The following is a 64,436-nucleotide window of genomic DNA, read 5'->3' on the forward strand; positions in this document are numbered from 1 at the left end:
AATTGAGATATTTTCACCAAAATTGACACACATATGTATGGGCTCACTCTGAGGAAACATAAAAAAAGGTGGGACTGAGCCTCTTGGTGGGGCTATAATTGAAGAAAACATGAAATTCCCATTGACTTCAATACAGTTTTGTGAAATAAAATGCTATACTAAACAAATGCATTGGTGTAATATTATAAAACTCAGAATGTGACAACAACACCATCCCCTGAAGGTACTCAAAATATTTCGAAAAGTTATAACTCAATTTGCAAAAAGGCTAATAACTTTTGAATAAATCTGGCTATTGAAATGCCGCTGGTCTGAGCTAAACTAGATAAAATGTTTTCCTTATTTGGCTGAACTTCCTGTCCGCCATCTTGATTTTCAGTCAAAACCTATTTTTCAAACTCTTCCTAGACCGTTTGCCCTATTTTCACCAAAATCGAATCATATCATCTTCAGACTGAGCCAACTAAAAGAAATGGATTTTGTGTCGATATACAAAACGGTTCTCATTTAGCGCATCAACGAATTTGCTGAAAGGAAGCCAACATGCTTTTGAGGCTGTATCTCAGCAAAGCTTTGACATTTTTGCACCAAATATTGTATGTGTCATTGTCACCTCACACTGACCGTTCCACACTAATTTGGTAACAGCGCCACCTATTGGTTACACGTGATAAGCCAATAAATCCTATCACTAGTTGTTGTTTATTGTTTTCAAGCCATTTTGCCTAAAATAATCTTAAAACGATTTTAATTACTCATTCCTGCTGTTCGTCTAAAGCTTGCTTCTGTAGTGCTTGGCCCCGTTATTGCTGCTTGCAGCTATATTTTAAAACACATTTGGAAAGTTTAGATGTAGACAGTTAAACATGTGTATACCATTTCTACAGTGTTTACAAACATATTTTGGAGATTTGGACATATTTGTCAACAGTTTATATGATATGAAGTTTATATTGCATTAGTTTTCGTGAATAATTATGTGATTATGAAAAATATTCATGAATATTGAGCAGTTGTTTAACATTATGTAACACTCCTATTTAATTTCATTTTTTTTTTCTCTGGGATTTATCATATGCATGGGTAAATAAATTGGAGGATGGTTACTAGAATTTAAAATCAGGATGTATACACAAACACTAAAACTTTGGGCATACGTCTCTAGAATGTTTAGAATGTAGAGAGGCCTGGTTAGCTTAAATATAGCTATACTGCATTTGTTTTTTGTTTTTCCCCCATTATGAGCATAAAACTCCCATGCACATATACTTAGCCACTATAACTCTTATTTGCATAAATAAATAAATAAATAGCATCACACCAATCACACACACTTAAATATCAGACCACAAAGATTGAATGTTAAACTCAAAATTTATTTATATCAAAACCAGGTGAATTTCCCTTTCAAAATGTAAAAAAAAAATAACTGAACAGTAACCCCAGGTTTTTTTTTTCTACTTATGTCTCAGTTTTGTGGTACCACAAAGTTGACGCGCTTGTTGGAGCTCAATTTAAATATTTCCAAAGATTATTGTCTGTACTAGTGTTGTCACGGTACCAAAATTTCAGTATTCGGTACCGATACCAGTGAAAATCCACGGTTCTCGGTACCAATTTCGGTACCAAAGCAAAACACAAAAATATGCTAATTAAAAAAAAACAAAAAACTTTTTAGCACTAAAAATAAAACCAATGCCATTCTTTATACTAATTTACAATTGTGTTGTAAAAAAAAAAGGTTTTCTACAAGTTATATAATTATGAAAAACAGTAAACAAGTTTCACCCAAATTTAATTTATCTTTTAATTTATGAAATTTAAACACATTTTGTTTTTGGTAAATAAAAGGGGATTTGCTATTAAAATTAAAACATGGAAGAAATATTGTGATTTATTTCTTTAAAAAAAATTTACTAAATAATAGTAATATTTCTAGCACAATGCCTTTATGTAAAAATTAACTTTTAGGCCTGATGAATGCATATTTGCCATTTTAACTGAACTTAAGACCGTTGGTGATGCTTAATATATATTTTTGGTCACTGAGGGTTTCTGTAAGAAAAATAGTAATAGATCAAATTAATTATTATTAAAAGATAATACTACTACTAATTCTACTATCATACTAATGTACATACAATGCACTATGAATTGATGAGCTGCTGGGTTCATGAATATTAATCACGTTGTCTGCGTTCGGTCAAACTGATTTGCTGAAATCAAAACAGGGATGGTACTATTCAGCGCCAGCCAATGTAATTGCCATTTGCGCATTAGCTCCGCCCACTACTGGAGAAACCGGTATGTCTTCTGCTTGTTCGAAAATGAATATGAATAATTCTAAATGACCTACATTATTTTGACAGGAGAAGACAACAAAGAATAGTTTACATATAGCTTGTTGATTCAGCCTATAGCAAGACTCTCGCTCTTCTCTCTTTGCATGTGTGAGAAACAGCGCTATCAGTAAAGCGACGGTGAGTCGTGCGCCTTCACAAAGAGTTAACAGAGCATCAAATACAGGTTTGCTGTGCGTCCATTGAGATGAACTGAAAAGTTCAGATCGCTTGATGGAGAGAGACCTCTGAAGCTCAGATGCTGAAATTAATGCAAAGGTCATGCGCTTCAGTCTATGTAGTAAACACACCCGCACGTCTCTGCCATTCGTTAATTCACACAGAGACGCGCAGAACACGGATTCATATTTCAAACAACTTTTGCGGCTTAACATTTACAGATACTGGTCCATATGGAGATTTGATTTGATTAATTTATGCTAACTTTGACAAATTCCATAACTGTCCATATTAAAATGTAAGTTTAATTTTCATGACTGGATTTTGAGATTCCGTCCTTGTTTTCTGCTTCATACCGCTGAACCGGGTTTAAACAGGATCTCGGTACTGCCGGTACTTAAAGAAACCTGGTACCGTCACATTTAAATTTCTTTAGTACCGACTTGGTACCGAAGTACCGGGTCTTTTGACAACACTATAGTCTGTAACGTTAAACAGAAAGATTATAGTGACCGTCTGTTCAAACCGCTCTGTCCCGTGGTGAGATACGCAATGAAGAAACCCGTCCTGAACCTCCGTTTGCAAACACAGACCTCTGGAATCAGCGCAAATCATGAGCACATCTACTATAGAAATATGTATGCCTGCATCCGACGCACATGGCTATAGCGTTAGCTCCTCTTCAGTAGAATCTCTGTGACCGATTTAACAAGCTCCAAAACAAAACTCACTCTCCCGTTTTAAAAGGGGTTACACAGAAAAGAAAACCCCCGGGAAAAAAAATTCCCCCCGCTCTTAAGCTCCTGTGATGACCAGTCAAGTAATCAATCGTCCCGCACTTCTTCTTCTTCTTCTTCTTTCAGGTTTAATGGCGGTTGGAAACTAATCTCAAAGGTGCATTACTGCCACCTAGACTGGAGTGTGGGTATTAGAATGACATCATAGCAGAGGTGAAGAAAATTAAATAAGTAAATAAATAAAAATAAAAACTTATATAAAACCTTTACAAAAGAAAATTCCTTCCTATTAAATTCTTTCACTTAACCCAGTGTTTATCAAAAACAAAATTAATAAATTGTGTAAACTCCCAGATGCTTTCCCTAATAAATGCTCAAGTGTCATGCTTTGTTCATCCATCTGTGCCTTTAATTCTGCCCTATCTTCTTCATTTTTTTTTTTGCAGTCTAACAGTATATGTTTCACTGTCTCTTGCACATTACACTCTGTGCATAATCCAGTGGGATGTTTTCCTATTCTGTGCAATGTTCTATTTAAACCAGTGTGACCCATTCTAAGACGTGAGACTAAAATCTCCTCCCTAGAGCTTCTGCCCTTCCTCATGCCTGTGACTACTTTATTTTGTATGCTGTGTAGATGACGTCCTGTATCCGCTGTGTCCCAAAATTCTTGCCATATATTAAGTGAATATTGCTTAATGATGGTTTTGACCTCTGCTTTACTTATTGGTACTTGTACATCTACTGTTTCATGCTTTATATAATTTTTTGCTAGCATATCCACAACTTCATTTCCTTCCACCCCCACATGGGCAGGAACCCAAAGGAAGGAGACAACCACTACCTTATTATGAAGTGTGAGAAGCAAGTAAAGTATTTGATAAATGAGGTCTTGTCTACATGACGCTCTCCCAGATTCATTGCTTAATAATGCTTATAAACTGTCTGAGGCTATAATAACACCTTGATTTTTTTTCCACCCACTGTAATCCCAGTAAAATTGCTATCAACTCCACAGTGTAAACTGACAGATAATCTGTAGTCCTCTTTTTGACTACTACTTCATACTGAGGAATAAAAAATGCTGCACCAGTACGGCCTGCTTCTGGCTGCTTTGATCCATCCGTAAAAATGAATAATTCCTCTTGATACTGCTCTACATAGTTTTTAACTATTATCCACTGCGGCATTATTTTTGATTTTCCTTTTAGCATTTGTTGTAAGCAGTGTTGGGCAAGTTACTTTTAAAAAGTAATTAGTTACAGTTACTAGTTACTTCTTCCAAAAAGTAACTAAATTAGTAACTCAGTTACAAATTTTTAAAGTAACTAGTTACTTAAGAAAGTAACTATTGCGTTACTTTCAAGTAAAATTAAATTTTAAATGCTCAAACGTGACCCCACCTCTACCCCTCTTTAAAGGAACTTAAAATACATGTGCATGTTCAATTATTTATGATAAATCTGAATATTATAATGAAATGGACACTTAATACAATACATTATTAACAGAAACATGAAACATTGTACACACATCTAAAAAAAAAAGTTGCTGTGGGTCAAAGTGAGACTAGCCTCCAATCAAATGGCATGTATGTAGATATTATGTTTATATAGTGGATCAATGCAAATAACACGATAGATTTTTGGGAACTTTTGATATTTCCTTTTATTGTTTCTTTAATTTCTTGAAGGAAAAAGTAATGTATATACTTCTATTTAGAGAAGGCTACTTTTGGATTATTTGGGCTCGTCGCCATACCTGTCTCTCGTTGACTGACTGGCTTGTGTTGTTCGTTGTGTGTCCTGTCCTGTCCGATGATGGGTAGTTCGCGAATGAGCGTTAGTGATGATGGATCAACTCGTTCGCGAATGAGCTTTTGAGGAGTCGTTCGCGATTCGCGAATGAGCCGACTCTAAGAGCCGGCTTTTTTAGTTGAACTTCGGGAGCTGGCTCGCATATCTGAAGAGCCAACTCTATTTTTTCAAATTTAGCCTATAGAAATTAAATAATTATGTAATAAAAATTGAAATATTATAGTCAAAGTCATTTAAAGAGCCGTTTGTGAGCCAAAGAGCCGGCTCTTTTCAGTGAGCTGAGTCAAAAGAGCCGAATTCCCATCACTACTATGCGTGCTTTCGAAAACCCGCCCAACTCTACCTCTGATTGGCTTACAATGAAATTTTACTCTACCTCAGCCAATCGTCAGCATTTATGCGCTTGTCTCGTGCTCTGCCCACTAACCAAGGAAGAACAGTAAAAAAAAGTATTTGCCTCTCGCTCAGAGATCTAGTTGGTCTGATGAAAAAAAAAAAAACAGCTTCATCATCAGTTATAGTAACGCGCCGCATTTTTTGGCAGTAACGGTAACGGCGTTATTAAGATGAGAAGAGTAATCAATTAGATTACTCGTTACTGGAAAAAGTAATGCCGTTAGTAACGCCGTTATTTATAACGCCGTTATTCCCATCACTGGTTGTAAGCTTACATTTACAGATGGTTTTATAAATTCCCAGGGTCGTATCGTTGATATTGCCACACTGGGTCCTATTTGCAACTGATTGAGACCTGCATTTTGAGCCTTAGTATTCCCCACCCACCCGAAACTGTAAAAATTGCTTTTATTATGCTTTGCACATTCTTGCAAGACAGTTGTTTGTGGGGTGCACCATACTATGTCCTTGTAAATTAGTCCAATATGCCAACATGATCTTGACCCTCCTAATACGTAGCGACATCTCTCCTGCCTCCACCTGTAAAGCTGTTACTGGTGATGTTTTAAATGCCCTGGTACAAATCCGAAGTGCCTGTGCCTGCGCCACGTCAAGCTTTTTAAGGTTAGATTCCGATGCTGACATATACGCTAAGGAACCATAGTCAGAGGCAGTTCTCATGAGAGCCTGATAGATGTTTATTAGCGAAGCTCTACTCACTCCCCAGTCTCGCCCTGATAGACATCTCAACACGTTGTTGATCTTCTTACACTTATTTCTGACCTTATCAATATGCTGACACCAAGTCAACCTCTCATCAAAGAAAACTCCTAGAAACCTCACCACCTTAACCTGTTCCAAATCCTGTCCATACAATTTCAGTGGTACTACATTGTGGCGCTTAGTGAAACATATAACTTGAGTTTTTGGAATTGAGAGTTTAAATCCCCATTTAGAAGTCCATTGTTCAACTTTCTCTATTGCATTTTGCATTTTCTTTCTAAGATATTCTACATTTCCACCCTTAACCCAGAGTGCTCCATCGTCTGCATAAAGTAACTTATCTATATTTCCATTTACCTGATCAAAAATGTCATTTATCATAATATTAAACTCGTCCAGTACTTACAACAAGCTCCGGTAGGTTTCCAAACTGCTTTCTGGATGGCACTGATTGGATAACAAACAAAACTGACACCTAGCCACCCAATGCAAAATAAAATGACAAAGGTTACTCACAACAGAGGATATTTCAACCCCTTACAATTGTATAACACAATAACAAATATGAATTAATATTAAATATCAATAACAAAAATGTATTATACACCAAGAACAATTGAACTGGCCCATATCAGAATATACTGTATTTCTGTTAACAGAACACATAATAAAAAAATATATAAATTTAGCAGGGCGCTTCAATTAATTTGGTCTTTGACGAATTCAAAATATAAATTTCATTAACATTTTACAATGATTCCAATGAATTAGTTAAGTAAGGAATAATTGAAGATGGGCCATTGAATTATTAGAAAAATAATGCACACCTGAGGCGGTGGTCATTACACGGTTACCACACCTCAAAACATCAATCAGATGATATATTTAAAGGGATTCGTCTGTTTTTTGTACTTAAAGGGGGGGTGAAATGCTATTTCATGCATACTGATTTTTTACACTGTTAAAGAGTTGGATTCCCATGCTAAACATGGACAAAGTTTCAAAAATTAAGTTGTACGTTTGAAGGAGTATTTTTGTTCCCAAAATACCACTTCCGGTTTGTCACAAGTTTCGGAAAGTTTTTTTCGAGTATGGGTCTGTGTGACGTTAGATGGAGCGGAATTTCCTTATATGGGTCCTGAGACACTTCTCCCGGAAGAGCGCGCGCTCCCGTACAGCGAGGCTGAGCAGCACAGACATTTCACTTATCAGAGCGATTCACTGATCAGAGTGAGAGCGTCGCGAAAAGTCACAAAAGAAGTGTGTTTTTGGTTGCCAGGGCAAGACAACCATGCACAGATTACCAAAAAAAAACAGCATTAAGGGACCAGTGGATGGAGTTTATTTTTACAGAGCATCAACGGAGTTGTGCAAGTGTTTGTGTTTGTTCCCTGCATTTCGAAGATGCTTGTTTTACAAACAAGGCCTAGTTTGACGACGGACGTATCGTTTATTTCTTAAGGATGATGCAATCCCAACGGAAAAGGGTCACGATCGTGTGTTGGAACCGCAGGCGGTGAGTAAAACTGCTTCAAATATCTCTGCCTCTTTGTTAGTGCGTCCGCCTCCCATGTCGGAGACCCGGGTTCGAGCCCCGCTCAGAGCGAGTCGTTGCTGCTGCTGCTCTCGTTCAGTTTCAGCATCGGGATCTGATTCTAGATCATAAATAAATGGCTGAATCTGACTGTAAGCCATTGTTTGTTTTGGATGATGGTTTTTCCCTCACGGTAATGTCACAGCTTCCAAATGCTCTCAACGCAAACGCCTACTGGTGCTCGTGATTCTTTAGCTCCGCCCACACGTCACGCCTCCAGCCGGTCGTGTTTTCCGGGAAAAATTGGTACAGACTATCTTTCTCTTATGAATATAATAAAACTAAAGACTTTTTGGAGTTATGAAGGATGCAGTACTACTCTATAGGTACTCAAGATTAACAGGATATTGAGTGAAAATGAGCATTTCACCCCCCCTTTAAATTGCTATTATGAGTAGGATTATTTCTTCTGCATCTCATCCATTGCCTCTTGCTGGTACCAAAACGTAATTTTAAAGCTGGTGATGGAGGCTTGAGCCAGTGATAGCATTCAAATGCAGTTATTAATGAAGTTATTTGAAAGAGAACAAGAGAGACAGACACACACACACACACAGAGAGAGAGAGAGAGAGAGAGAGAGAGAGAGAGAGAGAGAGAGAGAGAGAGAGATTTTGTGTGTATTAGGCCAACGTAACTGTGTGTCCATTGCCACTCTTCTGCAGCAGCGTCTCTAAACAGCGCTGTTATTAAATCGCTAGTGAGAAATGTCATGTGTAGCCTTTAAGTAGCTAAACTGTATAGGCTAACTGATAAAATCATCAGGGCAGTGCTGACAACACCTTTTTTTTGGACCGTTATTACAGTTAACTATGTGAAGTGAATATGGAGCTGTAATGCGGTCAGGAGAACTGCCGGGAACTACTTTCGCCTTGTGTTTCCCAGAAAATAATTGCACACCTCAGAACGTTCATCAGCCAATCAGATTCAAGAATTTAACGGCTTCTGTAGTATAATGTTTTTGTGGTCGGTCTCGTGTAAGAGTATTAACTAAAGTTTGTATTATTAACTTAAAGAAAATAAAGTCACAGAATGGAAAACCATTGTGTAAACATATGTTCTACTTGTATTTTTTTTTTTTAAATAAAAAATTAAGAGATTTGTATTAATTAATAAAAAAATAAAATAAATTTTATTTGGTAACTTTTTCAACATTATGTAAAACATAAGCTCCATCAAAGGAGTTAAACGTGTACTTGCTAGAAGACACTTTGGTCTGTTGTATGAGTTTCAGTGTGTTTGTAGTTATACTAAACCATCTAAACTGAACTTTTTTCCCTTCACTCACAGACTTTTTTTATTTTTTAAGTGTAAGAGAGGTCCAAACAAACAATCTCATATTTTAGACAACCTATGGTACATAGAGAGGTGTAATAACTGACTCATGAGTTACAGTGAGAGAGCTTTATATATTTCATTTAGTCCCTCACACCTGTGTGCCGATCCACATTTTTTTTAGATGACCGTTAATTTCCTTATAGTCACAAAAAAAGCCGTTTTGTTTATCAGAAAGGAAACTTCATCCTGTGTTAAATAATAATGTTAATACCTGTTGTAGACATTTTTACAATATTCTTTTCTTCTGTTACAGCTTTTAAAGACATGAAAATGAAATCAATCCTGGTGATGTTTTATTACACCACTTGTGAGAAAAATATATATATATACAGAATCAGAATCAGAAAGAGCTTTATTGCCAAGTATGCTTACGCATACAAGGAATTTGTTTTAGTGACATAAGCTTCCAGTACACAGAGACAACAACACACAGAAAAAATAAATAAATTACAAATCGGCAAATAAAAAAGAGATTTACAAATTGGCAAATAAATAAGTGTATAAACAATTGTGCTATAAATGATAATGGAATAGGATTGAGTGAGATGCAGGAATGTTCTAGGATGGAGGGTTAACAAATAAATATAAGGATATTGCACGTTTATAAGCATAAGTAGGGAACATTTAACTGTTCATGAGGTAGATTGCCTGGGGGAAGAAACTGTTCTTGTGCCTTGCTGTTCTGGTGTTTGCGGCTCTGAGGCGCTGGCCAGATGGCAAAAGTTCAAAGATGGGGTGACTTGGATGTGAGGGATCCAGAGTGATTTTCTGAGCCCTTTTCCTCACTCTGGATGTATACAGTTCTTGAAGGGTGGGCAGGGGAGCACCAATAATCCTTTCAGCAGTCCGAACAGTTCTCTGTAGTCTTCTAATGTCTGATTTTGTTGCTGAACCAAACCATACAGTTATTGAAGTACAGAGGACAGACTCAATGATGGCCGAGTAGAACTGTTTCAGCAGCTCCTGTGGCAAGTTAAACTTCCTCAGCTGGCAAAGGAAACACAACCTTTGCTGGGCCTTTTTAACAATGGAGTCAACGTGATTGTCCCACTTCAGGTCCTGAGAGATGGTGGTTCCCAGGAATCTGAATGACTCCACTGCAGTCACAGTGCTGTTCATGATGGTGAGTGGAGAAAGTCCAGGTGGGTTTCTCCTAAAGTCCACGATCATCTCCACTGTTTTGAGCGTGTTCAGCTCCAGGTTGTTAAAACTGCACCAGACAGCCAGCTGCTCAACCTCTTGTCTGTAAGCAGACTCATCACTGTCCTGGATGAGGCCAATGACTATAGTGTCGTCTGCAAACTTTAGGAGCTTGACAGAGGGGTCTTTAGAGGTGCAGTCGTTGGTGTACAGGGAGAAAAGCAGAGGGGAGGGAACACATCCCTGAGGGGCACCAGTGTTGGTGGAGCAGCTGTTTGATGTGAATTTCCCCAGTCTCACTAACTGTTGCCTATCTGTCAGAAAGCTGGTGATCCACTGACAGATAGAGCTAGGAACAGAGAGCTGGGTCAGTTTGGTCTGAAGGGCTGTTGGGATGATGGTGTTGAATGCCGAACTAAAGTCCACAAATAGGATCCTCACATAAGTCCCTGTTTTGTCCAGATATTGCAGGATGAAGTGCAATCCCATGTTGATTGCATCATCCATGGACCTGTTTGCTCGGTAAGCAAACTGGAGGGGGTCCAGTAAGGGTCCAGTGATGTCCTTCAGATAAGCCAGAACCAGTTTTTCAAACGACTTCATGACGACAAACGTTAGAGCCACAGGTCTGTAGTCGTTAAGTCCTGTTATCTTGGGTTTCTTTGGGATGGGGATGATGGTGGAGCGTTTGAAGCAGGAAGGTACTTCACACAACTCCAGGGATCTGTTGAAGATCTGTGAAAAGATGGGGGCCAGCTGGTCAGCACAGATTTTCAGACAGGCTGGTGTAACACCATCTGGGCCTGGTGCTTTTCTTCTTTTGTTCTTCTTGAAGACCTGGCGCACATCATCTTCACAGATTTGAAGAGCAGGAGGTGTGGAGGGTGGGATTGCAGGATGTGTTAATGGTTGTGTAGGGAGATGGTCAGAATGGGTGTTGGGATTTTCAAATCTGCAATAAAACTCATTCAGGTCGTTAGCAAGTCGTTGATTAGCCTCAGTGCAAGGGGATGGTGTCTTGTAGTTCGTGATGGCTCTTAGACCTCTCCACACTGAAGTTGAGTTGTTGGAAGTAAACTGGTCTTCCAACTTTTTAGCGTAGGTCTTTTTAGCCGCTCTGATCTCTTTGTTCAGTGTGTTCCTGGCCTGATTGTACAAGACCCTGTCCCCATTTCTGTAGGCATCCTCTTTGGCCTGACAAAGATGTCTGAGTTTTACTGTAAACCATGGCTTATCATTGTTGAATGTTAAATAAGTCCTGGTAGGAATGCATATATCTTCACAGAAACTAATATATGAGGTTACGGTCTCTGTGAGTTCATCCAGATCGGTGGTAGCAGCTTCAAAAACACTCCAATCAGTGAGGTCAAAACAAGATTGTAAATCCTGCTCTGTTTCGCCGGTCCATCTCTTCACAGTCCTTACTACAGGTTTAGCAGGTTTAAGTTTTTGCTTGTAGGACGGTATAAGATGAACCAGACAGTGATCAGAACGTCCCAAAGCTGCTCGTGGAACAGAGTGATATGCAACCTTTATTGTGGTGTAACAGTGATCCAATATATTACTGTCTCTGGTGGGACATGTAACATGCTGTCTGTATTTTGGCAGTTCACGGGAGAGATTGGCTTTGTTAAAGTCCCCAAGAATGATTAAAGCTGAGTCCGGGTGTTGTTGTTCTGTGTCTGTGATCTGATCAGCAAGTTTCTGTAAAGCTGAGCTCACATGCGCTTGCGGAGGAATGTAAACACTGACCAGAATGAACGAGTGAAACCCCCGCCGCGAATAGAACGGCTTGCAGTTAATGAAGAGTGTTTCGAGATTTGAGCAGCACGTCTTCTTTAACACAGTTACATCTGTACACCACCGTTCATTGATGTAAAAGCATGTCCCGCCGCCGTGCGATTTCCCAGTTGCTTCTGATTCGCGATCCGCTCTAAACAGCTGAAAGCCCGGCAGATGGAGCGCGCTGTCCGGTATGGCGTCATTCAGCCAGGTTTCCGTGAAACACAAAGCAGCAGAGTGAGAGAAATCCTTATTCCCCCGTCTGCGCGTCCTTGAGCGCCGCCGCTCCTCTGATAACAACGTTCAGTAAAACGTCTGAATAATTTAAATCCGGTAAAAGATCTTGTGGTGTGTTCTGCCGAATGTTCAGCAGTTCATCCCTGGTGAAACTGATCGTGTTTGTTAAACAAAAAACAGGAAAAACGAACAAAAACAGCACAAACACTGGAGAGCCAAGCACTGAAGCAGCCATGTGCGGCGCCATCGAGTACTAATGTATGTGTGTGTGTGTGTATATATACAGTATATATACACACACACACACACACATAATTCTTTTTTTTTTTATCGTTCACTATACCACAAAATATTTCCACCACACAGTCAGGTGATGAAGCTTGTAGATGAATAAAGTAGTCTTCCAGTAATAATTTATTCTGTACTGAACTTAATCTTTTTACATTCTCATTTAAAAACACCTGTCAAGTTTGTAGAAATTTAGCATTAATAGTTTTTCATAAAAGTGTACCATGAAGTGTGTTAATTATTATGTTGATAATTATATTGTTAATTTAAAAGTTCTTTTGTAACATATTTTTATATATTTGTATTTAAACATTTAAACAAAATATTACACCATTATCACAGTTTTTTTAAGTTGTACCTCGCAGAAATGTTATTGTTGACGTCAAAGGCTGTGCAGCTTCAATTTAGAGTAAATGTGTAATTGTGTAATTCACCGTGGCTAATGCTAATACTAGTACAATATTTCATATATTTGTGAATTACATAAAGTGATGCTCAGTATCATGAACTTTAGAAACAGTCCCCTCACCCTCACGCACTCACACACAATCACCAGATCAAGGTAATGATTTGCTTCTTGAAATGTGTTATTTATTCATTAATCAAACTTAGCAGTACATCTTTAGTCTGGTCAGACAGTTTTAACTCTTTTATTGTCAACTAGCAACTCAAACAAGCTCAAGTAATGACTCCATCACCTCACCTCCAATCACGACCACCACATCTCTCACCTCCACACAACCCACCTCAACCTTACACACATCCACCAGCATCACGGGTAACTCCACAACACTTGTGCTCTCTGAACAAATGATTGATGATTATTGAGACAAAATTGCTTGATTTATGATGATTAACATTTAAATATGTGTTTTTCTCAGATACAACAGAAGGAACATGTGAGTATTTGTTTGTCTTTTGTGTGAAGTCAACTTTAATTGTGTTGTTCAAGACACAGTTTCTTCTTGTGAGTTTGTGACTGTTCATACACACTTACACACAGGTCAGTACAGCGTTTTGAAGAGTGTGAAAGAAAATGAAGCTCATGTGGTGAATATCAAGGGCTCTAAGGACCAAATATACACAATCAGGATAAAGGAGAAGCACAATGAGATCCGTGCTGCGGAAATATATAACCAAACTGTCTTTAAAATTCCTTTTGAATGGTTAAAACCATGCACTGTGTACACCGTCAGTGTGGATGACTGTAAACTCAGTGGAAACAACATCTTTACTTCCAGTAGTAAGTGTGAAAAAAAGATTTCTGCATGAGTTAAAACATACTGAAATAGACTCAGATGGGACATTATTTACAGTGACCTCACACTTAAAAATATACAGTTTATTTACACTTAACAGAATCATATTTTGACATTGTATTTAAGTTTTTTTTTTTTTTTTTTTTTTTTTTTTTTTTTGAAAGATCATTCATTGAGCAGCAGCTTGTACTTGTAACTTGTATGTGAATAGATGATGGTCATCTTTCCAGCTATCAAACATATGTGTTTCTAAAAAACATTTGTATAATAGAAACAATGCATGGATGCATAAAGAACAAACTGAAGTTTGATTTTATATTTTAGTAACTTAAAATGGGTCTGGACAAAACAAATGAGCATCTCTGATCGCAGCATCATTACTTCTGCCATTGCTTTAGTCTGTTTTTGAAAAAGCTGTTACAATACTTGCCTCGTTTCAGCCGTTTCTAAATGCATTGCTAAATTGCAATAATAAAACGAATTTAGCCACATAACAATGCATAGTTAGGAGAGCAAACAGAACAAAAGCTGTTCACTCGGTTAAATCCCAAAATCTCATAATCTAAATCTCATAATAATTCAATTATTAAAAGTTGAGTTGCATAATATAATTTTGATGAAGTTAAATCAAATGTTTTTTTTTTCTTTTTTTTTCTCAAACTTCCCACAGATGCAGCAAAAAGTAATGCAGGTTATGTGTTACATAATGAAATGATCATGTCATTTTTAAATACTAGTTTTTGTTTTCAAATACTCTTTGGGGGCTTTGTATTTAGAAGATTTCTGCACAAATTGAAACATACTGAAATAAACTCAGATGGGACATCATTTACAGTGACCTCACACTTAAAAATATCCAGTTTATTTACACTTAACAGATTCATATTTTGTTACATAACACAATGATAGTCATTTTTAAATGTGATTTTTAAGTCTCCAAATACTCTTTATTTATTTATTTTAACAGCATAGAGAGCAATAACAATTCTTATATTTCAGGTTTTTGAACTGTGTTTGTATGTTGCTGAATAGATATTGTGAAGTAATATGTATTGTCTCTAATTTCTTGTACAGAAAAAGTGGAAACTCTTAAAAAAACTGTTGTGACAAGCGTGACAGATAATGAAGTGTGTTTGAAAGGAGAATTCACTGGTATTCAATGGGATCTGACTGAATGTGTTGAAATAACGGAGCAAAACTCTTGTGCCCACACACACACCGTTGTACTGGACACATGTAACTACACAATGAATGTTGCTCTGCCCCCAGGTTGGTATTTAATAAACTCAACAGATGGATCATTATTCAGTTCAATTTTTACTGCTGTTTAAACCGTTCACGCATAGTGGTTACTACAGTGGACAGCTATTAAAAAAGCATGTACTTGAATTTGCAACCAAGTGGCAAATGTCCCCCTCCAAACCAAGATGGCCAAGGGTCAGTCAGACATGCCATGTTGCTCCGGAATATCCACCCATTCTTTCTATCCTAGGAGACTCTTGTAGGTAAAAAATATATATATTGCAGCATCAAGCAATATCTAATGAGTCATATCACAGTAAAAAAAAAAAAAAAAGTTTTGAATTTAGATTGAGAGAAAACTGATTAATCACATGTCCACTGTAGTGGACGTCATGCATCAATTGCTATATTTCAGCTACAATTCATAATTATAATGTGAATATTGTTTTTGAAACTTAAAACTTAATCTGCAGTGATTTTTTACTGTAAATACATGTATTTGTATTATTAGAATGTAATTTGCATTGACATCGAACGTCATTTGATTACATGTATGACACTTGTAATGCATTACTTTATACTTTTAACATCAAAAAAGTAATCTGAATGCCTTGTGCATGTTACTTGTAATGCATTACCCCCAACACTGATCATTTCAGATGAGATTGAAAAAACATATCGCTAGGTTTTCTCAGAGGAGGGCTATGATAGAAATGTGCATGTCCATCTTGAACGTAATCAGAATTATCAGCTAATAAGGGTAAATATCCATACTCTGGTGCACTGGAGGGAGCATACCTTGACAGGCTGTAGACAATTCTGATCGAATCATGTCCTCACGTTCTAATATCAAAGATACGCAAAGTGCAACTTGTATGAAGTTGTATGAAGCCTTTGCAATATTTCGCATATATATTTTTTGTATATATTTTATAGTTTTCACATGATTTAATATAATTGTATTGATTAGTTTGTTAAATTTACATACTTTATTTGTTTGATTATTGTCTTATATTTATTATCTTCAGTTTAAACCATAACCGCATGCTGTCCACTCAAGTGGACATCTGAAGATCTCTTTGTAAAATTTGTAAAAATAAAATAAAATACAAATCAATTCTTGTTTTTTATGCCCTATAAGAGCAATAAAAAAAATTAAATTGAAAAATTTCTGAAAAAATCCTGACTGAGGTTATCATAATTCTTGCATGAAAGGCACAGATGTACTGTCTGTAAAGTAAAGATGAATGTTAAATCAATCTCACTCTCTCTCATGATGTAGAATTGACTGTTTTTCAGTTCATGAGTGTGAATTTGAATTGGTCACAAAACACAGAAGTGTCCTCAATTAGAATTTTATTGGCATTAATTATAAAATGACTGAATAAAATATAATGTTAAACATTATACATTCCTTTAGAAGGCATTTCAAACACTGATTATTAATATCTGTTTAATATGTTGTTTCTTTGCTACAAGTATCCAACATATTTTGTGTCTCATAACAAAATTAAAACAAGCTTAAAGCAGTTTTACACAAATATTATAATTTTGATTTTACTTGCATTTTAATTCTACATTTTGTTTGCTGCCTTAATTCAAATTCATTGTCATTTTTCCTGTTTGTTGCGGACATGTTTGTGATGTGACTTGAAAAGTTTGATCTGTATTTTATTTATTTATTTTTAATGAACTAAATGTTTATGTTTCAGTCAAGCCGCAAATAAACTTCAAGAAAACTATTCCCTCTCAGTTTGAATGGATGAATAAACCAGAACGATGTAATGCTGCACTGCTTAACATCAACTGCATCAATAATGAGAACAGTAAGTAATGGACATGTTTTGATGGCACTGTGAATCAATAATAACTTTTTTATTATTATTATTGTATTCATACCATATATTTGTTGATGATTTAACAGACAACCAGATGATTAATACATTTAAATTTTTTTTAATTTTTTCTTCTTTATTTGTCAGAAAACAGCATAATTTATGGTTCAAATACCCCAGTGTTATTATTACCAGACACACAGTACACCTGCACTGGAGAATATCCTCGTGAGAAACAACCCATCAAGAGTAATGAGCTCGACATTCAGATCAAATGTGGTGAGTTTATTTCAAACACAGATGGCTCTGGTTCAGAGTTCTTCCTTTTTTTCTCCTGCACACCTGAAAATATTTACCAGTAATGTCATGATAACTATGAAAAAATAATATATATTACGAAAGGCGGACAGATGAGATTTATCTTTAACCAGATTCCATGTTCAAACGCACTGAATCATCTCCACATCATTACACTCGCACCTCTATGTTTCACTCTGGAGACGGTGTTCTTTGGGTTGAGCTCCTGTCCCTTCTTACTCCAAACACAGGCAACATCTCCATGACAAAAGAGCTCTACTTTTGTTTTATCTGAGCGAACGATGTGTTTTCAGTAGAGTTTTTCTCCAGGATGTCCTTCAAACTTCAGTCTAGCTTGGAGGTGTCTCTTCTTCAGAAGAAGTGTTTTTCTTGGTCTGCAGCCGCACAGTCTATTCCTGTCCGAGCCTCTAGTGTCCGTCTTCATTGAGACTTGACTGAATCATTCACTAGAGTCTCCGCAGTTGTTCTTGGGTCTTTAGAAACCTCTCTCAATGGTTAAAAAAAAAAAAAAAGATATCTTTCCCTTCTTGTGGCTGTTTTCCACTCTGTGGGTCTCTTCAAACTTCTTGTACTTCTAATAGTAATAGTTAATACTTCTCAAGGCTGTTCTTGACATTGGAAAATGCTTTGATAAATGTGTTTATGCTTCTCTTCCTTTGTTACATTTTTTTTTGTGTGTGTGTCTTTGCCATGATGACAGTACATATTATTTTGCTTCATCATTAGTTTACAGTGTATTTTAAAGGTTTAGAGGATTATGTTAATTAGGCAAGTTAGGTTAGTTAACGAATGTCATTGAAAAACAGTGGTTTGTTCTAAAGCAATTTTTTAAAATCATACTTTTATTCCAGTCAAATTGAAATAAGCTTTCTCCAGATTAAAAATATAATAAGAAATACTGTTTAAATTCCCTTGCTCCGTTAAACATCATTTGTGAAATATCTGAAAAAGGACTAAAAGTTTATAGGGGGCTTAATAATTTTGTCTTCAACTGTATATAATAGGGGTTAAATAACTTCTGTTTTTTTTTTGTTTGTTTTTTTAAGTCGACTGTTATGTGATGAAATTCGAGTCAAAATCGACTAGTAGCTGATGACGTCATTAATAGACCGGAGAATGGAACACCGTGTGCACAGCTATGGCACAGGCTATAACAATGCTGCCCACAATGGCTAGTGCTCCTATAACAGCTAATTTTGATCAGTTCTTTTGTCTCTGGGTCATTGTATTTCTCACATATTTCTGCTTGTTCTAAATCAGATACAGATAAAGTAGCACAGTTAAGATTCATTTGAATGTGTGTGTGAATTAATTCTAACTGGCAGCATCTCTCCAGTAGTAGGGAGGCTGTGGAGTTTAGTTATTAAGAAATATATGCTTGAACTCACAGAACAGTGTTGACCGGCAGCCATATCACCCTGGAGCCCAAGACTGGTCGCCCACTGAAGCTAAGCAGGGCTGAGCCTGGTCAGTACCTGGATGCGAGACCTCCTGAGAAAACTAGGTTGCTGCTGGAAGAGGTGCTAGTGAGGCCAGCAGGGGGTGCTCACCCTGTGATCTGTGTGGGTCCTAGCGCCCCAGTGATGGGGACACTATACTGTCAACAAGCACCGTCCTTCGGCTGAGACGTTAAACCGAGGTCCTGACTCTCTGTGGTCATTAAAAATCCCAGGATGTCTTTCGAAAAGAGTAGAGGTGTGACCTCGGCATCCTGGCTCAATTCGCCCATTGGCCTCGGACCATCATGGCCTCCTAACAATCCCCATATCTGCTGATTGGCTTCTTCACTCTGTCTCCTCTTCACCAGTAAGCTGGTGTGTGGTGGGCGTTCTGGCGCAATATGGCTGCCATCGCATCATCCAGGTGGATGCTGCACACTGCACTGTAAAAACTAAAGGTTCCTGGAGGCACCTTTTGGGGTTCTTCACTTCGCCACACCGGCGGAACCGTCTGAAGAGCCTCTAGGCACCGCTCTAAATGGGGGTGGTTCTCTGAGGAACTTTCAATGGTTCCTGGAGGAACCCTTTTATTATGATGGCCAGGAACCACCTGGGGTGCTTCAAGGCACCATTTCCCTAATTTCAGTTTTTTAATGCCACCACCCCCCGGTTTATTTGTCCTGCTATTGACCTTTTTAATGATTAAAAATAAAACAAATGCGTATAAAACAGTTTATTGATAAACAACAACAATATCCATAATCACAATAGTGCACATCACAATCCCATTCATGGCAACATCAATGTTAATACTGCTATAAATAACAACAACAAAAAAAACATTTACACCTTGGTAAAATTAGAAACAAATAAATGTGACTCAATAATCTTAGAACTTTAAAAAAACATTTTATGTATGTATGTTGAACAGAACACAGTTACTCATAGTAAGGTGAACTCATGTCGGCAGGTTCATCAGCAAGAAGCTCCTCACCATCAGGAAAGTCTGCAGTGCCGCTCTCATCTAATGGGTTTCCTGTTATTACCACAGCTGTTCTAAGATTATGTGTAGGCTGTTCATTGAAAAAAAGAGTGATTTACATAAAATTAAATAATAATATATTTACATTTATTCATTTAGCACAGGTATTTTTTTATCTTAAAAATGAGGAACACCACAGGAATTATTTATGTCATATTATTGCATTGATTAATGGTTGTAGACTAATTAAGTGCACAATGTGTGTATAATGTGTGTGTGTACACTACATATGTCTACACACATGGACAAACTCATACTTACCTCATCATATACAGTCCAGGACAGCAGGATCATCATGTAACAGGAAGGGCAATGGTATAATTTCTCTAAAATAAAAAAAATAAAAAAGAACTGTTAATAACCTATAAATAATTTAATGTTTTAGAAGGGTTTCTGGTGTGTGTCTGCAACCATTCACTTATTTACACACCTGCAAAATATGAGGTACGTCCAGAGAGATCTGTTTATTGTCAGCCAGCATCAGACTTCAGCAGCTGTCCACTGCCTCACAGGTGTCCACTACAGAGACACATTTCTTCATTAACTGCTGAATAAAAAATAACATATGGGTAGTTTTTTATTGTTTAATTCAGTTCAGTGTAAAAGTGTATAGTCATATATAATTTTGGATTAGGCCAAGCTGAAACACTATTTCAGTTATTTCAATGTCAAATAAATAATTAAATACTTAACTTACATATTGCTGCTCTGTGAAGCTTTTGAGACTTTCAGAGAAGTCATACTGGATTTTCTGAGGAGAGAAAATTATCAAAACCAGTTTAAGTACGTTATGTGCAAATGTAACGTACGTTAACATGGATGTGTAACTATTTAACAAACGTAAACGAAAGAGATACAATGAATAAACGTAACTATCATGCGTACACCAAACTAATAGTTATTGTTTGTGACCTTGTGTTTGTGGTCTCCATTTCGTCCCACAAAGTGCATTAGACTCGTAAGCATCGCGGCTATTAAATTAATGGTTAAAACAAACATACAAAAAAACAAAAACAAACATACAGTCTAATGTGTCAGTGTAGGAATTAGTATACAAATAATAAATCTGTGTATTTATTTCGGAGTCTTAACTCACCTTGCGCAGCGGCTGTTTCTTACTCTCTTTGAGGAATGGAGCCGTTACTTCTTTGTATTTGAAATCGCTCTTCCACGCACGCGCGCGCGAGCAAACAGTAGGAGCGCGAGGACGCGTCCCAACCTCATGCATTTTCTTCTTGACAACAGCTGAACAATTATTTCTGAATAATTTAAACATATTTTATTAGCCAAATTAAAAAAAAACTCTAAATATTACTATTGTACCGATTGTTATAATTAGAATATTTTTTTTATTAAAGTAATGCGTAATGAGTCATATTTAGTTCAATCATATTTTTAATGTTTGCTTTAAAGTTTCAAGGTAAACTATCCACCTTCAAATGATTTAACATTTAGCCTATTTCAATAAAACTATTTTAAGTTATTAAGTTATTTTATTTATTTATTTATTTTTGTTTTGACAGAACAGTGTGAAGATTTTTACATTTAGTTTTTTTTTTTTTTCACATGGAAAGTGCCACAAAAGTTATTGTTCCAACACATTCCTAAAAAGTAATTATTAATAATAATAATAATCAGTCAAATTTCATTTTTGTCACATGAATCTCTTGGTTCTTCCAGATGCTGGCTTTTACAAGTGAGATCTTCCAGGAACCATTTTAATGTTAACAGAGCTTACAGTAACCCTTTTTTTAAATGTGAGTTCCTCCAGGAACATTCAGAGCACTTTGAGGTCTCATACGTGTGCGGAAATTTCGGATCTGATTTGAGCCTCGGATACGTTCAAATATTTGAACTTCTGCGACTAGACCGTATGTGAACGCCCGACAGATGTGAAGTATTCTAATCAAAACTATAGGTGCAAGGCCAGAATTACCAATATTTTGTTAACATTAACATTATCCTTTAAACACTATTTCTGTAAAATGGTGGTTATAATAATTATGGCAGAAATAACTATTTAATAATTATTAAACCATTATTTACGTTGATTAGCCCCATAAAACCAGTTCGGTAAAACTGGCAAGATATTCACAGATTCGACTTTTCCGGATCAATAACTCGCGAGCAAAACGTTTTTGGTACACGAATTATGCCTTTATTTACTCGTAGTGATGTAGTAAACGAGCTACAAGCGAGTTTCCCTGAAAACAAGCTTTCCTCCGCTCTGTACAAAATACGTTGATCTCAATGCGCTGGTCCTAAGGGACCGTCTGCAAAGTGCGAAACGCTAAAAAGGTTACTAATAAAATACTCAATAACTTCACAGTAACACACTGAAGTGTCACCAAATTCAGTTCACACATCACTGGTCTCCTGCTGGTTATACTACAACTTTCATTTTGTAAGTAATTGCTTTGGCACATTTTTTAAATTTTTATTAATAAAAATAGTTAATAAATTAATCATTATTGGACATAATATTTAATAACTTTACTGTAACACACTGTACTTTCACCAAATTCAGTTCACACATCACTGCTCTCCTGCTGGTTATACTACAACTTTCATTTTGAAAGAAATTGCTTTGGCACATTTTTTTTAAAAGTTTTTATTAATAAAAATAGTTAATAAATTAATCATTATTGGACATAATATTTAATAACTTTGCTGTAACACACTGTACTTTCACCAAATTCAGTTCACACGTCACTGCTCTCCTGCTGGGTATACTACAACTTTCATTTTGAAATAAATTGCTTTGGCACATTTTTTTGAATTTTTATTATGAAAAATAGTTAATGAATTCACTATAATTGGACATAATAGCTAATAACTTTAATGTAACACACTGTACATTCATCAAATTCAGTTCACACATCACTGCTCTCCTGCTGGTTTTACTACAACACTCATATTGAAAATAATTGCTTTGGCACATTTTTTATGATCTTTTTTTTTATAAGAAATAGTTAATAACTTTATTGTAACACACTGTACTTTCACCAAATTCAGTTCACACATCACTGTTCTCCTGCTACTTATACTACAATGTTGGTTTTAAAAATAGTTGCTTTTGCACAATTTTTATGATTTTTTTTTTATATGAAAATGTTAATAACGTTACTGTAACACACTGTACATTCATCAAATTCAGTTCACACATCACTGCTCTCCTGCTTGTTATTCTACAACACTCATTTTGAAATTAATTGATGTTGCACATTTTTTATTATGAAAAAAGTTAATAACTTCACCGTTATAGAACATAATAGTTAATACGTTTCCTGTAACACACTGTACATTCATCAAATTCAGTTCACACATCTCTGCTCTCCTGCTGGTTATACTACAACTTTAATTTTGTAAGTAATTGCTTTGGCACATTTTTTTTTATTTTTATTAATAAAAATAGTTAATAAATTAATCATTATTGGACATAATATTTAATAACTTTACTGTAACACACTGTACTTTCACCAAATTCAGTTCACACATCACTGCTCTCCTGCTGGTTATACTACAACTTTCATTTTGAAAGAAATTGCTTTGGCACATTTTTTATAAATTTTTATTAATAAAAATAGTTAATAAATTCCTCATTATTCGACATAATATTTAATAACTTTACTGTAACACACTGTACATTCATCAAAATCAGATCACACATCACTGCTCTCCTGCTGGTTTTACTACAACACTCATATTGAAAATAATTGCTTTGGCACATTTTTTATGATTTTTTATTATTAAAAATAGCTAATAACTTTACTGTAACACACTGTATTTTCATCAAAATCGGTTCACACATCACTGCTCTCCTGCTAGTTTCACTACAACAATCATATTGAAAATAATATCTTTGGCACATTTTTTATGATTTTTTATTATGCAAAATAGGTAATAACTTTACTGTAACACACTGTATTTTCACCAAATTCAGTTCACACATAATGGCTCTCCTGCTGGTTATACTACAGCACTCGTTTTGAAAATAATTGCTTTCACACGTTTTATGAATTTTAAATAAGAAAAAAAAACAGTTAATAACTTTACTGTAACACACTGTGCCTTCATCAAATTCTGTTCACACATCACTGCTCTCCTGCTGGTTATACTACAACACTCATATTGAAAATAATTGCTTTGGCAAATTTGTTATGAATTTTTATCAAGAAAAATAGTTAATAACTTTAACACACTGAACTTTCATCAAAATCAGTTCACACATCACTGCTTTCCTTATGGTTTTACTACAATACTCATATTGAAAATTATTGCTTTGGCACATTTTTTATGATTTTTTATTATGAAAAAAATTTAATAACTTTACTGTAATGCACTGTACTTTCACCAAAATCAGTTCACACATCACTGCTGTCTTGCTGGTTATCCTACAACACTCATTTTTAAATTAATTGCTTTTGCATATTTTTTTGGATTTTTTTATTATGAAAAATAGTTAATAACGTCACCGTTATTGAACATAATAGTTAATAACTTTAATGTAACACACTGTACATTCACCAAATTCAGTTCACACATCACTGGTCTCATGCTGGTTATACTACAACGTTCATTTTGAATGTAATTGCTTTGGTACATTTGTTATGATTATATATTAAGAAAAATAGTTAATTACTTTTCTGTTACACACTGTACTTTCATTAAAATCAGTTCACACATCACTGCTCTCCTTCTGGTTTTACTACAACACTCATATTGAAAATATTTGTGCCGGCACATTTTTTATGATATTTCTTATTATATATCTTCTTATTAAAATAAGTTACTGTAAACTTAATGACACTGTGAGAGTATCTAGTATGTTAGGTGGGTAACAACATCATTTGTGTGAAGTATTCTTATTTTCATTATGTGCTATTAAATTCTACAGTTAACTAAAAAGTAAACTGCATTAGGTATCTGAGTTGAGATACATGTTTGTATTGTGCAGAAACAAAGTCCATAAATTAAGTAATTTTATTACATCGTGAAGTTATGTAGTTACAAAGTTATTACCTATTTTCCATAATGAACAATCATAAAAAAGAAATATGCAAAAGCAATTATTTTCAAAATAAATGTTGAAGTATAACCAGCAGGAGAGCAGTGATGTGTGAACTGAATTTGGTGGAAGTACAGTGTGTTACAGTAAAGTTATTACTATGATGTCCAATAACTGTGAAGTAATTAACAATTTTTCATGATAAAAAATGGTAAATAATGTGCCAAAGGAATAACTTGCAAAAAGAAAGTTGTAGTATAACCAGCAGGAGAGCAGTGATGTGTGAACTGAATTTGGTGAAAGTGCAGTCTGTTACAGTAAAGTTATTAACTGTTTTTCATAATAAAAAAATCATTAAAAATGTGCAAGATTTTTTTTATTTCAATATGAGGGTTGTAGTATAACCAGCAGGTGAGCACTGATGTGTGAACAGAATTTGGTTAAAGTAAAGTTTGCTACAGAAAAGTTATTAACTGTTTTACTTATTTAAAATTCATAAAAAATGTTTAAAAGGTATTATTTTCAAAATGAGTGCTCTAGTATAACCAGCAGGAGAGCAGTTATGTGTTAACTGAATTTGGTGACAGTACAGTGTGTTACAGTAAAGTTATTAACTATTTTTCTTAATAAAAAATCCTAAAAAATGTGCCAACGCAATTACATTCAAAATTAAAGTTGTAGTATAACCAGCAGTAGAGCAGTGATGTGTGAACTGCATTTGGTGGAAGTACCGTGTGTTATATTAAAGATATTAACTATTGTTCAAAATAAAACATCATAAAAATTGTGCCTAAGCAATTACTTTTAAAATGAAAGTTGAAGTATAACCAGCAGTAGAGCAGTGATGTGTGAACTGAATTTGGTGGAAGTACACTCTTTTACAGTAAAGTTATTAACTATTATGTCCAATAATGGTGATGTTATTAACTATTTTTAATAATAAAAAATCATAAAATATTAGCAAAAGTAATTACTTACAAAATGAAAGTTGTAGTATAACCAGCAGGAGAGCAGTGATGTGTGAACTGAATTTGATGAATGTACAGTGTGTTACATTAAAGTTATTAACTATGATGTCCAATAATGGTGAATTTATTAACTATTTTTTATAATAAAAAATCATAACAAATGTGCCAAAGCAAATTACATTCAAAATGAAAGTTGTAGTATAACCAACAACAGAGCAGTGATGTGTGAACTGAATTTGGTGGAAGTACAGTGTGTTACAGTAAAGTTATTAACTATTGTTCAAAATAAAACATCATAAAAATTGTGCCAAAGCAATTACTTTTAAAATTAAAGTTGTAGTATAACCAGCAGGAGAGCAGTGATGTGTGAACTGAATTTGATCAATGTACAGTGTGTTACATTAAAGTTATTAACTATGATGTCCAATAATGGTGAATTTATTAACTATTTTTTATAATAAAAAATCATAACAAATGTGCCAAAGCAATTACATTCAAAATGAAAGTTGTACTATAACCAGCGGTAGAGCAGTGATGTGTGAACTGAATTTGGTGGAAGTACAGTCTGTTACAGTAAAGTTATTAACTATTATGTTCAATAATGGTGATGTTCTTAACTATTTTTAATAATAAAAAATCATAAAATATTTGCAAAAGCAATTTCTTACAAAATGAAAGTTGTAGTAAAACCAGCAGGAGAGCAGTGATGTGTGAACTGAATTTGGTTGAAATACAGTGTGTTACAGTAAAATTATTAACTAATATGTTCAATAACGGTGACGTTATTAACTATTTTACATAATAAAATCATAAAGAATGTGCAAAAGCAATTAATTTCAAAATGAGTGTTGTAGTATAACCAGCAAGAGAGCAGTGATGTGTGAACTGAATTTGGTTAAAGTACAGTATGTTACACTAAAGTTATTAGACATTTTTCTTAATAAAAAATCATAACAAATGAGCCAAAGCAATTACATTCAAAATGAAAGTTGTAGTATAACCAGCAGGAAAGCAGTGATTTGTGAACTGAATTTTGTGGAAGTACAGTGTGTTACATTACAGTTATTAACTATTATGTTCAATAATGGTGATGTTGTTAACTATTTTTTCATAATAAAAATTCAAAAAAATGTGCCAAAGCAATTACTTTTAAAATGAAAGTTGTAATATAACCAGCAGGAGAGCAGTGATGTGTGAACTGAATTTGATGAAGTACAGTGTGTTACAGTAAAGTTATTAACTATTTTTCAAAATAAAAAATCATAACAAATGTGCCAAAGCAATTACATTCAAAATGAAAGTTGTAGTATAACCAGCTGGAGAGCAGTGATGTGTGAACTGAATTTGGTGAAAGTACAGTGCATTACAGTAAAGTTAATAACTGTTATGTTCAATAATGGTGAAGTTATTAACTATTTTTCATAATAAAAAATTATACAAAATGTGCCAAAGCAATTACTTTCAAAATGAAAGTTGTAGTATAAACAGCTGGAGAGCAGTGATGTGTGAACTGAATTTGATGAATGTACAGTGTGTTACATTAAAGTTATTAACTATTATGTCCAATAATGGTGAATTTAACTATTTGTTATAATAAAAAATCATAACAAATGTGCCAAAGCAATTACATTCAAAATGAAAGTTGTAGTATAACCAGCAGTAGAGCAGTGATGTGTGAACTGAATTTGGTGGAAGTACAGTGTGTTACAGGTAAGTTATTAACTATTGTTCAAAATAAAACATCATAAAAATTGTGCAAAAGCAATTACTTTTAAAATGAAAGTTGAATTATAACCAGCAGTAGAGCAGTGATGTGTGAACTGAATTTGGTGGAAGTACAGTCTGTTACAGTAAAGTTATTAACTATTATGTTCAATAATGGTGATGTTATTAACTATTTTTAATAATAAATCATAAAATATTTGCAAAAGCAATTTCTTACAAAATGAAAGTTGTAGTATAGCCAGCAGGAGAGCAGTGATGTGTGAACTGAATTTGGTTGAAATACTGTGTGTTACAGTAAAATTATTAACTAATATGTTCAATAACGGTGACGTTATTAACTCTTTTTCATAATAAAAATCATAAAGAATGTGCAAAAGCAATTAATTTCAAAATGAGTGTTGTAGTATAACTAGCAAGAGAGCAGTGATGTGTGAACTGAATTTGGTTAAAGTACAGTATGTTACACTAAAGTTATTAGAAATTTTTCTTAATAAAAAATCATAACAAATGAGCCAAAGCAATTACATTCAAAATGAAAGTTGTAGTATAACCAGCAGGAAAGCAGTGATTTGTGAACTGAATTTTGTGGAAGTACAGTGTGTTACATTACAGTTATTAACGATTATGTTCAATAACGGTGACGTCATTAACTATTTTTCATAATAAAAATCATAAAGAATGTGCAAAAGCAATTAATTTCAAAATGAGTGTTGTAGTATAACCAGCAAGAGAGCAGTGATGGTTGAACTGAATTTGGTGGAAGTACAGTGTGTTACAGTAAAGTTATTAACTATTATGTTCAATAATGATGAATTTATTAACTATTTTTCATTATAAAAATTCAAAAAAATGTGCCAAAGCAATTACTTTCAAAATGAAAGTTGTAGTATAACCAGCAGGAGAGCAGTGATGTGTGAACTGGATTTGGTGAAAGTACAGTGTGTTACAGTAAATTTATTAAAAAATTTTCATAATAAAAAATCATAAACAATGTGCCAAAGCAATTACTTTCAAAATGAAAGTTGTAGTATAACCAGCAGGAGAGCAGTGATGTGTGAACTGAATTTGGTTGAAATTCAGTGTGTTACAATAAAGTTATTAACTATTATGTTCAATAACGGTGACGTTATTAACTACTTTTCATAATAAAAATCATAAAGAATGTGCAAAAGCAATGAATTTCAAAATGAGTGTTGTAGTATAACCAGCAAGAGAGCAGTGATGGTTGAACTGAATTTGGTGAAAGTACAGTGTGTTACAGTAAAGTTATTAACTATTACGTTCAATAATAATGAATTTATTAACTATTTTTCATAATAAAAAATCTAAAAAATGTGCCAAAGCAATTACTTTCAAAATGAAAGTTGTAGTATAACCAGCAGGAGAGCAGTGATGTGTGAACTGAATTTGTTGGAAGTACAGTGTGTTACAGTAAAGTTATTAACTATTATGTCCAATAATGGTGAATTCATTAACTGTTTTTTTTTTCATAATAAAAATTCAAAAAATTGTACCAAAGCAATCACATTCAAAATGAAAGTTGTAGTATAACCAGCAGGAAAGCAGTGATTTGTGAACTGAATTTGGTGGAAGTACAGTGTGTTACAGTAAAGTTATTAAATATTATGTCCAATAATGATTCATTTATTAACTATTTTTATTAATAAGAAAATTTAAAAAAAAAAATGTGCCAAAGCAATTACTTACAAAATGAAAGTTGTAGTATAACCAGCAGGAGAGCAGTGATGTGTGAACTGAATTTGATGGAAGTACAGTGTGTTACAGTAAAGTTATTAACTATTATGTCCAATAATGGTGAATTCATTAACTATTTTTCATAATAAAAATTCAAAAAAATGTGCCAAAGCAATTACTTTTAAAATGAAAGTTGTAGTATAACCAGCAGGAGAGCAGTGATGTGTGAACTGAATTTGGTGAAAGTACAGTGTGTTACAGTAAAGTTATTAACCATTGTTCAAAATAAAAAATCATAAAAAATGTGCCAAAGCAATTACTTTCAAAATGAAAGTTGTAGTATAACCAGCAGGAGAGCAGTGATGTGTGAACTGAATTTGGTGAAAGTACAGTGTGTTACAGTAACGTTATTAACGTTTTCATAATAAAAAAAAATCATAAAAATTGTGCAAAAGCAACTATTTTTAAAAACCAGCATTGTAGTTAAACCAACAGGAGAGCAGTGATGTGTGAACTGAATTTTGGTGACACTACAGTGTGTTACTGTGAAGTTATTGAGTATTTTATTAGTATCCTTTTTCGCGTATCGCACTTTGCAGACGGTCCCTTAGGACTTGTCTCTCAGACGCCAGCGCATTGAGATCAACGTATTTTGTACAGAGCGGAGGAAAGCTTGTTTTCAGGCAAACTCGCTTGTAGCTCGTTAACTACATCACTACGAGTAAAAAGAGGCATAATTCGTGTACCAAAAACGTTTTGCTCGCGAGTTATTGATCCGGAAAAGTCGAATCTGTGAATATCTTGCCAATTTTACCGAACTCATTAAACCCATGGCCCCGAAAAATATAGCCTATCAACAATTATGTTGTTTCCCCGAACATGACCCCTCTCTGCCAACTTTTTGAACATTTGGTCATTTATTTATTATTATTATTATTAGGCTATTATAATTATTTAGATAACGCATAGGCCTAAATATAAATGATCAGAAACAAATCGCTTCAACACGTTGAGTTGTTTTTGATTCGGTGTATCAAACGAGTGGATTGAACTCACTCATTAAGACAGTGACTTTCTGCCACCTGGTGTCTGTTTTAGTTTCATATTAAACGTAGGCTATCACTTCATTGATTCCATCATGTCATATTTATGTCTTCAAAATGTAGGCCTAAGACACTTCATAATATTTGTATGCATTTCTAATTGCTGTTTAAATGCATTAAGATCTCTTCTGTATTGATGGCTCTGATGAAGCTCTGGTTGGATTTTAGTGGTAGGCTATTGCCCTATAGGCTACAGTCTTATCCTCTAACTGAATTTATCGATGTGGATTAACGTGACGTTCATAAATTTAATAAGGCTGTTGCTGTCTGTATTGTTTTTGGAAATTAGGCTTCGTTTCAAAAGCATTGGTCAATATGCTTGCGTCGACTTCACTGTAGCCTATGTGCCCTGTTTCCTTTCCGTGAGTTTTGACCGAAAAATGGAAAATATCAAGCGCTTCCGTTTCAGAGGCTCTGTTTCATGTTTGTTAGCCCAGGACATTTTACAAATCCAGACCAAACGATGTTCTATGGCCATGTCCGGAATAAAGACTAGCCTCTCCATGTCACACAGTAAGATTTTAACAGTATACCTTGCAGTCACAGACCGTATCAACGTCAGTGATACTTATTGTATTTCGCCACAGGGTGTCACTGTGGCCTCAACCCTTCGCCTTCGCTTACTCTGAGCTCGATTGCTATGTCTGAGGTAAACCACGCCCTCCTCATTACCCTACGCAGGAAGAAATAAATGAAGAAATACATAAATGTAGAAATAAATAAATGTAGAAATAAATAAATGTAGAAATGAATAAATAAATAAAAGAAGAAATAAATAAATATGGGAAAAAATAAATATATACATAAATAAGGAAACAAATGTATAAATAATTATTTATTTTCGTTTTTTGCTTTTCTATGTATGTATATATATATATATATATATATATATATATATATATATATATATATATATATATATATATATATATATATATATTACATTTATTTGTATATTTATTTATGTATTTATTTATTTTGGCAGACGTGGCATTCCATAGAACTGTATATGGCAGTACATTTCAACTAATGAATGAAATGACAAAACAGAATCGTTCAGGGCTGCGTTTCCCAAAAGCATCGTAAGCCTAAGTTGATCGCAAAAACGATCGTACGATTGATCTTAATATTACGGTCTGTTTCCCAAAAGCATCGTAGCTTAAGTAGCACTTGAAAATCTTCGTAGATCTACGAGTGCTCTGGAGTAATCGTACATCCCCAAGTGAATCGTAAGAAGACAGATTTATGAGGACACCTGCAGGACAACCGGCAGATTACACTTTTATCTAGATTTAACACACTGCAACGCGAGTAATATAATAATATTTTGATTGTACTTTATTGTAAACTTTATTGTACTTCTTTTTTGTTTACATGAATTTATAAATGAAATAAATAAAAAGTTGAAAACAAGATAAAAAAACACACATCTAAATGAAATGAATGAACAAAAAAAAATAATAAAAGAAGTAATGTGGGAAATTTGCTTCAAAGACTGGGCAAAATAGGAATGAATTAAAAAAAAATCTGTCAATGACTTGCTGGCGTGCACGAAAACCAGCCATGTATTGGGCATTTCTTGGTTGGCCATGTGGTCCCATGCCATCTTCGTCCACCACATCCTCCTCCTCCTCCACCTCTTCATCTTCCTCCCTGTTAAGTAAGGGCACTCTCATCTGCACTGCAATGTTGTGCAGCATAGCTGTTACTATTATTACTGCACAGCACTTTTGTGGAGCAAACAAAAGACCACCGCTGGACTGGTGAATTGCCCGAAAGCGCATCTTCCACCTCCCTATTGTGCGTTCCACAATACTACGTGCAACACGGTGTGCCTCGTTGAAATTTGTCTGCCTGTTATTCATAGGATTAGCCACAGGCGTGAAGAGATATGGCCTCAGTGGGTAACCACTGTCCCCAAGCAGCCTCCACTGTCCCTGTAAGTTTTGTGCCTCCTGACCAACAGATGAATTGGTGAACATGAAGGAGTCGTGTGTGCTTCCGAGCCATCTTACAACAATGTCTGTAATCAAACCCTTATGGTCACAGATCACCTGGCAGTTTATAGCTGCATATCCTTTGCGGCATATATATACATGGCCATCCACAGATGGTGTAAGGATAGGGATCAAGGTACCATCGATCACTCCAATGACCTGTGGGATGTGATGATGTGTTAAAAAATACTGTTGTATTTCTGTGATGTCCTGTCTTGATGCTGGAAATTGAATGTGTTCCACAGCAAGTGGAAGTAATGCATTGGTGACCGCTTGAACAGCTCTTGAAACTGATGCCTTACTTAGTCCAAGCCCATCACCAAGTACCTGGAGAAAACTGCCTGTTGCATAAAATCTCAAGGCTGATAGGAGTTGGATTTCAGGGGACAAGGCAAAATTTCTCCTGGTGGCACGCATCAGCTGAGGTCCAATGCTATTTAGCAATTGGGCTATTTGTCCTCTTGGCAGACGGTATCGCCTTATTATCGCCTTATTATAGCCATGTCATCAAGGATATCCAAGGGGGTTTGATGCTGTCTGATGAAGGGATTTAAAGTCACCAGTCTACTTCGTGGTCGTCTCGGTCTTTGTCTTTCTCTGACCCTCAATTGAAGAACACGCTGTAGTGCAGCCATGATTTCCTCTGCAAGTCTAGTGAGGTGTAAACTCTATACTAATCCTAGCTTAATTGAAGAAACCATGTGAAGGTCATCAGGCTGTGATAATGTTCACATATCCCACTGCCTATCATCAATTTCAGTAATGACATTAGGCCCTACCTTGAAGAAAGTGAAGGTGTGGCATGCTTAGAAACTGTATAGATTACATATTATATTCCTTTAATCTATCCTCTGTTCATAATGATGAAAAGTTGTGCTTATTATAAAAATTTATACATAGAACAGTACTGGTAAAAAATGTTGTTGATTTTTTTTGTCTATACCTGTAGAAATGTATTGGCTAGATGAAGTACTGTATATATATTTGTGTTATCTGTCACGCCACATATATAAACTTTATATTAATAATATTGAAACTTAAATGCTTATGTCTGAAAATAATCATCAACCATTAGCCATTTACTTCAGAAACATTTGGAAGAACTCATAGCAATTATTATATTATTTCATATGGTCTCAGGCCTCGTGTGCATGGTTCAACAAACACATGGACATCAAAAACACTGCATATAGCTTTATTAATAAAAAACATTGCATAGTTTTATTAATTTGGGTTATTCAGTTCCCCACAACCTGCAAAATACATTGTACAGTGAGATGAGTCATAACTACATATAGAAAACATTTCACATTGCACAAATTACTGAAACAATAGATCACATTACCTGTGTCTTCTGGCAAGATAATTGGCACAGAAATTATGGGCCTTGCAAAACTCATCTCCTCTAGTGCAAGACTCCTCTCTTCTAAGGCCAGTTTGGCCTTCTTGAGCTCAATGAGCTGCTGTTGGAAGTTGTTGTCTCTCTCATTGGCTTCTTGAAGGCATTGCCTAATGTCTTTCAAGACATCTAGTTTCTCTCTCTCCAGCTACACTGGGTCCTGACTACAGCTACAGACATTCTCAAACTGCTGAGTTGTTGTGGCTGCAGTCTGGACCACTGAAGATGGAGGCTGTGGCCTGGGCGGGTTTATTGGAGGACTAGGAGATGGTAGGTGCTCAGAGATGGCAGATGAAACTGATGGTTCCTCTGAGCATGAAGGACCGGACTCAGGTTCAGGCTCAGGCTCAGGCTCAGTTATCCCTACTTGTGCCAAGTATTGACAATGCCTTTTCTTCCTCGGCTGTAAGAAGGGGGGACTCATTGGTCCCACTACCTGTTTTTTTAATTGCAGTCCTCTGCAGTGCCCCCTTCCATTTTGCCAGGCTTGCAAAATCCTGCCACTTCTTGTGGACCTCCTTCCCTGACCTTTGATCACCCCTGGTTGCAGTTAGTTTGGTAGCAATGTCCTCCCAGATGTTTTGTTTTTCTTTATTAGTATGGTGTCCTTTAAATCTGGTAAAAATCACATCTTTGTTTTTCCTCTATCTCCTCTAAGAGGACATTAATTTCAACCTTTTGAAAGGTATCTTTTCTTGTTTTTATTTTTTTTCAGCCATTTTGCCAGTGTCTCCGCTTGTATGTAGGTGCTTTATATAGACTTGATTGTCTTGATTGGTAATCCAAAACAGATGACAATTATTAGGTTAAACGTTCAGAATACGATTCCATATAAGGTTAAACAGCGACTCGTAAGTAGCACGTAGAGCGCGTTCTCGCGCGTTAATGTTGAGTGCTCGTGGAATTGCTGCGAGCGTTCGTAAGTTTGCACGTAGAAAACGCTCTTAAGAGCTAAGATACATCGTTATCGGGAAACCCGGCCCAGATGAGTCCTCGCTGAAACTCATCAGTTTTTTTTGAGCTAGTGCGTGTTCACTGACTGAATTACGCACTCTTGCGAATTCCCTCATCATAACTGAACATAAACATAGGAGCATGAGAAAAAGCTAATTTTAGAAGAAGATTTCAAACAGCACTCAAAAGGCATACTATTATGTGAAAATATATTTATGAAAAATATATAATATGTAATCAAATGGTTTTTATCATTATATAACAACAACATATTTGGTTTCGTTCTTTTGTCCACTGTTTTATTAGTGAATTTTAACTTGTATCTTTTCATCATGAAACTCACTATATCACTTTGACTTCACTTAAACTAAAGATTATGATTTTATCTCTTTGTTTGTTACATTTTAAAGATGTTATTTTTTTAAACAAAAGTTGATATTGATATTTAATGTTATTTTATACGCTGACAAGTGTGACCGAGAAATCCTAAATAGACCACTGCACTTTTTTTTTTTTTTTGAGTCATGGAGAGCCTTGTGTAATTGTCTATTGTGAAGATTTGTTTTGTATTGTTGATGATTTCTATTTTACTTTCTTACAGATTGGCAAAAGAATGGGCGATTTCAGCCCCTATCCAGAAGCTCATTGGAAATCTCCTGGACTTCATTCAAGGGAGATCGATGCTCAGGCATTAAATGGGACAGTTATTCAGCCAGCTGCAAAACCCCTGACAGTGATGGAAACTATCATCGTAAGAGCTCCAACTTTCCTGTTGTTTTACCAATACACCATCACTGAAATTATCATCAGCACATTATCTGTAATAATACTCCAGGGTCTTTTATGATATTAGAGGTAATAGATGTTCAGTGTCTTATTCAGGTATATTTTGTCTTTCAGGTGTGAGCTGTACACAAGACAGTGTCACTAGTACAGTCTGTAGTATTACTGGATTATTGCCATATACAGACTATACATGCAGTATTACTGGAACAGTCAAACAAACAAATTATGTAATTTACACTGGTAACAGTAAAATGGTTTCTGACAGTAAGTTTTTCTTCTTCCTTTTCCCTTCAGATCTTTTTCCTCTGTCATTCTTCATTTTGCAGTTATTTTATGGATATTAAGATTTACCCCATGTATTTTTTTATCTATACAGGTCCTTCTCAAAAAAATTAGCATATTGGATAAAAGTTCATTATTTTCCATAATGTAATGATAAAAAATAAACTTTGATATATTTTAGATTCATTGCACACCAACTGAAATATTTCAGGTCTTTTATTTTTTTAATACTGATGATTTTGGTATACAGCTCATGAAAACCCAAAATTCCTATCTCAAAAAATTAGCATATTTCATGCGACCAATAAAAGAAAAGTGTTTTTAATACAAAAAAAGTCAACCTTCAAATAATCATGTTCAGTTATGCACTCAATACTTGGTCGGGAATCCTTTTGCAGAAATGCTGCGTGGCATGGAGGCAATCAGCCTGTGGCACTGCTGAGGTGTTATGGAGGCCCAGGATGCTTCAATAGCGGCCTTAAGCTCATCCAGAGTGTTGGGTCTTGCGTCTCTCAACTTTCTCTTCACAATATCCCACAGATTCTCTATGGGGTTCAGGTCAGGAAAGTTGGCAGGCCAATTGAGCACAGTAATACCATGGTCAGTAAACCATTTACCAGTGGTTTTGGCACTGTGAGCAGGTGCCAGTTCGTGCTGAAAAACGAAATCTTCATCTCCATAAAGCTTTTCAGCAGATGGAATCATGGAAGCATGAAGTGCTCCAAAATCTCCTGATAGCTAGCTGCATTGACCATGCCCTTGATAAAACCCAGTGGACCAACACCAGCAGCTGACATGGCACCCCAGACCATCACTGACTGTGGGTACTTGACACTGGACTTCAGGCATTTTGGCATTTCCTTCTCCCCAGTCTTCCTTCCAGACTCTGGCACCTTGATTTCCGAATGACATGCAAAATTTGTCCAAAAGTCCAGTGCTGCTTCTCTGTAGCCCAGGTCAGGCGCTTCTGCCGCTGTTTCTGGTTCAAAAGTGGCTTGACCTGGGGAATGCGGCACCTGTAGCCCATTTCCTGCACACGCCTGTGCATGTTGGCTCTGGATGTTTCTACTCCAGACTCAGTCCACTGCTTCCGCAGGTCCCCCAAGGTCTGGAATCGGCCCTTGTCCACAATCTTCATCAGGGTCCAGTCACCTCTTCTCGTTGTGTAGCGTTTTTTGCCACACTTTTTCCTTCCCACAGACTTCCCACTGAGGTGCCTTGATACAGCACTCTGGGAATAGCCTATTTGTTCAGAAATTTCTTTCTGTGTTTTACCCTCTCGCTTGAGGGTGTCAATGATGGCCTTTTGGACAGCAGTCTTACCCATGATTGCGGTTTTGAGTAATGAACCAGGATGCGAGTTTTTAAAAGCCTCAGGAATCTTTTGCAGGTGTTTAGAGTTAATTAGTTGATTCAGATGATTAGGTTAATAGCTCGTTTAAAGAACCTTTTCATAATATGCTAATTTTTTGAGATAGGAATTTTGGGTTTTCATGAGCTGTATGCCAAAATAATCAGTATTAAAACAATAACCTGAAATATTTCAGTTGGTGTGCAATGAATCTAAAATATATGAAAGTAAAATTTTTATCATTACATTATGAAAAATAATGAACTTTAATCCAATATGCTAATTTTTTGAAAAGGACCTGTAATGTGTATTGTTAATAATAATTTTTTTTACAGTCAATTAAAAATTTACTGCTGAATGAAGTTTTCATAAATGTAAATGATGTCATTGTGTGTCTAAAATATGTTTTGTTTCATTCTGTTTGATAGAGCCCATTTTCAGATCACAAATTGAAGTAACTCACCCTTCTCACAATTCTCTTGAAATAAAATGTGAAAGCAATGGACCAAAGATAGACTGGAATGGAGGAGAGGGAATATTTGAAGCTGAAATCACATACAATGGAGAGCCTCTAATCACCAAACCCAAAACTAAATGTTCATTTCATTTTCCAGATCTTTACTACCTTACAACATATAAAATTAAGGTACCTAAATCCCACTTAGTTTTTTTCACCATCTGTCACTCAGCATGCCAAAGAGTTAATGTTGGAATTGATGTTTATGCAATGTTTTCATGTTTGTTTCACAGTAAATATTTATTATTTTCAGATTACAGCCAAGAATAAAGAAGGACATTCAGCTTTCATTACTTCTGAAGTTACTACTCAGTGTAAGAACAACCTTTTCCCAGTCCAGCAAAACTAGAAGAGATGTTTGCCATTTTCAGTTCAGCTCTATCATTTTTATCTGTTCATGTATCATCTTTCCAAAAGTACTTACTTAGTTAATCTGGCCAATACACACACACACACACACACACACACACACACACATATATTAGGGGTGTAACGGTTCACAAAATTCACGGTTCGGTTCGATACGATACACTGATGTCACGGTTCGGTTCGGTACGTTTTAGATACAGCAAAATGTAAAAACATCTCAACTTTTCAGAAAGCCGTAAGCGCACCGCAGGTCATGTAACAAGAACTAACCAATCAGCTTCATCATTTCCCGTAACAATGTTGAAAGCTCAGCCAAGATGAAGGAACAGCTGATCATAGTTGTATAAGGATTGCAATTTTGAAATAAATTTAGTAGCAGAGCTAGCCTACTGCAAGCGATTTTTAGAGCTGCAAATCCATTTATCCTTTGCTGAAATTTCCGCGTCTTCATGGAGAGAGCACGTCATTGTTTCTTAGCAAAGGCAGATGCTTCAGGGGCGCTTCTGCCCGAGCGCTTTGGAAAGGAGGAGAAAGACGCGCCTAGCGTTTTTCACGCGTTTTTAGGCGAGATATGTGAACGGCCCCTAAGGCGCTCGCTCACTCAGCATGCGCTGAAGGCTCACTGCAAAATGTCTAATGCATTAAACAGACCAGAAATAAAAGATCCTCCAATAACCAACAGGTCTGGTGTTTGGGTGCACTTTGGATTCCCTGTAAACTATAATGGTGATGATAGAATGAATGGTAAATAGTAAGGTCTCATATCCACGGCTATAATGTAAATGTAACGTAAATGTAGCCTACCGATCGCCGCGGTGATGTCTTTTGCCCTGTTTGAATCAATTGGAAATGTCTGTATAAATGCTGCGGGGATAGTTTGTTGCGTGTATGTTTCTCCTTTTTTTCGTCTTTTCCCAGATACTGACACACTAAGGTGATGTCGGCGTAAATGAGTTGACATGTTTCAAGTATTCCCACTGGTGTTTTTTTTTTTTTTTTTGTATTCCCTCTGGTGTACCCTATTGTGATGTAGCAGATGCGACATACCATTGTTTTTTTATCCACCACTCTCTTGCCATCACCATTATAGCTTACAGGGAATCCAAAGTGCACCCAAACACCAGACCTGTTGGTTATTGGAGGATCTTCTATTTCTGGTCTGTTAAACGCACTGGCCACCGTGTACCGTGTATGAACTGCTCGCTCACTCAGCGAATCGTTACACCCCTAAAATATATATATATATATATATATATATATATATATATAATATTCTGCAAGCAGAAGTGTCCAAAAACATGCTAGAATAAAGATAACCTGAGTATTTGGCTGGTCATCGGATCTCAGCATGATCTCAACAGCTTTGGCAAATAAACACTTTTATTAGGCTGCTGATATAGCATTGATTTATTTATGCAAAACCTTTTTAATGAAGAAAACAACTGAAGATTGCACCTTTAAATGTACCAATATACTGGAAGCAGTTTATTCAGCCTAGTTTCATGTGTTTCTTCCTCAGACAATGATAAGGCTGTCTTTGGATTCCGAGTTTTCCTGAGTGTTGTGATCTCAATTGCGCTGCTCTTGATGTTCTTCAAAATGTACCTTCACAAAAGAAAGCGGTCAGTGTCCCAGTAAATCCCAGCTGTCCTCAGAACTCTTAAGACACATTGTTTTCTGTGAACATTCATCAAATGTTCATCAATGTTTCTAATGGAACTTCTCTCCACAGTGATAGAGAAGATGGAGAAGATGAAGAATATGAAGATTGTATGTGAATGTTCCGATGCATGTACAGAGAATGGAGACAAAACAACAGACGAGGGAGTGAATATGAATGGCTGCAGTTTTATGGACAAATATGTTAAAATTAAAATCAGTGTATCATCAGAATAGATTAATGCATATCCAGAGGAAGCACAACTTTTGGACATTCTTTAAAGTGACCACAAAAAGTATTTTTATGCTTAAGTCAAAATTGAAACTTTCCAGTTTGTTAACACTTAAAAATAAAAGCAAAAAGATTCTGTTACATTATATAATGATAGTTGTCTTTAGATGTTATTAAATGCATCCAAATACTCTTTGGGGACAGAAGAGAGAACGCTGTGAAAATGTATTACCTTTTCATCATTTAATGTTAAAGATTTGTTTAGCTTGCCTTACAGTATTATGTTAACAAATGAATGGACAATAAATGCAGTGCAATACAGAACTGAGGTTTAAATATCAATAATCAATATCTTCGCTTGTCTGAAAAGTTGAACAAGATGTGTTATGGAAGTACACAAGTACAGGAATTAAGAGGCAATGGATGCAGACAAGACATTACAACCTTATTCCACATAATTGTTTACATCAGTTCTGTAGTAATACTAATTACTTGTATTAGTTCAATAGTGAATGTATTAAAAACTGTAAAAAAGGAATACATTTACCATGCATCATTTACCATAATTATTTGACATGCATCATTACATATAGACCTGCGTTATTTATTTTTATTTGTATTAATAAGTATTAAATCATTAGGCTACATACCAATGATATCCTGTTATACAGTATAAGCTCAGTCTCTCATTGTGGTACATTCTCAGAATACAGAATAGACTGGTCAATGAATGCCTTTAAAGATCCAATTCCTTTCAGTTCTTTAACACTATCCATTTAAAATCAGGCGTCTCAATTTAAATATTTAGGAATTGAGGATAGAAATAATTTTCAGTCATTGTTCAAAGCCAACTTTCCCTCTAGTGGCCAAAGGCCCTATTTTCTTGTTATGAAGGGTTGATGTTTTTACAATTATTATTATTTTTTTTTTTTGACTAATATTTTTAAACAAATGGACTAATAATTCCTTTTTTTATGAGACTGTAAATCCCATAGAACTAGTAAAACACACTTTTGTGTTTTGTGTTTTACTTTTTTTCAACAGGAAAGCTGAAGGTGGAATGGCTCTTTCAAACTTCTCTCTTTATAATTATGCTTGGGCTTTTCAAACTATTCTAATATGGTTAGACAGCATTTTCACAAACTTGGGTCCAAATGGAGAGAAAAGTATGTGGCCCATCTGACATATGGAATATAATCTACTTTATAACTCACTATTATTCAAGACATTAACCTTCTAGAAGGCGTACAATGGGATCCTGAAGTAGGTGAAATAAGTGACATACTCTGGGTTACTGAATTGGACAATATTCATAAATACCATATTAACTCTAGGCACTGGCTTATTCAATTTAAGCTAATTCATCAGCTTCATTATGCTAAAACAAAGCTACATAGACTTTTTTGAGATATTTCTCCACTATGTGATAAAAACCATTTGTAAATTGAAGTAAGTTTTTGTATTTGTATTGTGACAAAAACTCAGGAAGATGTCACACTGTGACTTTTTGGGGGCGGAACCAAAAGTGGCGAAGGTTGGTTCCGCCCGAAGATGGTTTCCGCCCGGCCCGTATATTACAAACACCGGAACTTCCGGGAAACTCCGGGAGGCAAATTGGGCTGTACGAGGCACAGGTGAGGACAATAAACGCGGCGATCGTGGATTGGACAACGGAGAGAACAGGAAGGGTATAAAAAGAGTCTCAGAAATTCAAACAGGAGTTTGTGTTAAAGAAATGGCAGGATAGGTGGGATGTGGATAAAAGTGGAAGGAAATGTTACAGCTTGCAAAAATCTATTAATGCTCAGGGTGTGAATAGAAGTAACAGAAGAGAGGAGAGTGTTTTAACCAGGCTAAGGTTTGATCACACAGGGTTAAATAAAACACTGTTTTTAATGGGCAAAAGTCCATCAGATGAATGTTTGGAATGTAGGTCCAAGGAAGATGTAGAACATGTATTGCTATATTGTAAGAAATATAGAGATGAGAGGATGAGGCTAAAACAAAAGATAAGTCAGACAGGAAGGAAGTGGAACCTTGAAGGTTTATTAGGCACAACAGGAGATGGGGTAAAGGATACACAGAAAGCAGTTATACAATATCTTAAAAATATAGGGATATACAATAGGATATAGAATTTTTATTTTGTGTTTTTTTTTTTTTTTTATATAAAGTAGTACCAATGGATATAGCTCATGTTACATACTCTGATACAGTAGGTGGCGGTATGCACCTTTAAAAGTCATGGTTGCAATCTGCCAAAAAATGAAAAGAAGAAGAAGAAACAGGAGTTCGAGTTGAATCGATTCAGGCCGATCCGGCGGGCAGTGTAGAGGTTTGGGCAGAGTCAGCATTGAAGGCAGAGGATCTTCACGGGGTGAAGAAGGAGACAAGGACACTTGTAACTGGGCTGAGTATACAACATTTATTGATGTTTGATGAGACCATCTATATATAAACTACTGATGTGTTGGAGTCACAGTCATGGGAAGTACTCACCGGAAGTAACGTCAAGGGCGATCTCCAGCAACGGAAAACAGATGGTGTGAAGAGGATTGGACAGCTAGAAGGAGAAGGAGACAAAGGAAGAGTGTTATCGTTCAGTTGTGAGTACTATTGGACAGTGCATTGTACATCATTGGGGAGAGTGTATTATCCAGCGTATGTTGTGAGCATCTGGTAAATAGGCCAGTGGCCCCAATACGGAGCAGAGTTTTGAAGTACAAGTACAGGAAGCCGCAAGCAGTTGTGACGGCAACGTTATTCCTCCGGCCCTTCATCTATCAACAACGCCCAACGAAACCCCAGGATAAGTCCTAGTAAATCGTGGTTCTGACCCTATTTCACGTAGAGTGTGTGGAGTGCAGTGGGTGAGTCCTTGTCTTTGCTGTGAGTGTGTACACTTGAAATCTTGCAGTGGTATGCTGTGGTTGTGTTGTCAGTAGCCACCCTAGACTGGATGAGTCGTGGGGGAGACCAGTGACCGTTGAGGCTGGTGAAGCGCCATTTTCATCTATATGTCATTTTGCGACCCCTGCATGGAGACCCAAATGTAACGTCCTGTCTAGACCCTTTCGGAATACCCTGGCTCTGTGGAAGCGGTGGTGAAGAATACACGTAAGCAAGACTGGTGTGAGTAATAGCCAAAGCTATACCTATATGCAAGGAGGAAGTTTTACTGTTGCAAATTAGCTGTGTGGATTTACTTTACCTGTTGTGGAGCCTCTTCAAAGGTTCGCCCCGGTCCAGATCCCTTAAACTGCAAATAGAAGAGAGGAGAGGGAAGCGTTCGGCCCGGTGCGACAGTTTAACTTTCCCCGACGCACAGGAAATCTCTGTGGAGGCCTGCGCTACGACGATTTACTACTCCAGGTCTGACAGTTCATCTACTTACTGTATCGCAGTATTTCACCGTAAGCCCACCGCCCAGGAGAAGTATTCTAGGTGAAAAATCCCCGTTGTGAAATATCTACCTTTGTCCATTGCTACGAATCACTAAAGTGAGACTAGAGCCCCAGTTGCCTGTGAAATACCTACCTTTGTCCATTGCTACGAATCACTAAAGTGAGAATAGAGCCCCAGTTGCCTGTGAAATACCTACCTTTGTCCATTGCTACGAATCACTAAAGTGAGAATAGAGCCCCAGTTGCCTGTGAAATACCTACCTTTGTCCATTGCTACGAATCACTAAAGTGAGAATAGAGCCCCAAGTTGCCTGTGAAGTACTTGCCTGTGTTGTCCCCCGCAGTTTGAGTGACCTCTCTCTTGCAGTGCCATTGGAGTTCGGTGTCGCGGGTTGGCGCTCACCTCGGAGTGTGCAGAAGGGGAGGCGCCGCCCGAGCACCCTGTACGAAGAGATTGGAGAAACAAGTCATTTATCAGCCAGTCGTATGGACCCAAGTAACCGGTAGCCACTCTCACCGGATCGATTATTCATTGTGTTCCACTCTGCCTTCAGGAGAAAAGAAGGGCGCCACGAGTCAACAAAAGCCCAAAGAGGAAGACTAAGGGTTTTCGAAAGGGACTGAGGAGCTCCGTCCCCCTCTTCCCTCTGTGGACATACTAACCCTCGCCGCATAGTCCTCTCCTGCCCCTTTTCTCCTCCTGCTGAACCGAGACGATAATTTTAAGATTTACCTCTCCCTCCCTGAAGTATTTTATTTAATTTAAATAAAGTTGTTTTAATATTACTTACGCTTGGTGTGTCTGGTCATTGGGGTGGCTTTGGGACCTCCTCGAGGTGGAAACTAGGAAGGGGCGTGACTTGTAACGTCTGTGGTCCGCTCCAACCTGTGACAAAGACATTCATTTTTGGCAGTGCGTATACATTTATTTCCTTGATGAACTTAAGATTTCCTGCTCTGTTTTCAAACCTTTTAAGGCTTACAATTGTGAAAGGATGAGTTAAGACTATTTTAGACCGAAAACCCCTGTTTTTATACTGCCAGTTTTCCTCTGCCAGTGCACAGCATCTCCATCACCAAGACTGCGGTCTATGAATTCGGACATACTACATGCCTCGCATACTGTTTTTTGCAGACTACATACAGTTGTTAGGTGATGACGTTAAGAAGCACTGTTTCCAGGTCCAAGCCTCAACTTGCTTTACTTGAGAATACGACCTCAGCAGTCATTTATGAGCACTGTTTATTCATATTAATCATTTAAGCTAAGCACTTTCAAACTTACGGTGTACACTACAGTCTCCGTGCTCACAGCGTCCCAAACATAATTTTGAGTTTTTTTTTTTTTTATATTTGTATTTTCAGTTTCTGGCTATCTGGGACTTCGGTATGGAGTTAAGCTAAGATTATAACTTTTCGCTAGTATTATATCACATTAGTTTATATTAGTACCTTTTGTTGTTTTCTATTTTCTGATCGAGCGTTTGGAGACGGAAGCGGTGACACGTGACGTCAGACTTAACAAGCGAAGAGTAGAGAAGTATGTGTTTGCGATGCAGGTGTACTCAACTAGTTGTAACCTGTGTTTCAGGTTAGTGTAAGGGATAATTAATTTAAGTAGTAAAGAATTAAAGTTGGGCTAATATCAGAAGCTCTAGGTATGACTACGGAGCCTGAAACAGTAAAAGGTCAGCAAAGAACAGACAACACAAAACTGGTAAATTTGAGAAATATATTATACAAAACGAATGACAGTTATTGACATTCATTGTCTAACTAATAGGATTTGTTTGAGAATGTCTCCAAATAATTGTGTTTCTGGATGTGAAATGGCTGGATTAATTCTAATTGTGATTGCGTATGGTTACTCATGTTTTTGCATTTCTACTGCTTCTACTCTTGTCCGTGTTATTTCTTTTTGCCTTGTTGGCCTGTTTGTTCATTAAAATAATATTTTCCTGCACTTGGACCCTGACCCTGTTGACGCCTATCTTTAAAGATTGTGAGAGCACCAATGATCCTGTAATGAACAAAAACTCTGACGATGTAAATCATGTAAATGTAAAAAAATATAAAAAACTTCTGTAAATACGACTGTGAATGTAAGTACAGTGAGTGATGAAGTAGAGAGCACTGACGCATTTCCTGGTGAAATCAGTGAATTGGAGCGATCTGTAGAGGGTGCTGAGCTTGTGAGTGCTGGTGACGAGCAAATAGATTCTCAGGCATCAGAACTCAGCTCAACACAGGGCGATACTGGTATGCTGATAGAAGGAAGTGAAGTTCAGTCAATGAATTCTGATAGTCACACTTCTGATATAGCAGAATCTCAGGGAGGTTCTGCAGAGAATTGTCACAGTCTGAAATCAAAGCATCCTTATTATACAGTTCACCAAATAAATGAATTTCTTGATGTTACCTTCAATCAGGGAAGACCTGAACTTGAAAAATACTTCCCAGATTTACAACTTTTTGTTGATTCATGTACATTGGTTATAAAAAAAAAAGCAAACTAGAGCAGCCTGATCAACCTAAACGTTACAGGTAAAAAAAAAAAAAAAATTACAAGCTTTTTTTTAGGGAATATTTACGGGATCATGATTGTCAGTTTATTTTTCTGAGTTTTCGGCTACCCTATCATCTTTTTCCCCATGACATCCATTATTTTGCTTCAAGAGACTCATTCTGACTTACAGAACCAGACACAGTGGAACTGTGATTGGAAGGGAAATATTTTAATGAGTCACAGGACTAATCTTAGCACTGGTGTCGCTATACTTTATTCTTCATGTGTCTGCAAACAACCAGTTATGTTTTAGATCATTCCTGGCCGACTTTTAAGAGCAGATGTTATGGTTAGACAAATAGGGTTTTCCTTTTTTAATGTATATGCTCCAAATGTTGAACAAGAGCATAAGATATATATATATATAAAAATGTCTGCAGCTTTGTCACTGTACCCACAGGATAATATGGTGGTAGTAGGAGGTGATTTTAACTGTACTATAAGCCCAGATTTAGATAGAAATCATGATGAACCTCACCAAAGTTCTGCAGAAATTGTAATTTTTTTTATTGATTATCATGATTTTGTTGATTCATGGAGAGACAATTTCCCGGGAGTTAAACAGCATACCTGATTAAAAATAACTCAAATTATTTCTCTGGAGCGAGACTTGACCGACTTTATGTTGCTAAAAGTACTAGTGGTTGGTTTTATAACAGCTTAATAGTACTTTTTTTTTATTTTTTTTTTATCTGACATCACTATATATCTGTAGCTGTTTCTGTTTTGTCTTCTAAAATCCACAAATCACACTGGTACTTTAACAACAGATTATTACAGCGTCACTCTGTTATTCTCAGTTATTCTCAGAGGTGGGTAGAGTACCCAAAAACTTTACTCAAGTAAAAGTAAAAGTAATTCTAGAAATATTTACTCAAGTAAAAGTAAAAGTACTAGTCTTGAATAGTTACTTGAGTAAGAGTAAAAGAGTATCGGATAAAAAATCTACTCAAGTAGTTAGTTACTAGTTACTTTGGGTCATATATACGGAGACTTTTTTTATATAGATATATAGACAAAAAATGTATGTAATGTATGTGTGTGTGTATAAATGTGTATATTTCATCAGCCTTTAATCCAATTTATGTAATTTATTATAAAACCCTGTCTGTTTATTTAAGTAACAAATATAGGTATCATGCCATAACATATTTTTAATACGACTGACTTTATTTTAAATGTGAATTTAACATTGAAAGTTAATGTGATATAAATATTGCTACTAATCTTTCATTGTTCAGAAAGAGAGCAAATAACATTTACATTATTAAACATAATTTTCACTGACAGTCTAGATTTCATTCACTCTCAGAAACTACCATTAAAATCACTGAAACTGTTAACACTGTGAAATCAATATCTTAATTATAGATTCGTACACACATCTGCACTTTGTTGTTTCTGACGAGAGAATTCGCCAGAAAGAGGTCTCCATTCAGTGAGCGAGTGAAGGAAGCACCGGCATTTCAGCGATGACTCATCGGAACACCTCTGATTGGCCTGATTGCATTCAAAAGCTCAACAGAACCGTGTGTGATTGGTTAATGCGCAGCGCTGTAAAAACGCGTCTGTCTCTGGCTCAGCGCCAGCAAGCGATCACAGATCTGAATTTAGCAGCTGATGATATGACTTGCTGAACGTACTCGCACTGGTGTGATTGTATTAAAATTAATAAAATCTTAATCGGCTATTCTTTGTCTTTTGGAAGCTGCATTCAACCTGTTATAAGCCACACACGTACAACAAACTAATGTCACAGTGGTATCGTGTACTGTAATCGAATGTAGCCCAAGTTATTACCTGTTAAACAGTAGACAGCACACGCGTTCATCTAATAAGGATCTCCATCGCAAGCAAATAATAGCCTTTGCAGATTTGATTTCAATTCAGTGCAGTTCCATAGCCCCGTTTTCAACGCTGCTAATATTCTTAAACGTTACAACTCTGAGTGAACCGCTTCAGAGCTCAGCGCGTGCAGCATGGAACTGAACGACTCAATCAAACTGATTCATGAACCAATTCACTCGTTTGCCAATTGGTTTGATCAAGCCTTTGAACAGAGTTGACTCAAAAGAATGAATCATTCGCGAATGGGCATCGCTCATTGTCCAGAGAAAAGTAGACGGCGCGTTTGGAATAAACTGAAGCATTTATTGCATTAAGATAAAGTAACGAGAGGGGCGTCGCCCACAGTAACGAAGTAAAAGTACAGATTTTTCCCAAAAAATGTACTCAAGTAAGAGTATAAAGTACCCATCTTTAAATATACTCCGAAAAGTATTCGTTACCCCGAAAAATTACTCAAGTAAATGTAACGAAGTAAATGTAACTCGTTACTACCCACCTCTGGTTATTCTGTCTTGTATGTTACATCCATAGGGACATAAGTTATTCTGTCTTGTATGATTTAATTAACAATGGCTATTGCTAACTATAGCGTCACTAACTTTAAATGCTGCCAAATGTGAATTCGGAAAAGCAGCAGTCACTTATCTGGGAAAACAAGTGGGTCAGGGATGTGTGAGACCTGTGGTTGCCAAAGTGGAGGCTATCTTACAGTTCCCTACCCCCAGCAATAAGCGTGAGTTGCGCCGATGTTTCAGAATGGCTGGGTACTATTGAGGGTTTTGCAGAAACTTTTCTGCAGTTGTTTCTCCACTTACTGATCTCTTGAGTAGTAGCCGAAAGTTCATCTGGGATTGTGAATGTTCCTTAGCTTTTAGTGCAGTGAAAGACCTGTTGTGTAACGCACCTGTGCTTCTAGCCCCCAACTTTGAAAAGTCATTCAAATTGCAAGTGGATGCCAGTGCCACGGGTGCAGGTGCAGTCTTATTACAGGAAGATGAACATGGTATTGATAATCCGGTGTCCTATTTCTCAAACAAGTTTGTGTCCTATCAGAAGCGATATACAGTAGCACCATCAAGAAAGAAGCTCTTGCTCTCTTACTTGCTCTTCAACACTTTGATGTTTACGTAGGAGGGTATTGCAATTCCTCTTCTTATGTACACTGAACACGACCCCTTAACTTTCCTAGCCCAGATGTCTAACTCGAATCAACGCTTGATGTGGCAGGCGTTAGTTATTCAGGAGAATAATCTTGACATCCATCATATGAAGGGCTCTGTAAATGTGATTGCCGATGCGCTGTCCAGGGGTGGTGGTACTGAAATTTAAGTGTTATTTAAAAAAAAAAAAACATTCAAGTCGAGGGAGAAAAGAAAAAACTTAGGGGTGGGGGTGTTACGGTCATAGGGACAAGTTATTCTATCTTGTATGATTTAATTAACACTTGGGTTTACTGTTGGTGTGTGTGTAGAATGTGATCTTGTTTCTTTTACTCGTCCTGCTCTCTCTGCTTGGCAGGCTAATGAGTGCCACCTGACTCCTGTTTTGAGCTTGTTAGCTGGAGTATAAAGGAACCCCCAAGCGCTGCAGTCCAGGAAGAGAGGCTGAGGTGTTCCATCCTTGCATCTGCCATCTTCCAGTTCCAGTGTTGTGATTTAAACTCTTTTTTTAAACTCTTGTCTACATGAGTGTTTTTTTTTTTTTTTAAACCCTTAAATTGTTTTGAATAAAAGGGGTTTCAAATGTCTCTCTCTCTATCTCTCACTAAATACTTTAAAATAAAATAAAAACTGAAGACAGGAGTATTAATGATGCTGAAAAATTAGCTTTGATCACAGGAATAAATTACATTTTAAAATATATCCAAATAGAAAGCAGTTATTTGAAACATTAAACATATTTCACAATATTACTGCTTTTATTGCATTTTGGATCAAATAAATGCAGGCTTGGTGGGCAAAAGAGATTCTTAAAATAATAATAATAATAAGAATAATAATAATAATTATTATTATTATTATTATAATAAATAAAAATCTCATAAGTAATTTTATGCTTAAGCCACATTAATTTTTTTTTAGTTTGTTCACTTAATAAAACTATTTTTAGTTTTATTTAAAACAAAGTTTTAAATCCCTTTAGTAAGTTTTGTTTTCTTCCCTAGAGAATCAGATCGATTGTAAACTGAAACATTAAATAATAAATAGTAAATTAATAAATTAATACATTAAATAAAAAAATGAATTTTGTAAATTAATAAATTAATAAATTAATTTACAAAATTCTATATTTTGTAAAAAAAAATTAAACTTTTGAAGTACTTTAAAAAGAATACAACAGAAAATGTATAATTTTTTCTCTTGATCGTAATTTAAAGAAATTTCCTGAAATTATGCTATTGTGCGCTGTTTGTGACAGATTGAGAGACGGTAGTAGAGCTGCCATTTGGAGTCACCGACTTTGCAAAAACCAAACAAAAACACGTCCTGAGAGCCCAAAAGCATTAAGTGCACAATGAAGCCTTTTAGAATAAATAAATACAATTAGAACATCCTTATAATTCAAGCAGTGAAATAGGACATTATACCCATGTATGAGTTATGTTTTTATATTCATTACACATTAAGCAATACTTGAATATCAGCATATGTGCGCGAGCACACATGTGCTATTCATTTTATACAACAGCGCATAGTAACACAGTGTTTAAGTGTAGATAAATCTTTTATATTGAATATTTTTAATGTAATAACTTACTTATGGCAAAAAATATATTTTTAGTGTGTTTCCTAATTTTTTTTTTTTCAAAAATCGTGCCTGTTTTCTAGTCAGTCCCGTGACGTCAGCCCGTCCAATCACAGCTAAGATGAGATGCTTTTTAAGCACTTTATTCCTATTTAAAGAGCTTTTGAACGTTTATGATTTACTGTCATATATTATTATTTGAAGATTAACCAGCTCAGCAATGCTAATGTATTAGGTAGCAAAGAGGTACTAACATATACAGTAGCCTACTGATATTAAACTTAGGCAAATAAAACAAATAATGCAGGTCTATATGAAATTATGCATGCCAAATAATTATGGTAAATGATGCATGGTAAATTTATTCCTTTGTTCAGTTTTGAATATATTCGCTACTAAATTAATACAAGTAAGTAATTAGTATTACTACAGAACTGATGTAAACTATTATGTGGAACAAGGTTGTCAAGAATGTCTTGTCTGCATCAATTGGCTCTTAATTCCTGTAGTTGTGTCAGTCCATAACACATCTTGTTCAACTTTTCAGACAAGTGAAGATGTCCTGATATTTACACCTCAGTTCTGTATTGCACTGCATTTATGGTCCATTCATTTGTTAACATAATGCTGTAAAACAAATTTGTGGCAAACAATTAATTTAAACAAATCTTTAACATTAAATGCTGACAGAAAAGGTAATACATTTACAGGTGTTCTTTGGATGCATTTAATCACATTTAAAAATTACTATCATTACATAATGCAACAAAATCTTTTTTCTTTTATTTTTAAGTGTTAAAAAACGAAACCTCATCAAAGCAGATATATTTAGCCTGAGAACATTCTCACTAATACTTGGTTTCATCGCCAAGTTTCTGCAGGAAGTTGACTTTGTAGTTTGCATGAAACTTTGAATATCAAATGATTTGACAGACTAAAAAAAGTGCTAAAGAAAAGTAAAGTACAATTCACATATACTTTTACTTGCATATGTAAAATGTGCACTGTAAAACGTGGTGACATGCAGTTGTTACTGCATAGAGCTATTTCTACCTGATCTATCCTTTAACAATTAGGTTTGTTGGTGTAAATTAATTCATATAATTTGATTCAGTAATGTTAAATAATATTTATTTACTTCAATAAAACCAGTTGATTTAGATGTTATATTTTTTTGCTTACCAGTTTTTAACTGTTTGCTATTTCCTCAATCAGGTGGAAAGAACAAAAAAGAAAAAGAAAAAACACATTTAAGAGAGAGAGAGTGAGAGAGAAAGAGAGAGGGAGGGAGAGAGAGAGAGAGAGAGAGAGAGAATTGAATTTTGAAACACCTTTTATTACAAATAAATCACATTTTTTAGTACACTTGCTACAACACTTCTAACTGTTACATCATGTCACCAAAAAATAAAAGCATTGAAATAAAAATTACATCAAAGATGTAAAAGACAACTCCTCTTCAATAACTAAGCACAAAGCTCCTTTACCACACCATTTCTTCTCAAAAGTGTCTAAATCCTTCGTAGACTTATAAAAACAAAAATCAACCAACACTCTTGATGTCACCAAATTTAAAAACAAAACCACCACATTGTCACCAGACAATCTCTCCACCTTGTTTTTCCTGCTCATATAAATAGCTAATTTAGCCTGCCCTAAAACAAAATTCAAAAGCTGACATGTAAACTTGTTACCTCTAACAAATTTAAAACCAAAAACAAAAATTTTCATGAAAAACAATTCATTAAAAGAAATGAAAATTTTTTCCAAACATAAAAATAACGGTTTCAATCGGTTAACATTCCATGAAAGCATGAAACACGGTTTCTCTTTTTGAACAAAAAGGACAATCTGTCATGATTCTGCCCTCGTGTCCTTGATTTTTCCTAGTCTTGAGGCAGGATCATGACAGACCCATGTTTTGTGTACAAGCGCATGGCCTTGTCTTTGGGCCATGTGCTTGTGTTGTCTCGTTCCCTTGCCCCGCCCCCCTTGTTAACCTAGTCGTGTCTTGATGGTCCTATCTGTAACACCTGTCGTGTCTTGATTAGTACCCCTATTTAGATCTCCTAGTGTGCTCTGTCTTGCGTCGGTTCATTGTACCTGTGATTGTTCCACTCTGTGATTGTTCCTTAAGAAGTGTTTGTATTACCGTGAGTGTTTGTTTATAGTTAGTATTTAGAGTCCTTGTTTATCTTGTCAGTCCAGTCCTGTTTTAGTTATTTAGTCTTTACCTTGCTCCGTGTTTTCCCCCTCGTGGGTTTTTGTTTCCCCTTTTTGTAATAAACCCTTTGTTTGAGAATCCCTGTCTGCACCTGAGTTCCTTGGTGGTCGGTTCATTCTGTCAGGTATTGGTAAGGGAGGAACTCAGGTGCAGACAGGGATTCTCAAACAAAGGGTTTATTACAAAAAGGGGAAACAAAAACCCACGAGGGGAAAAACACGGAGCAAGGTAAAGACTAAATAACTAAAACAGGACTGGACTGACAAGATAAACAAGGACTCTAAATACTAACTATAAACAAACACTCACGGTAATACAAACACTTCTTAAGGAACAATCACAGAGTGGAACAATCACAGGTACAATGAACCGACGCAAGACAGAGCACACTAGGAGATCTAAATAGGGGTACTAATCAAGACACGACAGGTGTTACAGATAGGACCATCAAGACACGACTAGGTTAACAAGGGGGGCGGGGCAAGGGAACGAGACAACACAAGCACATGGCCCAAAGACAAGGCCATGCGCTTGTACACAAAACATGGGTCTGTCATGATCCTGCCTCAAGACTAGGAAAAATCAAGGACACGAGGGCAGAATCATGACACAATCAGACAAAACTTCATGATTAATAACAGAAATAAAAGCATTTACTGCAATGGCGCCATGAAGAAGTCTCCACTGCATATCCCCTGACCTTTTGGGTAACGGTGGCTTATACAGTGACCTCCATTCAGGTTTCACACTCTCTTCTATACCCAATATTTTGCGCCAAGGTGTGTCAACTTTTCCATTCAAAACCTTTTTATTGAAAACTTTAACACATATCTTATAAAAAGCCTTACCAGTTGCTGTCAAAAAGTCCAAACACAAACAATTTCCACCATCCAGAAAAGGTCCCTTACAACCCTCTAATTTGGGAAACAACTTAAAAAGAGGGAAACATTCTTGTAAAATGGGAGCATTTATTATTCCATTAGTGTCCAGTAACAGTCTTTTTTTCTTCATCATTGACCAGTGACTTCCAACTCATTAGCATCCGTTCAACAGTCCGCATAGACTTGATCTTTAAGCAGGAAGCCACTTCTTCTGTATTTTTAAAGTCCACCCCGGCAATGTGAATCAAAAGTCCCAAAGTAAAAATTTGTGAATCCAACAATAGCGCATTTAGTCCATGAAAGGATGAATTGTCCTTCGTTAAATCAAAACGAGCTCCATTTATTAAAGGCTCTTCCAAAAGCCAGTGGATAGAAGGTGTCATCTCATTCCTCCTTAAATTGAAAAGGTTCCAAACTTTAAACAGATTTCCATAAAACACTGGCAATTTGCTCACATTCAATTTGAGAGGATCCATTAAAAACAAGGATTTATCCAGGCCCACCCCTATAACGCTGTGTAAGATGGAGCATGCAACAGCCCGCCATCCATTTTCTATTGATCCATACAAAAATCTTTGTAAGAATTGCAAACGAAACGCTGCTAATCTACTTTTCAATTGTACCAAACCATGGCCACCTTCCTCCTTAGGTAAAAACAACACACCCTGTTGCACCCAATGCAAGTTGTCCCAGAAAAAATTTACCATGATGCCCTGAATTTCAACTAAAATTTGTGAAGGAGGATCCAGACAAGCCAGCCTATGCCAAAGACTGGAGGCTACTAAATTATTCAAAATTAATACTCTCCCTTTATATGACATCTTTGGTTTTAGCCATTTCCATTTTTCAAGCTTTCCTTTTACCTTATCAACCAGAGATGGGACCAAGTCACACATGTGCAAGTCTCAAGTAAGTCTCAAGTCTTAACCTTCAAGTCTCAAGTAAGTCCCAAGTATTTTTTTCTTGGGCAAGTCAAGTCAAGTCAAGTCACAAGCTATGTCAAGTCAAGTCCAAGTCAAGTCACCTTAATATTGTTATTTTACCTGCAGAATCTGATCTTAATAAAGTTAAAAGACAAGATATAAGTAACTGTCAGTAAATTAAAATAATTTGGATTTGCATTGTAAATACACATGTTCAGTAAAATACATCATGGAATCAAACAAAATTGTAACTTGTAACTTACAGTACAGACCAAAAGTTTGGACACACCTTCTCATTCAAAGAGTTTTCTTTATTTTCATGACTATGAAAATTGTAGATTCACACTGAAGGCATCAAAACTATGAATTAACACATGTGGAATTATATACATAACAAAGTGTGAAACAACCGAAAATATGTCATATTCTTGGTTCTTCAAAGTAGCCACCTTTTGCTTTGATTACTGCTTTGCACACTCTTGGCTTTCTCTTGATGAGCTTCAAGAGGTCGTCACCTGAAATGGTCTTCCAACAGTCTTGAAGGAGTTCCCCGAGAGATGCTTAGCACTTGTTGGATCTTTTGCCTTCTGTCTGCGGTCCAGCTCACCCCTAAACCATCTGGATTGGGTTCAGGTCCGGTGACTGTGGAGGCCAGGTCATCTGGCACAGCACCCCATCACTCTCCTTCTTGCTCAAATAGCCCTTGATGCCTTCAGTGTGACTCTACAATAGTCAATAGTCATGAAAATAAAGAAAACTCTTTGAATGAGAAGTGTGTCCAAACTTTTGGTCTGTACTGTACATAACAAAAAAGTATGAAACAACTGAAAATACGTCATATTTATATTCTGTACTGTATATATATATATATATATATATATATATATATATATATATATATATATATATATATATATATATATATATATATATATATTTATGTAATATGCACTTGTCATGATTGGGTAATCGCGGCAGCTACATTTGTTTTTTCTGATTAATTGTTTTGATCTATGAGAAAGACAAGGTAATAAAATATTCGGGGCTTATGCCCCCTTAGCCCAACCCTAGCGCCGCCCCTGGAATGCGTTTTTTTGAAGGCCTGCTGGCGGATCATTAGGGGCTGTTCACATCACGTCTTCTTTCCGCGCAAGTTCGTTATTTCCAATGTAGGCGCGCGGTATGCGCGCTCATAATGGAAGCAACGCGCTCAACATCTAAACTTTTCAGAATGCCGCAAGCGCACCGCGGGTCATGTGACAATAACTAACCAATCAGCTTCATCCTTTCTCGTATCAACGTTGAAAGCTCAGCTAAGATGAAGGAACAGCTCCCAGACAGCAAGCCAACATTGAATAAACATTGTTTTTCCATCTGAATCATCATTATGGTTGATATTGAAATTTCAATGCAAAATAAATGTTGAATCACCATTATCATATCGATGAAAACCTGATGTTATTAATGTTGATGGCAACAATATTGGAACAACATTGATCCATAGTTATCTTTATGATTGATTAAGCATTGATATTTGGTTACCGGGTGATCCCCGAATGTGTTGAAAAGTAATTGATTTATAGTGGACAGAGAAAGGATGCGGTTGTTGAAAAGTCATCGAAATATAGTTGACCGGGAAATATGATAGAAAATGCATCGAAATATAGTTGACCGGGAAATATGATAGAAAGTGCATCGAAATATAGTTGACCAGGAAATATGATAGAAAGTGCATCGAAATATAGTTGACCAGGAAATATGATAGAAAATGCATCGAAATATAGTTGACCGGGAAATATGATTGAAAATCCATCGATTTTTGGTTGACCGGGAGATCAACGGGTGGTATACCCAACGTACTGCACCGGACACAGCTCATTTCTGGACCCTTGGCACAAGCGTACAGGTAAGCTTGCTTAATGTTCGATATGAACCCAGACAGCACAGGCACGCGGTGTGTTTTTATACAGTCTGTGGGCAGCTGAAGAGACTGGCTCATTTTCAAATAATGTTACCGTTAACTTGTTTAGACAACGGTCACGGTAAATTAATGTTAAAGCCTTTCGTGTCCAGCAGTTTCTCGGAGGGAAAATGTAAAAGCGGTTTATTAAAGAGAAGTCCTGACTGCTTTTTCGTCGTGTTTTTCACTCTTTTACAGGCTGCCAGAAAGAATCCGTCTCTATAGTGGGTGATTATTGAGTGAGGCTGTACATTATAAATGTAATGTTTTAACTCGAGATGTTTGTTTGTGTGAATGCTGTGTGCGCGCTGAGTTCTGCACGAGCGGGGAGCAGAGTTGCCATGGAAACGGCGGGGCGTCAACAAAAAAACCGTTACTGGCAAGCCAAGCAGTAATCTCCGTCTCTCGCTGCGGTTTACACTATTTTAGGTAAGTTTAGTCGCTAAAATCACACAAATATGATATACAAATGTTTCTGACACGTTTCTTACTTGTTATTGACATGTTTCAATTAAATTTATTTTATAGAAATGGTTTAGTGTCTTCGAAAAAGTCCGTTAGCATCTATCTTAGCAGTTTTCAGGTAATGTTAGGCTAATTTTGAGCTCTTGTTGATGAAACTCTGGGCTTTTCATCAAATCGTCGTGTGTGTGAGATATTTTGATGGCTCTGTGAATGTTTTGCTGGTGATTTGTCAGTGTTTTTTTTTTTTTTTTAGAAAAGGCTGATTTACTGAATCGATGACGTCACTTACACTGAGAATGTAACGTTAATCGGCTGAAAACAAGTCCACATGAGTTTTGATATTTCATGATAAACAGATATTAATACAAATTGTTCTGTGATTTCAGGAGGACAGAAAGAAACTATACAGAACAAAGTGAAACTCCCAAGATTTTTGAAAAGAAAATTGGTGAAATATATTCTGAAAAAGGCATATTAATGTATTTCATGAGCTTCTTCAGTAAATCTGTATTTCTAAGTCAGTATCTCTGAAGGGAAGGTGTGCTGATTCTTAGGTATAATTCTTGGCCATCGCCATGGAGTGTCGGTAAGGACACGGAGACAGGAATTCCAGTTTGGTTACTTTAATATCCATCAAGTTTGCCGGTTACATTGGTATGTTGGCATTGCTCTATACAAACTTGTACATGGTCATATGGATATAGGCATGAGTGTGTATTTGTGGTCTAAACAAAGGAAAGGAGAAATAAAATTACATAAATCAAGTGATTTAGAACAAACAAGATAACATTATCAAATGTAAACAATCAGTTTAGCATATAAACTTATAGAATGTAAACCTTAGAAACTAAGCAGCATATGTAAACATATGGAGATATGCATTAAATGTACATTTGAAACATTAACCACACTTCTGAACTGATTAGCATTCGAATTAGGTGGAAATATTGCACAATCACAATAATGATTTGAATATGAAGATTCTAAGTATACATATTTGGTCTACAGCGCTTATGTTTACATAAACAAATGATCTTGCAGAGCCGCGGGTCTTCCGCGCGATCGTCTAATCTTATACATAAACATCTCAACAAATGATCTTAATCAGCGTTAACAACACCATCCAAGATAAGCAAACACTTACTTTTGGTCATTAACGCACACGACTTTGACAGGAATCAGGAGAAAACGACACAAACCATCTCTTTCTGACCATGCAAAACGAAGCTTAAAGGTTCTATTTTAACAGTCATCCGATAACACAGTGATTTGATTGGCTGTCCTGTCGCGTGATCAGTGCATGATAACTACGGTGGCCTGGATGCTTGTTAACCTGGATACCCAAGAGTGTCCAGCAGATGGTGCAGTTGACTTTACTTTTCTACAGCCGCCCCTACATTTGCTGTGCAAATGTAATTTCTAACCTCCTTGTTTAGTCTGTTGCAGGGTCATTATCTGGAATGGCGGGCAGTGTGATAAGACGAGACACTGGTCGATGGTAGTGCTTGTTTTTTACTTCAATTTCTGCAGAACGGACATTGCCATCTGATCCAGGGTATATGGTTACTACTTTGCCGACAGGCCAAAGAGCTCGGGGGAGTTGGTAGTCAATTATCATCACAACAGTCCCAGGTGTGAGGTTGCTGGAATCTCTCATCCATTTCTGCCGTGGTTGCAGGGTGGGCAAGTAATTCTTTATAAAACTTGTCCAAAATTGATCTGCCAGTACTTGTGATTGCCGCCATCTTTTTCGACTGAGAATTTCGGATTCTGGGTAAATCACTTGTGGTAGTGATGCATCTGGCCGCCCCATCAACAGGTAATTTGGGGTCACTGGATCTGGATCCGCTACATCAGAAGAAACATAACCCAATGGCTTTGCATTGAGTATAGCCTCAACTTCTATAAGGAGTGTTCTGAGGACTTCCTCTGTAAGAGTTTGGGACCCGATGATGGTACGCATGGCAGTTTTAACAGAGCGGATTTCACGCTCCCACATACCTCCAAAATGTGGGGCGTTTGGGGGATTGTATTGAAACTGAATCTTCTGTTTTGCTAACTGGGTTTGGAGGTCTGGGCTCATGGAACTGAAAGCTGTCTGTAGTTCCTTTTCACCTCCTCGAAAGTTGGTGCCCTGATCTGACAGGATTTCAAAAGGCGTTCCACGTCGAGCAACCATACGCCTAAGGGCCATCAGAAACGAGTCTGTATCCATGTTACTCAGTAAATCCAAGTGGACACAGCGGGTCATCATACATTTAAAAATTATTCCCCACCTCTTTTCATTACTCCTTCCTCGCTTTACCAGGAATGGGCCGAAGCAATCTACACCTGTGGAGTAGAAAGGTGTTTTAATCAGGCGGAGTCTGGCGGGGGGAAGCTCTGCCATTTTTGGAATTTTAGGTTTAGCTCTCCACTTTTGACACTCGACACAGGAATGCTGATGGCGCCGTATTGCTTGTCTCCCTCTGAGTATCCAGTAATATCTTCGCATTTCTGCAAAGACCCTTTCTGGACCAGGATGGCCGAGTTTGGTATCATACTGCTTTATAAGGAGGCGGGTAATCGGGTGTTTTGGGTCCAAGACTATGGGATGCAGAGTACTGTAACTCAGGTTGGTAGTTTGCCGCAGTCTTCCTCCTACACGGATGAGTGCAGTCGTTTTATCCAACTCTGGTGACAAAGTGAGCAGACTACTGGACAAAGGGATTGGCTTGCCATTTGTTAGGGCCTGATATTCTGTAGGGAAACTGTCTAATTGGGCTTGCCTCAAAAGACTTGATTCAGACTGCTGGTACTCCAGTGCTCCTGGGTCACCCGTTTCCCCCACCAACCCCTGACTGGATCTGCAAGTAGCTTCCAGAAGTTCTTCGAAGGTCGAGAACTGGGTAGCATCTGGCAGTGATAATCCAGTACAAGTCAAAGTAAGGCCACAAAACTTTGTGTTACGAAGCTCGGTGGGGTCCTCATTCAGCCCAATGGCAGGACTTTCTGGCCATGTTGCGGGTGGTAGGTAGAGGAAGTCTGGCCCTTTATACCATCGATTGGGTTGGGATAATTCAAGCAAGGTTTTGCCACGTGTGATGTCATCTGCAACGTTGTTTCCTGAATCTACATAGCGCCAGCAGTAACCTTCTGTGAGTTCTTGTATCTCGCTTACTCTGGTTCCTACAAAAACTTTAAATCTACAGGACTCTGATTTTAGCCAAGTGAGTACTGTTGTTGAGTCACTCCACAAGAATGTGTTCCTAATTTCCAATGATATCTCATTATGAAGTATCTTGGCTAACTGCGCTCCAGTGAGGGCAGCACAAAGTTCAAGCCTAGGCATTGATTGTTGCCTTTTTGGAGATACTCTTGATCTGGCATGGATAAATGCCAATTCCACTAGGCCTTGGTGTTCAGTACGAAGGTATGCTACTGATCCATAGGCTGTCTCAGAGGCGTCACAGAAGATGTGAAGTTCTCGTTCTGCCTCTGGGATATCCAGCATGGCTGACACATAACACCGAGGTATGGTGATCAGTGGTAGATGTTCTAGTTCTGCTTCCCATTTTTGCCAGGCTTTTAGCAGATCTGATGGAAGAAGGGGGTCATCCCATTCTCTTTCCTTCACCCACAGTTGTCGCACTAAGGTTTTAGCCCTGGTTGTGAAAGGTATTATGTAGCCTAAGGGGTCGTACTGGCTGGCGAGAACACGGTAGATATTTCTCATCGTTACCTCATGGTAGGATAGAGGACGATGGCGGTAATGGAGGGTGTCTACCACACAGCGCCAGTTTAATCCCAGGGTCATCTCTTGTGGATCTGATTGGCTGAGGGAAATCCACAACTCAGTGTTCTCTGACCTAGCCTCTTTGGGGAGATGGCTAACCACTGAGGCCTCATTGCTCGCCCACTGACGGATTTCAAACCCGCCTGAACCCAGTAGGGACCTTAACCCATTGATCAGCTCCTTGGCTTCTGTCAAGGATGCAGTACTCTGTAAACAGTTGTCAACATAAAAGCAGCGTTCAACTGACTGTCGTAGCTTATCACCAGGTTGGCAATGAGTAAAAACGTGTCGCTGTACTGCGAATGTCGCACAACAGGGGCTACAGGTTGTGCCGAATGGAAGAACCTGCCACTCGTACACATCAGGTGGGTTTTCTGGCTCTAGGTCTCGCCACAGGAACCTTAGGAGGGGTCTGTCTCTGGGGAGCAGGCGGACCTGATGGAACATTCCCTTTATGTCTCCACTAATGGCTACTCTATGTTCTCTGAAGCGGATCAATACTCCAAGGAGAGAGGGGCCTAGAGTAGGTCCAGGTAACAGCTGCTTGTTTAGATTTTGACCATTGTAGGTGTATGAGCAGTTAAACACCACTCTATGTTTGCCATTGTGGGTGACAATATGGTGGGGTAGATACCATGATTCTGTAGATTGGGCTGCTTCTTCAGGTGATATCTTAGTGGCGTAACCATTTTTCTCCAATTTCTGGATCTCGTCTTTGTACTTGTTAGCTAATGTTAGGTCCTTTGCCAACCGATGTTCAGTGCTACGGAGATGGCACATAACAGCATCCTTTGGAGCATGTAACAGAGGCATAGTTTTAACTCTCAAAAGTGGAGTGGCGTATCGTTCAACTCCATCTACTTTTACTCTGACAGTCTGTGTCTCCAGCATGTTCAGTGCTTCTCTGTCCTGTTGTGACCTTATTACCATCTTTTCACAGCGATAAGGCAGGATGTCCATCTGCCATAACCGTTCAACGTGATGAAACAGATCTACAGATGGGGAGCAGTTGGATGTGAACAGACAATGGGATACTGATAGTTGTTCCTGCAGATGTTTGGAAGGGCCTTGCAGGGTCCAGCCAAGGCGAGTTCTGACTGCAGCTGGACCCCCAGGTGGACCCAGTCGCACTGGTTCAATTGGGGTGATAAGCTCAGGGTGATCTGAACCAATAAGAAGAAGTGGGCAAGCTTTCACCAGAGGTGGTACAGGAATCCCTCTCAGGTGTCTGTACCTTTCCTGCAGGGTACTCACAGGGTAGGTGTATTCTGCTAAACCAAACTGATCAGCTGTGAAGGCCCCCTGAATGCTGAACCTTTTCTTAGGGTCAGTTGGAGTGGATAAGCTGAAGTTTATGGAAGTGCCATGCAATGTCCTGATGTCTTGGTGTACTGTCCGTAAATTCAGTTGCTCAGGTTTGCCTTTTAATCCTAGATGCTGTGCAGCTGTGTCAAGCAGAATGGTGCGCTCTGAACCGTCATCAAGTACAGCAAATGTGTCCAAAGCTTTCTGTTGATGATGTATGGTAACCTTTACAACTTTCAGGAACACCTTGCCACCACAACGAGGTTGGTCTAAGTAAAGAGTCTCTGTGGTGGAGTTGTACAGACTATTGTTCTCACTGGTAACCTCACCTTTCCTTTGGTTGATGTCGTGGAGTATGGAGAGGTGTTTGGCTTGGCAAAGATGGCACGGCCTCTTTAGGTCACAGTCCTTGGCCATGTGGGAGCGTGCACATTTCCAGCATCGTTTATTGTCTTTGATCCATCCAACCATTTGCTCCTTAGTTAATGTTGTGAATACGGTACACTGGCTGAGGTAATGTTCTGCACAACAGTATGGACAGACGGCTTTGCGCTTGGTAGGTAATTTGGGATGAACTGCTTTGGATTCAGGTAATGGTTCTGTGGCCTGTCTTTGTTCTACACCATGCAATATGGTCGTTTGTTTGCTATATCCCCGAATCACTGCCCTTTGATCTCGTTTTATGGGTTTTGTCTCATCAGTTGGGTCAAATTCCATACAGTTGGCTTCTAGCTGTAGCCAATCTGCAAACTCGAGGAGGGAGAACTTGGTCTTATCTGGGTTTCTTTTGAGGTGATGTCTCCTAAATTGGGTTTGTTGTGAACGAGGAAGACGGTTCAGAAGGCGTTTCACATTTGATCCACTGTGCAGTTCTTCAATCCCCTCCTCCTTTAAGGCTTTGAGCATACCGACTATGGCTTGGACTCTAAGGGAAAAGCTGTCAAATGCCCGCTCATCACCAGCATGGATAGGTGGCAGATTCTCCAAAGTCTCTATTTCCCTTAGCACAAACTGGTAGGGCCGGCCATACCTTCTGTCAAGGGCTTGTAGAGCATTAGTATACGGCGTAACTGACTCTGCATGTGCTAGCACCAGTCTGTGTGCATTAGGTACCTTTACATGTTTAAGCAGGATGGAGTATTTGTAATGCTCTGGTAATTGGGGGTGAAGCAGGTTGTCTAGGGCGATCCTAAGTTCCACATACTGGGCTCTGTCTTCTTTAATGAAATCTGGGAAGGTAGGGCCCTCTACTGTTGGAGGCCAGTATGATGAGGGATGGGGAATGTAGGGCACTGCATCAGCTCTAAGATGAGATGTTGTAACTGGGTACGAAATTCTTGACATTGGCTCAGTCTCTGGAGCAAACTGACTTTGCACTGGGAAAGCTTCAGAAGGTGGTGGTACTTGATAGTATGGGAGCTGGGTGGTTTGTCTCGGTCTCTGGTCTGGGAGAGGAGGTAATGGTTTCATCCAGGGTTCTGCACTGGCATGTACATGTGTTCTAATCGGATCTGCTGAGGGGCTGCAGCATGGTGAGGCATAATGGTGTGTCGACAGACTGGTCTCTCTGCTCATTGGGGGTGGTGACTGGAAATTAGTGTCTCTGATTTGGGTTCTCCTCAGCATTTGAGACAGCTCCTCAACGAAAGGGGGTTGGGTGCTTTGGGTTTTCCCAGGCTGTGGCCAAGGATGACGATCTGGAGTAACAACATCAAGACTGGCATCGGATTTTGGCCTTCCCTTTTCCACTGATTTCAGGATCTGGGTTCTAGGTGTCTGATGCCGAGATGATGCTTGTGAGGAGTGAGCAGATGTTTGAGGAGTACTGTGTAGCAGGACTTTTTCCAAGAGTTCTGTTTGGCGTCTAGCAGTCTCGCTCTGTTGCCTTGTAATTTCCATTATCTGCAGCATGAAATCTTCTGATGCCCCAGCTGTTCCAAATAGGTGGTGAGAGGAGATGGGGGTTGAAGTCACCATTACCTTCTGTTTAGGTTTAACAGTCTGTCCTGATGGGTTCCCAGTATAGTTGACCACATAGTCGTCTAGGAAGGCAGGCCTCTGGATTGTTCTGCGTGGGCGCTGGGATGAGGCAGGAGCAGATTTAGATATTTCAGACTCTGGAGTTGCCATGGTAACGACCCGGCTCCGGCTCGAAGGACCAAATTTGAAGGGAAGGTGTGCTGATTCTTAGGTATAATTCTTGGCCATCGCCATGGAGTGTCGGTAAGGACACGGAGACAGGAATTCCAGTTTGGTTACTTTAATATCCATCAAGTTTGCCGGTTACATTGGTATGTTGGCATTGCTCTATACAAACTTGTACATGGTCATATGGATATAGGCATGAGTGTGTATTTGTGGTCTAAACAAAGGAAAGGAGAAATAAAATTACATAAATCAAGTGATTTAGAACAAACAAGATAACATTATCAAATGTAAACAATCAGTTTAGCATATAAACTTATAGAATGTAAACCTTAGAAACTAAGCAGCATATGTAAACATATGGAGATATGCATTAAATGTACATTTGAAACATTAACCACACTTCTGAACTGATTAGCATTCGAATTAGGTGGAAATATTGCACA

The 64,436-nt window shown here is 37.1% G+C and overlaps 1 protein-coding gene and 2 long non-coding RNA genes across 3 annotated transcripts; 2 read left to right on the top strand and 1 right to left on the bottom strand.

The window, feature by feature from the left end:
- Positions 1–5,962: 5,962 nt before the first annotated feature.
- On the top strand, positions 5,963–16,904 carry LOC113040528 (receptor-type tyrosine-protein phosphatase C-like). Its single transcript, XM_026198847.1, has 5 exons — positions 5,963–6,026; positions 13,234–13,347; positions 13,528–13,812; positions 14,903–15,097; positions 16,783–16,904. Exons 1-5 carry the CDS (start codon positions 5,963–5,965, stop codon positions 16,902–16,904), a joined length of 780 nt encoding a protein of 259 aa, XP_026054632.1.
- A 2,916-nt stretch (positions 16,905–19,820) lies between these two features.
- LOC113040005 (uncharacterized) lies at positions 19,821–20,549 on the bottom strand. Its single transcript, XR_003275132.1, has 3 exons — positions 20,402–20,549; positions 20,135–20,251; positions 19,821–20,030 (listed from the first exon to the last, which is right to left on the bottom strand). It is a non-coding gene; the product is annotated as an uncharacterized LOC113040005 (long non-coding RNA).
- Positions 20,550–37,408: 16,859 nt separating this feature from the next.
- Positions 37,409–40,159, top strand: LOC113040002 (uncharacterized). The gene is made up of 4 exons (XR_003275129.1): positions 37,409–37,618; positions 37,743–37,803; positions 39,378–39,480; positions 39,591–40,159. It is a non-coding gene; the product is annotated as an uncharacterized LOC113040002 (long non-coding RNA).
- Positions 40,160–64,436: the final 24,277 nt, after the last annotated feature.

Source organism: Carassius auratus, chromosome 22 (genome assembly GCF_003368295.1).
Source record: "Carassius auratus strain Wakin chromosome 22, ASM336829v1, whole genome shotgun sequence".
Classification (NCBI taxonomy): Eukaryota; Metazoa; Chordata; class Actinopteri; order Cypriniformes; family Cyprinidae; genus Carassius; species Carassius auratus.

What these genes read in the sequence shown, in the direction of transcription:
- LOC113040528 (XM_026198847.1), top strand. Translation starts at nt 5,963, where the DNA reads ATGATCTTGACCCTCCTAATACGTAGCGACATCTCTCCTGCCTCCACC. An exon ending in CACCTGTAAAGCTGTTACTG is followed by an intron (nt 6,027 to 13,233) that starts GTGATGTTTTAA and finishes ATTGTCAACTAG; the next exon opens with CAACTCAAACAAGCTCAAGT. An exon ending in CACATCCACCAGCATCACGG is followed by an intron (nt 13,348 to 13,527) that starts GTAACTCCACAA and finishes TTCAAGACACAG; the next exon opens with TTTCTTCTTGTGAGTTTGTG.